We start from the raw sequence: 72,089 nt of genomic DNA on the forward strand, positions 1-72,089 counted from the left end.
CTGGTAACTCGGGCTCAGTGATGACACTATACCCTTGCTCAGAATTTGTGTCCCGCCATGGTTATACTCATATGCATGTGGATAAGGATGAGGTTTCTCAGAAACTTTAAACTTAGTCCTCACATGCTTTTCCTTACCCTTGGGCTTTTCCATCTTAACATTTGGCTTGCTTCCTTCATGCCACTGATGAATTTCCTTCTTATTCCTTTCCTCAACCTTTTTCTCCACAATGTAATTGACTTGATTCTTAGGTTGAGGAGCAGGCAATGGAGGAGCTTCATTTATAAGTACTTTGAATATTGCTTGCTCTCCATCCACGCGCATTATCAACTCACCCTTAGGTACATCGATTAATGCTCCTGAGGTTGCTAAGAATAGCCTCCCGAAGATCATAGGCACACTGGCATCTTCATCAATGTCAAGGATAACAAAATCAGCAGGAATTAGAAATTTGTCTACCTTGACTAGCACATCTTCCACAATACCATGTGCTTGCTTTGTTGAGCGGTCGGCCAGTTGAACATTCATCCTAGTTGGCTTGACTTCATCAATTCCCAGCTTCTTCATCAGGGTTAATGGCATCACATTAACGCTGGCACCAAGATCACATAAGACTCTCTCTATAGTTGTCTTGCCAATGATGCATGGAATACTGAAGCTTCCTGGATCCTTCAACTTTGGAGGCATGTTTTTCTGTAGGATTACACTGCACTCCTCTGTTAATGTGACAGGTTCATCCTCTGTGAGCTTCCTCTTCTTAGATAGTGTTTCCTTCAAGAATTTGGCATATGAGGGCATTTGCTCCAGAGTGTCTGCAAAAGGAATATTAATCTGCAATTTCTTAAAAATATCTACAAATTTAGACAATTGCTTCCTTTGCTCATTTTGCTTTGGCCTCATTGGATATGGGAGTTTCTCAAAACGTGAGAAATCTCATTGCTTCTTTTGAACTGCAGGAGGTTGTTCCTTTGCTTCTTCTTCATCCTTTTGAGCTTGTTCATCCTTTCTTGTAGAAACTTCAACTTTCTCTTTTTCTAGCTCCTCATTCCTTGTAGTGATGACATTGCATTGCTCCTTTGATACTGCATCGCTCTTTTCTTGACTCCTCTCAGCTAGTTGTCTTGAAAGTTGGCCAATTTGAGTTTCCAAGTTTCTGATTGAAGCGTCTTGGTTCTTGTGGTAGGCTCTTGTCTCATTTATGTTATCATTAGTGGTTTTGGAAAGTTGTATCATCGCTTTCTCCAATTCAGATGGCTCTTTTTGTGGCAGAGGAGGAGGTTGCAGATAGTTGTTGGATTTATAATCCAAGCCGCTCCCTTGATTCTTCCTTTGAAAGTTATTTCCTTGGCCGCCATTCTGATTCCTTTGGTAACCTTGAATATTCTGTGGAGGCCTTGGATCATACCAAATTCCATTGACCTGGAATGGTTCAGCTCTATTGAGTGTAGGGAACACATTAGTATCATGCGGCTCCTTGCAATACTCACAGTTAAATATATCAACCTTGGATGTTGAGAGCTGCATCTTGTCCAGCTTGGCATTCAAACTGGCCAATTGCTGTGAAATCACTTTTTTGCTCAGCCAGTGATGCATCATTATTCCCCAATTGTAAAATTCCTTTCTTGGGCTGAACAGATGGGAATGCTGCTGCCATAGACGCATTCTCATTCCTTGCCATTAAATCCAGCAGCTCTAAGGTCTCATCTGCTGTCTTCTTTCCTATGGTGCCACCAGCTGCACCATTGACAATCATTCTGCATTCTGGTGTCATCCCATTATAGAAGACTCTGACCTTCTTTGTATCTGGCAAGTCATATTGTGGACACTTTCTGATCAACTCCTGGTATCGAGTCCAGGCTGCACATAAAGTCTTTCCTGGTTGTTGGGTAAAATTGGTGATTTCATTCACCAACTTATTGTACTTTTCCATGGAAAAGTGCTCAGCAAAAAATTTAGCCGCCAAATCCTCCCATGTTCTGATGCTGTTGGGAGCTTGTCGATCCAACCATTTGAGAGCTCTCCCGATCAATGCAAACGGGAACAATCAGAGTCTGATCGCATCGTCTGACACTTCGTTGTGTTTAGTTGTATCACAGATCCTTAAAAATCTGTCTATGAAGTCGTGAGGATCTTTATAGTCCTCTCCACCAAACTGAGTTTTCTCCACCAATGTGACGAGAGCTGGCTGGATGTCATAATTATTAGCAGCAATCGGTGGTTTGACAATACTCGAGTTTGGCCTTGTGAATTGAGGAGCCAAAACTGATTCCATCAGCTCAGCTGCTGGTGGATTTTCTTCTGCCATCTCTGTTTCTACTTCAAAGTGTGGAGTAGAATTTTCTGCTTCAGAATGTGAAGTAGAAGCTTCTGCTTGCCTCTTCTGCTTGGTATGTTGTCTTATCCTCTTTGCAGTCCTTTCTATCTCTGGATCGTAAATCAAAGTTGCAGGATCAACTGTACCACGCATAAACTAAAGCAAACAGATTAGTAACACAAAGATCCAAGCAAGAAAATCAAAAGTTATAAATAACTTGGCGTAGTCAATCCCCGGCAACGGCGCCAAAAACTTGATGCGTAAAATCAGCAAGTGAACCGATCGTACCAAGTAATAAAGAGTGAGTAGAGTATCGTCTCCACGAGGATTGAGGCACCTAAGTTGTTATAACTATTCCTCTCTTGTTGGATTAATCAAAATAGGTTGAGAATAATTGTAGTTCATGAAACAAACTAAAACAATTAAAGTAAAAAAATGTAAATGATTCCAAAAGTGCTTTCAGAATGCAAGAACAAAAGATTAAGGATGGAGAAAATATTTGAGAAAATATTGCGGTAAAGAGAAACAAACACCTTTCTGATCCCCACCTTGCAACTTAGATTACGTTTACATTTACCTATTCAATTGATCGAACAATTCATCATCTTTTATATGAGTAGTTAAGCCCTAATCCCTTAGTGACTTTAACCTTGTTAACTCTATTAGAATCCTAATCCCTTAGAAATCCTTTTTCGAGTTAACCCTTAGAATCAATGAATCTTTAACGTTCGCGGTTCATGTAGCCTATCCCTAGTGCGTACATGAACAATTATCTTATTCTTTGTCAGGAATTAGAATTCCAACATCCCTATTGTAAACCCTAACCCTCGCAATCCTACTAGATTGATCAGTTCCAATAGAATTATAGAATGAAGAACAAGAAAAGATAAATGCAATTAAAATAGATAAACATAAAATTCAACCAAGGTACAAGGGGTTCACATCAAGGGTTGTGACACTTACCACAATGATAAAACTAGCCAGACATGTTCATGTCTGACAAAATAACAATAAAAGAAAATAACATTTAAAACCTAGAAGAGAAAAAGAAGATGAAGCTCTTCCGTCTTGATGATCGAATTCTTGAATCTCCTCGAAGCTCCAAGGAATACCCACTCTCCTTGTTGTTTTTCTCTTCTTGGTTGTCAAAAAGTCCTTCTCCCTTTATTTCTGATCCTTTTATTAGGTTTTGGGAAAACCTCCTTTCACTTGCACTCCAATTGGGCCTTATTTTAGGTAATTCGCAGTAAAAAATATATCGCCCACGCACGGGGCGCCAGCCAAACTTGGGAGAAACAGAAGCTGAATCTATCAACGGCGCCCTCGGCGCCAACTCTGGAGTGCCGTGCGCCATTCCCGCGCTCCGTGCGCCAACTCCCGCGCGCTGGGCGCCAGGTTGGAGCGTCGTGCGCCACCTCCCGCGCTCTGTGCGCGGCCGAAACAGAAGCAAATCGTCGCTAAGGCGCCCCGTGCGCCAGTTTGGCGCTCCGTGCGCCAACCTCCGAGCGTCGTGCTCCAGCGGGAAATTTGGTTTCTCCGTTTTTGCTCTTTTTTGCGGTGTTTCCTGCTATTTAAACATATAACTTGAGTGAGAGCAAGATTGAGAAGGAATAATCAATATTTCTTGCATTTAATGACTATTTTCACACATTTATGATTAATTTCTTGCTTCTTTTAAGTTAGAAAACATCATCTGCTAGACTCACATCAACGTCCTAAAAGCTCCATCATTGTTCTTCAATTATCTGTCTCACATGATCAAATCCACACTGACAGACTAAACCATCTCTAAAATTGCAAGATAACCTTTTCTTTCCTTTTTTATTTAAAGGAGGAGTGTTCATATGAATAAAGGGAAGTGTTCTATCTCCTTTTTAGTTTTAAGAGTAAAAAATTCTTCCCCGTAAATTAGGACAGAAAAAATTCTGAGATAATCAATTAGGGATAAGTTATATTGATAAATTTTTTATTTACAAATTATACTATATACTCTCTAAAGTATATTCTTAAGTGAGTGTACTCCCGAGATATATAGGGTAGTTTGTAAATTTGTAAACAAAAATAAATTTATCAATATAACCCTACTCAATCAATTATCCTATAAGTTAAAAATGATAGACTTATACATTTGCACTCAAAGTCTCGCTTGAGGGATTAGTCTCGTCCTCTCTTCGATAACAAATATCCAAAACACCTGCTGTATTAATTAAGAGCTAATTTAAGAGTTGTATTCCGAGAACATTTCCTAACGGTTACCCAGCTGTGGTCGGATGAATGTAGCAGTAGTTAGGACTTAGGACTTAGTAGAAATATCGCAACATACTTATATTAAAAAAAAAAAAATATCGCAACATACCGTCCCCATCTCCTGAAGATTGTGGCGGGAAAACGTAAACAAATTACTTGGTGGGTCGTGAATGATAGGTGATAGGTCATGAACTGGCCCAGGAGTGTTAAACCATAAGTTGAGAACATAAATCATTAAAGCATAGCAAAGGAAAATACTAGTGACCAAACGTTAGCGGTCATTTTGTTGCAAGCTACGGAAAGTAAGAAATATGAAATTAAGCTTTAATCATTAAATTTTTTATTAAATTATTCTTGTTTAACTTTTAATTATTAATTGTGCTATTTTGTTATACCACAGTATCTGTTATCTATTTTATCAGAATATAATAATTGAACTGAAAAATAATAAATATTTAATTGATATGTTAGAAGATCACTTGTAATGGCCTAGTTTTTTTAGTTAAACAACGCTTAAAGTGGGTCAGAGGAGTATTATGTTCCCTATATTATGGGAAATTAGGAGCAGCCAATGAGCAAAACAATAAAATTAATATTAATAAAATTGAGAAAACTATAAAATAAAAAAACTCTGAAAAGAGGAAAGAAAAGCCCACATGCCTGCCGATTCGATTTGCATAGGTCTTGGATTAGAGATGGAATTGGGCGCTGCCGGCCCACAAGATATTGGGTTGGGCGAAAAAGAGATTGAGGATAAAGGAGAGAGGAATGAGAAAAAAAAATTCATGCGTCACTTCCTTAACAGGGTCCAGGAGCATATTGAGGGAGCGTTTGGTAGAAGAGAAAATTTTTTTTACCAGGAAAATATAATTATTAGAAATATGGTAGGAAAATTAAAAAAAAGTTGTTCGATAAGCCAAAATATTATCAAAAAAGATGGGTTAAATTTTCTGAACCTATGTTTGGTTGAAGGTAAAATATTGATGGAAAATAGGATTAAATTACCAAACTAACCTTTGACTAAATATAAAGAAAACTTTATGTTTCTAACTTTCTTTTGACACGTTTTTTTGAGAAGGGATATTTGTGTTCATTATTTTTTCTCCTACTTTTTGGTTTAATGGGGTGTAATAAGAATACTGGATGGTATTCTGAAATGACAATTTTTTTTAATTTTACATACAAACAGAGATTGTTGTGCAAATCAGAATGATAGACAATTTTTTTAAAATCTCTTACCAAACATAATCAACTTGAAAACATATCTCAACTTTTCTAGTCATCCCAAGGGCGTTTGGAGTAGGGAATTTTTTTTTTTTTTTACCGGAAAAATATAATTACTGAAAAAATTGTGAGAAAGCAAGTTTGATGGTAAAGTTGAAAAAAAATTGTTTGATATGACAAAATATTATCAGAAAAATTGGTTAAAGTTTTTGAGGTGTATATTTGGCTGAGGATAAAATATTGATAAAAAATGATATAAAATTATGAAAATAATTACTTATTAATTTTTTAATATCAATACAAATAGTGACTGTGTATGAGATTTGTCCTCCATTGATGTTCGTCATCCAAACATGTGTCTTTATCTCTGTCGTCAGTGACCATCATTGTGTCTATCCTTTAAACTCGGTGACCATCACTCCTGCATCGTCCGCTTGAGCCCTCTCTCTGCACCTTTCTAAAGAAGCATGGTTGATATACGAAGGATACGGGCACATTTAGGAGGAAGGTCCAATCCATGAAACTTCAAAAGCTTAATATCTTCTTCAGCATTTAGAGATTTTATATAGTCAATGGTGTTTGGGGAGTAAAGTTCCTTAGCTTATGGCCAGTATAGCCAGTCAAAAGTGCAGTCTTCAAACTGCAAAAGGAGAAAAAAAGAAAGGAAGAGAGATGAAGTATACAAAAGTAGAGGTTAGAGAAAGATATTTCAGTCACGTCGTCGGTTCTATTTTACCCATTTGACGGGTTATCGTACAATACTACATTCGAAGTGTATTATTGGTCTATGTTTCTCTTAAGGGGCGTTTGCTCTTAAGGGGCGTTTGGTAGGCAGCCAATTTTTTTTTGCTATGGAAAGTGTAGTATGTAAAAATAATTTGCTGTGTTTGATAGGGGAAGAAATGTTTGTCCGTTGGAAACTCAATTTGTAGTCAAGTTGTTTGCCACCATTTTATATTGTTGAACTTTGCCATTGAAAATGTGGAAAAAGGAATTGCCGACGCGGGGGAAAATGGCTCCAAGTTTTTAAGACAAAAACATCCTTAGCCCTAGATATAAACAGAGGGGTGAGAGAAAGTGTATGGGTAATTTGATAATTTTGGTAAAGATTCCCATCATTTTTTTATAATCAACCAAACATAGTTAGTCAAATTAATCCAAGTTTCCTGTCAAATTTTTTGGGCTACCAAACATCTTTTTGCAAATTATCCCGTAAAAAAATTTGCTCACTATTTATCCGCAAATTTTTTTTCGCGATAATTTTTTTTTTTCCTGTATCAAACGCTCCCTTAGTTTTTCGAAAGAATTGTGAAAGCATGGCCAAATTAGTTTGCTGGGCAATTTTTTAAAAATCTTGAACGTCGTCTTCATAAAATGCCAATGTCTAATGCGTGAGTATCTCATAAGAAAACTCGAATCAAACGACCCCTAAAAGAAACCACCTATCAAACAGCTAGTAAAAATTTCCCTAAAAAAAAAAAAAAAAAAAAATTCCCTTGGATTAGGAATTGGTATCCGATTTTGATACTGGGCCCCTTAGTAACAGAACTCAAAACAGGTAAAACGTTCGGAAAGAGCAAACGCGTCTTGTGTCCATGCTTAGTGTCACCTGATTCGAACTGAATGGGTCACCCTCCGGGTATAACACTTAGATAGTGGGAAAAAATTTATTAAAAAAATACATGTACATAAATAGTAAATTTTAATTGTTTATACTTACAGGTGAAAACATAATAATATAAAAATGTGGAGGTCTAGAACCTCCGGAAAGTGCAACATTTGTGAGATCTAGATCCTCCAAAAAAATACTGCAATAAATTGTGGCGCTTCATGTAAAGATGTCACAAAATATATTGTGACACATGCAAAATTGGGGGTTATTGTGAATGCCATTAATATCTTTTGTGAAGATCAAAAATTCCTACAATTTATAAATATGAATTTCACAAAATACCCGAATTTGTAGCGAGTGTATCGTTTCTGCACTCTCACATTTATTGTTTCTTTCAATTTGAGGGGGAGGCATACAATTCACTTTAGAATTGATAACACTTAATTATTGTGAAGACGATGGTTTTTGTCAACATTGATACGACAAATAAAAATTATTGCTGGAAAAATGGTGCACATGTTCACGTTTCTCGTTTGTTCATAAAGAACCTTTTTGGAAGAAGAAAAAAAAAAAACTTCTCACAAACAAACAAACATGAATATATTTATCATGTTGTTGTACAGTGGCGGAATGAGAAAAAAAAAACTTAGGTAGTATTAAAAGACTCAATCATATAACCCAATCAGTATTAATATTGTATTATTTTAAAAACTCAAAGAGTGCCAAGTATGTACCATAATTTTTAAAGAAAACCTATACAATTTTTAAAAATTAGCTGCTGTCTTGGCTACCAAGTGGCTCTGTCACTGACGTTGCATGAGATAAATTGTTTCATGTAATACACAAAAAAATAGGTGGAACCCATTAAGAAGAAGAGAAAAATAGAAAAAATAAATATCATCCACTTTTTTGTATACATGAGATAAGTTTATCTCATACAACATAAAAAAATATATTTACTCTAAAAATATGATAGTGTTTACAAATGAGTAAAAAATAGATAAAAAAATTTACAAATAAATGGAAAATATATATGAATATGAAATAGTGTGTATAAATAAATAAAAAATTAACATGTTTCTAGAATATACATTAACTATTATTAAAACAATGGTTAATATTACAGAAAGTATTATACAAATATTAAAACAATGGTTCATATTACAGAAAATATAAACTTAGACATTTACTTTCCGTGGCAGTTTGACCCATCAAGATCAAATTATTTCAAATATTGTAACATGGGATTAGTGAAAATCATATTCCGACTGGGGTGATCATTGTCGCAAACCCCTTTAGAAAAATTTATTTTTTTAATTTTTTAATTTTTTTGTTGAAATTAAAAACTAAAAACTATGGACTAATCAAACTGAATCACTTGACACAATATGGTGAGTGTAGGGGTACTCACCTGACTGTGTCACATGGGGTAGTTTGGCTAATCCAACCCTATTTTGATAAAAATAATGATAAAATATTTCTCTTCTCTTTATTCTAAAATTTTCATTTATTCACAGTCATCTACTTTGGATATTAAATAATTAAAAATATTAATGAATATATTATTATTAATTATTATTGTAATCATTCTTAAATAGCTAATTAATTATTAATACAAATCATTTATAATCAATTGATATTGATTTCACGTATGTTTAAATATTATAATTTCTTTATAATATATATCAAAAATATCATATGGATTTATTATTTAATTGACAAAAAATTTCCCTTTAAATTTTCAATAGCATTTCACCAATGGTAATCAATTAATTGATGAAAATTTTGTATAAATCAATTAATGAATTTATGCAACTCAATCTGCTCAAAGCCTATAAAAATTAGTAAGAATTCATAATTAGTACTGATTGAGAATTATTATTATAATATTTAATAAAGTAATATTATAATTAATAATTTTAATTATCTAATATTTGAAATGAGTGAATGTACATAAATAACTAGTTTATAATAAAGTGTAGGGGAATATTATTTTTGTTGTATTAATAATTAAAATTAAAATAGTAATTTAAATTTATTGTTATTTAAAAATAAACACACTTTACGTATTAATTATTTGAGGCCAATTTAAATTTTTACCATTTTTTTCTTACTATCTTTTTTTTACCGTTAAATTAAATTCAAATCAACGGTTCTAAAGAACTCAATATTTAATTAAACTCAATAGATAAATCAATAGATCTCACACCCTTATCTTACGTATACAACTGCCTCAAGTATCTCATAGATCTCACACCCTCATCACACTTGTCCATGTTTATCTATAAGCAAAAAAAAACAAAAAACAAAAACACACGAGAGCATTGCAACGTAAAAAAAAAAAAAAAAACCAAAAAGAATGATTCAATTCTCAAATCTTTGTGTTTTTGTGAGAACAAATTGAATATGGGTTCTGCAACAATATTATATCGGAGTTGAAAAAAAATATTGTGAAACTCGAGTTTCTACGTACAAATAGAAAGGATGGTAGAAAAGTAAATGTAAAAACGATACGAAATGTAAAGTTTTTACTTTATATTACTTAAAATCAATATACAAAATTATATATATGCATGTAAAAAAAATTACATAATAAACATGTGTTGAACCACTTATCTATCTAAAAAGGAAAATTATTTTTGATAACCAAGTATTAAAATTATAAACAGTGATGACTAATAAGTGATGAATAATCAATCTGCTCTAACTGCTTCATACACTCTGCAGATTTGGATCATCGCTTATCAGGATATAATTCCACTTCTTTCAATGCACATAATGATCCAAAAACACAAAACGATTTTCGTAGCATAACTTATAATAGAATTACAGTTTTATAAGACATAATTATAAAAGATATATATCCAAACAAAAAGATATCAAGATACCATGCATATTATTTGGGAAAAACGAAAATTGAGTTTTCTTTTAATTTGTTTTTTGTAAAAAAATGTAAGTTTTTACCGTTTTTACACGGTGTTTTTATCAATTTTTATTAAAAACCATTTTTACTTGTGTTTAAACACACATAAAAACGTAAAAACGTAAATTTTTATATTTTTATACTAATTTTTGACAACAATGGTTTGCACATGTCAATTATCTTATCTGTGCTTTTTTTTTTTTATCTATGATATACTTGAAGCAGCTGGGATCTCCAATTCGAATTTATCCGTTAGATAAGGGTATGATATCTATTAACTTATCTATTTAGTTTAATTAAAAATTGAGTTATTTTGAACCATTGATTTGAATTTAATCTAACAGTGAAAAAGAGGTAGTAAAAGTAATAAGAAAAAAATAGTAGGCAATATAACCACCTCTAATTATTTTAAGGCTATGCAAGTTCAATTTGTTTTTATTTTAAAAATTAAGTGTTCCAACTCTAATGCGGTTATTTAGCAAGTCTGTCAATGGCCAAGTCCTTGGTGGTAAAATATTCGAGAATTTAAAAAGATAATATTGCGCAGGAAATTGCTAAATGTTTTCGTCCAAACAGAGACGAATCTATGTGCATGATATAGCCTAATAAGCTTTCAAGAATTTTTTATTTTTTTGTGTGTGTGGTAATAATGCATTAGTTTATCATATTGCACCAATAGTTTAGTCAACTTTTACTTAATATTATTAAGTCACTAAAACAGTTATAATTTATGGAAATAATTTCAATAATAATATGTACTTATTTAAATAAAAAATTCGCTTTCCTTTTGCCGGAGAGACTAGGACAGATGCCCTTCAACCAGAAGTATTTGTCTTTTGAAAAGTTGTTATTAGACTTTTTTTATACAAATTATATAAAATAAACTAATTAATAACTAACATATTTTTATTCTTACATTAAATAATTATATAAGTTATTGTACTACATAATTATTCTATATTTAAAGTAATCATAAATCGTGTATAAAAAAAAGTATTCATAAATCAATTATTAATTAGTTTCATTTACACAATTTTTTTTTAATAATTAAAATTTTAAGTGGAGTTAGACACCAGTATCTAATTAGGGTAAGGAAAAACCCTCCAACCTATTTAAGAATTTTCAGGAGAGATTACATATCATCTATCAACAAAATCCTAACTAGAGTTTGAACCCACACCCATGTGTATGTAAATGTCTATGTGTAACTTATCTAAAATTTAATGGGTATGGCCATTAAGATAATGACACTTATTATATAGTTAATTCTGTTAAACTTATATCTTACATAAAACTTATTGACGGAGATTTATTTTGGATTGAGCATCCAATGGACCAATACATATATTATTAGCAAAGCATCTGTTTGTAGGGGACTAGAGAGGTATCTTTTTGAAACCCAGATGAATATTTTGTTGCTTTATGACAACGACTAGAAAACAGAGGTGAATGCACTAGAAAAAGTTCCAAGAAACCGAAAAGTTAGTTCTTCATATACCGGCAAAAGTTGCCCCACCCCTGGATAATAACATGACACCAAACGAAGGTCGACACCACTGATCAAGCTGTCATGTTTGAGAAAGGAAAAGGAAGAAGAGGCAGAAAAGTCATAGACAAAGTTAAGAATTAGCTTACATGCATGAGCAGCCAATAATAATGTAGCAAGGTGCCCGTGAGTGAGTGAGTGAGCCATGATACTTGAATTGCGCTTTCCGTCTTGAATCGCAAATAATTACCCTAATCAACGAGGCAATTTAGGGAGTGGGATGCACAATTTACCTTAATTTAATATGTTACGTTACGTGTATCTCACCACCATCCTTACTTCGTAGTGTGGTTGCCATGTGCAATATTGTTTTGATCTCCCCATCGCCAACAGAATTTGAATCATAAGCCTAGCTAATCATACCCGTGTAAAACGGCTAAAAATAATCAAATCCTTACAAATGGTTTTATACTAAAAATCACCCACGGGTGATACCTACATCAATTAAATCAGTTTTTATTTTTATTATTATTATTATTATTTTAGGGAAAGGTTATAGTTACTACCTCTTATTGTTACTACTAAATCGTAACCGTTGATTTTCGTCAATCTAACGGTTATAATATATTGAAAATTAATAATTAATTAATAAGTATGACCCAATAAATTATAATTGTTAGATTGACGGAAATCAACGGTTATGATTTAGTAGTAACAATAAGAAGTAGTAACTATAACCTCTCCCATTTTTTTAAAGAAGAAGTACAATACAAAATTATGACTTATATATTATTGAGTAAATACCTTTTTGGTCCTTAGCAAATTTTACGATACCCGCTTTAGTTCCTAGCAAATAAAAAGATTCATCGTGGTCCTTAAAAAATTTAAAATGGACCCATTTTAGTCCTTTAAGGGACTAATATGGGTCTTTTTTAAATTTGTGAGGGACCACGATTTCAACTAAATAGGTCCATTTTGAATTTTTTAGGAATCACGATGGGTCTTTTTATTTGCTAGGAACTAAAGCGGGCATCGTGAAATTTGTTGAGGACCAAAAAAAGGTATATTTACTCTATATTATTCAAAGTTCTCACTAGCCCATCTTAATGTTTAACCAGAGCTTATTAAATAGTTATTTTGTTTTACTTTTTATTGGCTAACAAATAGTTTTCTTGATTAGGTGTGATAACTTGAAGAGCTTAATTAGATATATTATTTTTTTTATACCGATCCAAATTATTTCTTTGAGGCATGGTCGGTTTCTCTGAGTATTTCACAAGCTTCAACTTTTTGATTGAACTATGAGACTAATTTTAAGTCGGGGCTTAGTCATAATTATACTATTAATGTTAAAACTTTTTACCTATATTATCACATATTTAATGAGTTTGACAATTTGTGTTATTAAACTCATTAAATGATGTAATGACTAAATGACAATATAAAATCTTTTTATATTCATTATACATGCAAGCTAAATTATTATTTAAAATAAGAAAATATATAATTTCCCCTTAAAATGCAACAATACAATTAAGGATATTCCTTTAATTAATGCCTTTGATGAAATGTGAAAAAAAATAAGGATTTTCTTTTTAATCTTTATCTTTTCCTTCACAACTAGTAAATTTTTGGGTACAAATTATACGAAAAAAGTCTTATAAACCACTACAAGAAAATTTGTATTTAGAGGCGGTTTTTTAAGCATTCAGAGGCGGTTTAAACCGCCTCTGAATGCCAAGGAAGACGGTTTCAAAACCGTCGAGTTTACCACCGTCGAAAGGAAATCTAAGGCGGTTTTACTAAACCGCTGGTATCACCGCCTTCAGTAATTCAAAGGCGGTTCACTAGGCGGTTTTTGGGGCCTCAATTATCAGAATAAGATTCTATTTGGAATTTAAAGGCGGTTTAAAGGACCGCCTCAGAATTCATATAGAGGCGGTTAGGTATTATTCTGAGGCGGTAAGAGAAGCGGTTATAAGCGCCTTAGTAATTAGCTTAAAGACTTTCTGAGGCGGTTATATTAACCGCCTCAGAATGTAATTCTGAGGCGGTTGTAATAACAGCCTCAAAATGTAATTCTGAGGCGGTTTGTTTGACCACCTGATTAAATAATCAAACGCCTGGGTAAGGCTTAGATACTCTTCCTAGGCGGTTTGTTCACTGCCTCTAAATGACATTTTGAGGCGGATTCATTTGCTAATAAACCGCCTCCATTAGAGTTGTGACATTCTCATATTATTTTGGTTTATTACCCGCCAAAATATATGAAATTAATATTTTTTATTTTTTATATATTTGTTATATTTTTGTTAATGTAAGGTTACTTATAAAAATACATTGTGCATTTAATTATTTTTTTCTAATGATGTAATAATTAAATTGTTGCATTTGATCATACATAACCATACAATTTTAAAAGCCCTCAATTAAAAGCATAAGATATATAAATTCTTCACAAGTTTAAAAGTGAATATTTGCATACATTATCCAAAATATATTAAACAACGTATAGACAAAGTCTCAACTGTTATGCAAAAAACCTTGAACAAATCCCTATAATAATGACAACAACACTGTCCAAAATCAACGTCTAAATAAAATATTTAAGGTTGTGGTGGTGGAGGTGGAATATGAGGTGATGAATCTGGTCCTTCACTGTGTGGGTTATGACTAGCATGAGAAGATCTTCTGACTCCTGGAGAGCCCAAATCTGTAACCTGATACATTGAAAAAAAGAAAAACATACATCAAATGCTACATCAACCTGATTCCCTCAGTGCAAACTCTTACAGTCTCAACATCTTATACATTATAAGAGTGCAAAAGTGTACATCAGAACTCTTAAATTTATAATTTATGAGGAATATCTTTTCCAACAAAATAATTTCATTTACATATTAATGCAAACTTTACATCAAAGCATCTTAGCAAATTCAATGTATCCATCTCATGTATGAAAACATAAAGGAGTTTATGAGAAAGCCTTTCATTCACAATTTAAAAAATTCAAAAAGGAACCAAACAAGGTTGATCAATGGAAGAAAGCTAAGAGGGATTTGGCAACATTAGCTGGTTGGGATGTCAGGAATAAGTAAGTTTCTTATTAACAAATTTATATCCATTATTTATTTGCTTATTTTCTTAGTTTATAATTTAAAGATCTTATTATTTCCACTCTCTTTCAGGCCAGAGTTTGAAGAAATTAAAAAAATTGTTCTCGAGGTAATAAAAACATTGGATCATAAATTCCCAGGGTTTGTTGATGACATTATTGGGATGCAACCTCATGTAGCAACATTAGAAAGCTTTTCAATGTATACTTTGAACCATATGTCCTCAACACTGGACTATTTAAACAAAATGCAAATGTATACACAGTGACTATTTAATTAAAATGCAAATGTACCAATTCTTTAAATAATTGCAAATTCCTTAACACTGGACTATTTAAACATTTCAGCCTCCAAATTAAAATGACTTTGTTATCAAGAACAAATAATATCAAAAAAATTGATAGAATGAACTTTGTGAACCATCTGGTAGTACCTCAAGTATACACAGTGATACCTAAAGTAATATGAAGAACACATATTTATGACACAAATTCATAGAATGCAGCAAGTGTCCAACCAAGATCCCAAATAAAGTAATATTGCCAAAATGAGATTCCCAAAACAAAGCCCACGTTCTCTAATCAAGTGATATACATGACTTATAATCCCTACAAGCTGTAACCATATCAACATCCCAAATTTATCAACAACAAAAGCAGTCACCATTCCAGAGCAATGATATGAAACAAAGATATATGCAAATAACGTTTAATACAAAAAAACTTAAATGACGTCAATGAATAGCCAACAAAGAGTGAACCTACTCTAATACAAAGTATCTATTTGATTATGACCCAAGATTTACCTCATTTATACGAAAATTTTGTTGAGCAACCATTTGTTGCATAATTGATGTCATTTGTGCTTTCAAGGTATCAAGTTCTCCCATTTTCCCTTTCAAAGTGTCGAGTTCCTCTTTGAGAGAATCATATTCCTCTTGCGAAGGACCAGCATTAGAAGATGATGCAGAATCGCGAGAACGCTTACGCATTTGAGTTGGAACCACCCCGAACCCCATTCCTCTAACGCGTCCAGGGTGCTCCTTACCAAAGACACGTTCATAGGCTTCATCTTCAGAAGATGTTTCCTCCATCTCTGCTAATAATTGGTCCTACAATACAACATCAAACATTTAATCAAAACAAACTGTAGAGCTTCCTCATTCACAAAGAAAATACATACATTCTTGGTTCTAGCTTCCTCATGGACAAAGTTGCCATCCCTTTTTATGTGTGAAATGGCGTACATCTCCCCCCTACTAAATTTGCGTCCATATTTTTTTTCCTAAAACAATGTCAGTAAACTAAATGTTAGTTAAATTCATAGCAGATCAGAGTTAGATAGAAAAAGATTGTAATTAGCATAAATACCAGGTCATATTTTAAACTTGCAAGGCTTTTTGATCCAAGGGTATGCATAATCGTTTGTTTTGCTCTATTTCTAGTGTTTATCTCACTGTATTTCTGCATTGTCCAGCAAAACATTCTTGATATTAGGTCAATTAAACCAAATTAAAAAAAAATGCAAGCTTATGTCATTACCTTGGCTTTATCGCTTAACTTATAGGCCAAAAAACCAGCCCATTGTTCTCGAGTCAAACCTTCAGGATAGTTTTCCAAGTTTTGATCAAAACTTGCATTTTTGTTATAATAATAGGAGCATAACCTCCACCTATTGTCCTTCCATTTCTTTCCCATATTTGCCATACAATATTCATAGTGGTCATCATGATGGAGCTGAAACTTTTTCTGTAATACAAAAAATATGCATAATCACTTCACAATAATTTAAGCTTAGTAAAGGAAAATCAGAGAGCATTTATACCTGAATGGTCTCCCAAGCAGTAGTCTTATACGAGGGAAGTACACTAGGCCACCTATCAAAATATATTGGAAATACATTAGTGTTACATGCAAGATGTCCTAAAAAACCATTCAATAGTGAGCCGCCATCAGCAACAGGCTGATTCTCTTCACTCCATAGCACCACCACTTTCTTGTGTTCAGCAAGTACCAAAACATCCCTGACGCGCAATTTTTCCTCGGTTGTCCTTCCTTGATCATCTATAACAAATAATATTCATGTGATTTTTGTTAGTGGAATAATAATATATGACATAGGCATACATAAAAAAATTAATAATGTAATATATATGTTAAATGGTGTACCTATGACATCAACCAGCCAATATTTGTTGCAAACCCTCTTGGCCTTGTAGGAAGGTGGCCTTTCATTTTGTTGTTGGGAATCACCTGAAACTTGAGCTTGTTGGCCTTCCATTTCATGGGGCTGTTGTTCCACCCCTTGAATAACATTTTCTAGGCTCTCAGTGGGATGTACATTTTGTGTTTCGTGGGTAGGCGTTGTAGAGCTTGTTGAAGCTTTTCTTGCAGCGAATCTCCTTGTACGTGCCATTTCACCTAATCCATTTGTCGAAAATATAACATGGAAACATATATTGAAGTATTTAAAAATCATCTAATTCCAATATGTACTGGAAAAAGTTCATAGTATTTTAACATTAAGAAATTAATTGCAAATATCAAGTCCTAAGCAACAATAACATACAAACAAAACGTATGTCCTAACAAAAACTACACAAAACACACCTTATAAAATCCAATCCTAAAAAACCAACTGACACAACCCTATATAAGTAGACATAACCTAATCCTTAAACAAAAAATTCATATGTCCAAATCTTCATCGTCATTGTGATTAGCTATCAAATTTGAAGTGTTATCATCTGTGGCAGGTCTTGATAATTGTAGAGCTATTGTGTCATCAACTAAAAGTTGGTCCAAGTTTTGTGATGGAAATAGGTCAGTGGTTGTCATGATATCTTCGCCCATATCATACAAGTCTCGAGGCTTTACATGGATAGGTATGCTCCAACCCTTTTCTTTCTCATCATCAACATAAAAAACCATTTGACCTTCAGAAGCTTTAATATAGGGCTCATCATCCATTTAGTATTTGGCCATTTCCAAGAAGAAGTGAAGCAGGGTACCTTCTGTCTGTGCTGCAGGCAGCAACACTCACACTCCAGGGAATGAATGACACTAAAGTTGAAGGTGATGGACCCTTATTCCCTGCAGCTTGCACCACAAAAACTCCTGTTTTTCGTGCAAATAATAGTGAAATATCAAACAGGCTGAAGAAGGTTAATGTGTCTTTTGGCGGTTCATCAGGTCCAACTGAGAGTGTTAAGATATCCACCCCATCCTGGACAGCCTGCAGAAATCAAACAAGCTAGGGAGTATTAGTAGCTATTCTAGCTTTCCCTGAAGCGTTGCAGATACAGAATTGTCCCTTCTCTCTTTGAAACATTCTGGGTTTCTTACGTGATTTCCTTTTAAGCCCATTTTTTATATGTTTTTTGAGTAGCCTTTACTACTTTAGTAGACTAGTACTAATATAATGTGATTTAACTAGCAAGTTCATAAATTTTCCACCAAATAACTTGTCATGTTGTCAATAGCTAGCCCACAAGCTAGTTTTGTCCATTCCTGAAATATTATTCCTTCTTCCTTTTACTATTCAAAGGGGAAATGATGGTAAGTATTGTTGAATATTTCATTACTTCCTAAAATATCTTATTTCTTTATGTTGTTGGGTAACTTGCTGAAGAGAGTAGATGCAAATATATATAATGTAACAGAAAAAAATGAAAATGAAAATAATAAATTAAGTATATATGCCAAGGTTGGAACTATCACACGCGATGAATGCCTTGATATGAGTATGATGAATGCCTACAAGTGCATTCAGAAACCCTAGGGAACCGAAAGCACCAAGAATCAGAAAATATAACAAGAAAAATAAAAAAAATACTTTCAGAAGCAAAACGAAACAAATCAGACCGACAACATCGTAATAGCCAACGAAATTAAGAACAAGAAGAAAACAAGACAACAAAGATGTTTTTGGGGGTTAGGGTTTGGGTATTACCTGATGCTTGTATAAGTCTTAGAGCTTCTTGTTCTTGTAAGCTTCCCTTAACGCCGTCTACAACTTCTAAGAAATCACCATTAAAGAAAGCATATAAGCGTTAAAGAAAAGAGAGCATAAACACAAACACAAACACAAACAGAGAGAAGAGAGTATAAGAGTCATTTTTACACCACCGGTGGTGACCTTAGTGAGGGAGAAAGGCAAGCTCGGCCTTGAGGTCCTTCAACAAAAAGCTATTAGGGCAAATTCAGAGAGAAGAGAATATAAGCGTTTAAGAGTCGACAATATACTTAAAACAATTTTCGCAAGGAGGGAAACAAGTCTGCCCAATGAGATACAATTTTCGAAAGGAAAATGTTTTAAATAAGATACAAATATTGCAAATCGATATTGCATTCTAAAGTTGGATTGGTGGTTTAATCGCAAACGCTCAACCACGTTGGTGCGGGTTCGAATCCTGGCAAAAAAAATTTAGTATAATCAAAATTTTTAATTTTTATTTTCCTAATTAATAATAACTTTTTATATTTTTTTAATTTAAATCATAAATCAAATATATATTCTTTTTTTTTAAATTAAAAATTACAAAACTATCTACCAATCTGCCCCTCTTTAATCGATTATTTTGAAGATTTAATCGATTAAATGGTCAAAATTGAAAAAAATGGTTGAATTTTGAATTTTAAATTTAATATAATAGGAGTTGATTACGATTTGTATTTAATAGGAGCTGATTACGTCCTATTAAATACAAAACACAATCAGCTCCTGTTAAATACAAAATGCAATCAGCTCCTATTAAATACAAATCACAATCAACTCTGGCGTACATTAAATTCAAAATTCAAATAACCTCCAATACACGAAAAACTGATTGAAGATTCTGCTAAGTATTTTTATGATGAATATGCAAGACGAGAAGGGTTCGTTGTTCGCTCAGTTCATGTAAATCAATCCAGTTTCCAAGAATCGTTTTTCTTTCGTTGGTTTCTTTGTTTGTTTGGTTATCTATGCTTGTTGATTTGCTTCATATGCATGGAATTTCCTTCACACACACACACACACACACATATATATATATATATATTATTCATGGGTTAAATTTAAAAACTCTATTGCATATCAACAAATTAAAGATTTACATAAACTATATTATATTCATCTACGAATGATTTAAATATTGTAATGCATATTAATAAAGATTCATCCCACCTAGGTAAATATAAACTCGTTCGGATGAGTTTTTTTCAACTCCAAATTTATCCCAACCCAACCAATCTTATCGCCAACACCTATACCACAGTCGCCACCAACACATTGTCACCGTTACCATCTCACCATGCGACCACCACTACATCATCATCGCCGCCACCATCGTCACTACCACCCTCCCACCACCTATACGACATCATTGTTGCCGCCACCCCCCAAAACCATGCACCATCGGCCTAACCGCTTCGGCTACAACATCTACCACAACTAATTTTGCCCCCATGATTTGTTTTTGCATATCAATTTTAATAATTTTATACATTAAAAATTAATTTTATTTTTAACTTCCAAATAGTTTATTTAGTTAAAAGATTTTCCTTAGTACTACACTGAAATGATAAATAGCTCTAAACTTAAATTGTAAGGAAAATTATTTTTTTAAAAATAATTTTATAAATTAAACATAGTAACTTTTGAATCAAAGCAACTAAACTTACGATTAAATAACACGAGATAATTATGTTATGTCAATTATCAATTACATAAATATGAAATGCGAAAAATATGGTAAAAAATATGAAATAGATATATAATTACAATATAAACATGAACTATAAATATTTATCTTTAAAAAAAATCGCCTCCAAAATCGCCTCCATATCCGCCTCTATATGAATATATATAACCTAAAAAACGCCTCCACAACCGCCTCTAATTGAACACAAGGAGGCGGTTTGACACATCCGCCTCAGTATATCATTATTTTTTAGGCGAAGTTGAAAAACGCCTCTACAACGGCCTCTATATGTCTAATTTGGAGGCAGTTTTAACATAACCGCCTCAGTATTTATTCAATATTAAGGCGGTCTGTTAATGCGCCTTCAAAACCGCCCCTATATGATATTTGGAGGCGGTTTAGTTCAAACCGCCTCAGATAAACCGTCGGTATCTACCCATTTTCTTGTAGTGAACAAAGGGTTTTATATTTCTCCAGTGTTACAGGAAAAATATGGTCTCATGTTAGTGACACACACAAAAAAAGTTGGTCCCATAAAATTAAAAAAGTAAATAAGGGAAGGGAGAATTTCGATGATAAAAGCAGGAAGATAATAAGTTGGTTTTCAGTGTGATAATTTTATGTAATTTAAAATGACAAATAATAACTCTGTGTCATTTAAAATGATAAATATTTTTTCTAAATGTTATATATATATAGAGAGAGGTAGGATCCTTTGACATCAGTGTCAAATTTTTTGATAGTCGTTAGATTAAAAAAATCAATGGTATCACATGTTTGCAAATCAAAATCGTTGATCTTTTTTGATTTAACGGCTCTCAGATGAGGTGTCAAATTTGAAATTTGACACTTGTGTCAAAGGATCCTACCTCATATATATATATATATATATACATATATATATATATATATATATATATATATGGGAAAAATATTTCTCAACCTGCTTGAGATAAATTTATCTCCGGCTACGTCGTTTTGATTATTTATTTCTTTATATGTATTGATTCACTTTTGAATGATCATGATTCTCCTTTTCTCTCTCTTCCTTTATCACCGTTAATCCATCTTTGTATGGTTATGATTTAGTAGCCGAAAATAACTTTCCGACAGCTTGAGAAATGATAAGTACATATATATATATATATATATATATATATAGACACACACGTGGGCACACACTCTACATTACTCTTATCTATATCATTTCATATTAACGTGTTTTTTTTTTTTTTTTTTTTGGTAAATACATATTAACGCCTTTTATGTCATCACATGTGGTCCATACAAATTTTAAATTTGAAGGCAGCGCACGGCCTATAATTCTATCCGAATCATAGCAAAAGGAGAATTAAGCACCACTATAATAAATGGCAGTACATGCATTATGGACCGTGTCTCTACAGTCAAATTAAAGCTTGTGCCAGTAACAGATTAACTTTCAAATGAGGATGAAATTCTTGATATGCGAGTAAAGATTCCTGTATGGCTGTATCATTGCACTTCCCGATATACTATATAAGTGATATACGCGTATGGTGGCTCTGCTTACTCAAAACTCACATATTATCTTCTACAAGCTCTGTTGATTTTGTTAATTTATCAAAACTTGGTGAACGTTAATGGATGCTTCTCGTTCTCAGGACACCCAATTTTTTCTTTTAAATATTTTTGCATGTGTTTTATTCATTTTTTTATTTTAAAATTTTCCCCCAGCCCAATTTTTTGTTTTTCTCCTTCGCCCATCTCAGATAAGCTTTTCTGTTTTCACTTTAAATGTAGGGTTTTATAAGAGTTATGTTATAAGAAAAGTAATTGTGTAATGTTATAGAAATTCGTTCTGCGTGTCGTAGTTTTTTTTTTTTTTGCTTCAAAAAATGTGGATCCCACAAAATATTGTGTGGGTAGAAAATTTTCTTGTGTCACGTGAAATGATAAATGCAAATCCTTTAAATGTATATTTCAACCGCAGTGTATCATACTAAAGTGCTACTAATGTATTAAAAAAAAAAGTGCTACTAGGTGTCTGGGACCGCCAAACAACCAAACTGGTAAGTACACTTTATTCCTGTTACCTACGGGAGGCCAAGTAACCTTACGTGCATACCACTACAATTTTTTCTTGTGCAAGATGTCAGCATGCCCTTGTTCTACGGTATACTATAGGGATGTGTTTGGCACAGGAGAAATTTTTTGGTGACCGGGAATCATGATTAATGAGAATTCAGTAGAAATTGAGTTTACTTGGAATCTTACGAAAGATGTGTTTGGTTCGCCAAAATATTACCGGAAATACTGGGTAAAAATTACTGATTCCATATTTGGTTTAGAACGAAATATGACTTGGAATATGAGGTTATTTTACAAAAATAACCCCAAACTATTTTTACTTTTGTAATTGATAGATTGGGTCTAGATTTTTATGTGTATTGGGGTATTTTTGTCTCAAAATTTATTGTTGTGCTTTTCTTTTACTTGGTATTCTGATTGGTATTCCGAATTACCATATTATTTTTGGTAATCTGAATAGTGACTTTTCTTTATAAATCAAATTACCGGTAATCCTTGGATATCCGGGAATCGTAATTTATTCCTTCTACCAAATATGGTAATTACATTTACCAAAGAAAGATTACCGATAATCCTCTCCAAAAACTTGAACCAAACACCCCTGGATGTCTTAACAACAAGGTCCACATATTTTTGGAAATTGGGAATTCGGGATTCAAACCAGGCCCAATCCCAGTCCTAATGCGAAGCATTTGATTTGGACAAAATTAGAGCAACTCTATAAATGAAACGATGGCGCAGACAGAACCAACCTCGCTAGGGTCTCCTTTTTTATTGCCATCAATTAACATAGAGTCCCTTTCAAAGTGTATCATTCTTCTATTATTATTATTCAAAATTCACTTTCTTTCCCGTAGAAAAAAGGTAAAAAAGATTCTAATACAACTGGCTCGTGACACCGACAACTTTCATAGCTCGTACAGTAAAATATGCCCCCTCCCCCTTCATTCCACTTAAGCCATCATTCACTCCCACTCTGCATTTTATAGTCCTTCTTTGTTTACCTCCTCCAACAGCAAAAACTGCAAATGGCTCAGCTTAGTCTTACAATTGTCTGGTTACTCTTCTTAAGTCTGTACCTTTGTGCATGTCCTACTTCTGCCCAGCTAAGTCGACACCACTATGCCACAACCTGCCCCAATGTTGAAAACATCGTCAGAGAAGCGGTTAAAAAGAAATTCCATCAAACATTTCTCACTGTTCCTGCTACCATTCGTCTCTTCTTCCACGATTGCTTTGTCCAGGTAACAATCAGGTGCATGCATTTGATGTCGTGTCTCCTTACAAATGTTGAAAAGTAATTAATAAATAGAACCCTCTATTGATGTTTGTGTTCAGGGTTGTGATGCTTCACTTTTGGTAGCATCGACGGCACACAACAAAGCAGAGAAGGATCACCCTGACAATCTTTCATTGGCCGGAGATGGGTTTGACACGGTGATCAAAGCAAAAGAAGCAGTAGATGCTGTTCCGTTGTGCAGGAACAAAGTCTCATGCGCTGATATTCTCGCCATGGCAACCCGGGATGTTATTGCACTGGTTTGTTCATGAATAACATTGATTCTAATTCCTGTGAATTGATGAAAATTGCATCTTTATGACTAATTAGGAACTTCATTGAAATTAATGAAAATTGCATTTTCAGGCTGGTGGACCCTACTATGAGGTTGAATTGGGAAGATTTGATGGGCTAAGATCAAAAGCTTCAGATGTACATGGGAGGCTCCCTCAGCCAGACTTCAACTTGAACCAGTTGAATTCCCTGTTTGCGGCAAACGGGCTTACTCAAACCGAAATGATTGCCCTCTCAGGTAATGCGCGTGCTTCACACTTTCCAATCAAAAGGTGCCAACCAAATAATTATAGACGGGTGCCATCAGACATGATCTCTGTTCCCTTGTGAATACCATTATTACTTTTGAAAAATATTCCCGAAATTTTAATATGCTATGTTTAAAGTATCATTAAAAGTACGTCTTATTATTAATTCATTCATTGTATAGGTGCTCACACCGTTGGATTCTCCCATTGCAACAAGTTCACGGATAGAGTATATGATTACAAGAGTAAAAGTCGAGTGGACCCTACATTGAACTTGCAATACGCAGTAGAGCTGAAAGCAATGTGCCCTAGGAATGTGGATCCAAGGATTGCTATCAATATGGACCCAACCACTCCTAAGAAATTCGACAATGTTTATTTCAAGAATCTTCAGATGGGGAAGGGCCTCTTCACCTCAGACCAAGTCCTCTTCACGGACCGAAGGTCCAAGGCCTCAGTAAATGCATTTGCACGAGATAGCAAAACCTTCCATGCCAATTTCGTTGCTGCCATGACCAAATTGGGCCGAGTTGGAGTCAAGAATGCACGCAATGGGAACATTCGTACCCATTGTTCCGTGCTTTAATTTACTGGTGGATTACTTTCAAATTAAGGGAATACGTTTGGTGTACATGTGTTTTCCTTTATGTTTAAAACCGTAAGTTCTGAAAGTAGATAATTTCTCTACTGCATGAATCCTCTGTTTTTTTATTTTTTGTCAATTTAATTTTTTTTCCTTTCAATTGTTTGCTTGGGATAATGAACTTGTTTCGCAACGAATATGGCAGCATAACCGATACCTATTATTACAGGTTTAACCAATACAACTGCAGGTAACAAAACTAACTAATCTCCGTAATTAATGGAACGGCTAAAAACTAACTCCACTTCAGCTATACAGTTACTGCGTCAGTGTGAGTGAAGTGCATCAACTGCATCAATGTGTTCAACTCCATCCGTGTGTGCATCAGTGTGTTCAACTCCATCCGTGTGTTTTGTATCCTTCAACCCCCCCCCCCCCCCACAAGCTGGACGGTGAATATCACGAAGACCAAGCTTGGCAATGATGGAAAAATAAGAGGCAGGATGCAAGGATTTAGTGAACACATCGGCAAGTTGATTAGAAAAAGCACACAGGAAAAAGCCGTAATAAACCAGCCTGAAGCTTGTCACGGGTGACATGTATGTCGATTTCAATGTGCTTGGAACGCTCATGCAACGTTGGAATTTGGCAAGGTAGATGGCAGAAACGTTATCACAGTAAACGTGAGCAGCAGTGGAACAAGGAACATGCAGATCACGAAGGAGAAAAGTGATCCATTGTAGTTCACAAGTCATGCTAGCAACAGCTCTATATTCTGCCTCACTCGATGAACGAGAAACAGTCGGTTGTTTCTTGGAGCGCCAAGCAATCAATGAAGAACCCAGGAAAATACACAAACCCGTGATGGAACGTCTGGTATCAGGACAGCAGGCCCAGTCCGAATCAGTGAAGCCACTAAGTTGAAGGGAGTTCTGTGAAGAAAAGAACAGACCAGTAGCAGGGGACCCCTTTATGTAGCGAAGAACGCATGTTGCTGCAGCACGGTGGCTAGAGGTTGGAGCCCCAACGAACTGGCTAAGCTGTTGAACCGAAAAACAGATGTCTGGGCGTGTAGTAGTGAGGTATAAGAGACGACCAATGAGACGTCGATAGGAAGATTGATCAATGTCAGAAAGAGGGACACCATCAGTACGAGAGAGACGAAGTGGGGGAACCATAGGAGTGGAAGATGGTTTGGCACCCAAGAGACCAGCATCAGAAAGGATCTCTAATGCGTATTTGCGTTGATTAACAGCAATCCCATGTTTGTTACGAGAAATCTCAAGGCCCAGAAAGAATCTCAAGGAACCCAAATCTTTAATGCGAAACTGAGAATCCAATGCACTCTTGACCTGAAGGATTTCAGTAGCATCATTACCTGTTAAGACGATGTCATCAACATAGATAAGAAGGACAGTGAAGGAAGCAGCAGTTCGTCTAACAAAGAGTGAATAATCAGTTGTGGATTGAACATAGCCTAAAGAAAGCAGGGAAGAGGACAATTTCGAATGCCACTGGCGGCTGGCTTGTTTCAATCCATAGAGAGATTTCTTCAACTGACAGACCTTTCCAGGAGGAGCTTGAACACCAGAAGGCAAGGTCATAAAAACCTCTTTGGCTAAGTCACCATGGAGAAAAGCGTTGTTTACATCCAGTTGCTCAATCAACCAGTTTCGAGCCGCAGCAAGAGCAAGAACCAATCGAATTGTAGTCATTTTAGCAACTGGACTGAAAGTATCAAAGTAGTCCACCCCCTCCAATTGTGTGTATCCTTTAGCCACTAACTGAGCTTTGCATCTTTCAACTGAACCATCAGCTTTATACTTCACTTTATAGACCCATTTACAACCGATAGTGTGTTTTCCAGGAGGAAGATCAACAAGATCCCATGTGTGAGTTTGAGCAAGAGCAGATAATTCAGCAGCCATGGCTTCTTGCCAGCAAGGAAGCTTAGAAGCTTCAGCATATGACTTTGGCTCAAAAATGGAGATGACATTAAAACAAAAACGTTTAAAAGATGGAGAACAATGTGTGTAAGATAAGACTTGGGAAAGGGGGTAAGGAGTACCTGAAGAAGGAGGATGATCAGCTGAGACAACATGATTGTAGTGGAAATCCCTTAGATAAGATGGTCGTTTTCTTATTCTGGATGAGCAGCGGATTGGAGGGGATGATGGGGCAGGTATGGGAGTAGTAGGTGGAAGAAAATATGAAGGAACAGCTGCCTCAGCAGTATGGGTTGTGTCAGTGGTAATAGAGAAAGGGTCATCAAAGATAATAGGGGTAAGACAAGGAAGTATGGGTGCTGCAGTGTGTGTGGGATGAATGTAAGGGAAGTGCATTTCATAAAATACTACATTACGGGATAGGAACAATTTTTGGGAAGTGAGTTCTAGCAACAAATAACCTTTTGTCCCTTCTTGAAAACCAAGGAATATGCATTTTTGAGCTCTAGGTTCAAACTTAGTTCTGTGAGAGTGAATGGTGGATGCAAAACATAGACAACCAAAGGGTTTTAAATGGATAAGAGAAGGTGGCTTAGAATATAGGAGCTCATATGGAGTTTTATATGAAAGTAAAGGGGTGCATAGTCTATTAATGAGGTATACCGAATGAGCAATTGCATTGCACCAGTAGGATTTAGGTACATTAGATTGAAACAATAATGATCTAGCTAAATTCATGATATGTTGATGCTTCCTCTCAACTATCCCATTTTGTTCGGGGGTTTCAACACATGTGGTTTGGTGAAATATGCCTTTCATTTTATAGAAGGAGTGCATGAGGAATTCAGGTCCATTATCAGTTCGAATGGATTTTATGTTGGTTTGAAATTGGTTTTCATGAAATGTTACAAAATTTTGAATGGAGAGACGTGCATCTGATTTATGTTTTAGAAAAATGACCCATGTATAGCGAGTATGGTCATCAACAATTGATAAAAAATACCTATGGCCATGAACTGATGTAAAGGATGTAGGACCCCAAATGTCCATATGCAACAAGTCAAACACCTTATCTGATCTAGTAATACTTGAACAAAATGGTAATTTTCTTTGTTTGGCAAAATGACATACATCACATAGTGATACAGATTTGGATGGTATAAAAGGAAATTTAATTGACATATGTTTGAGAATAGTAGGGGAAACATGTCCTAATCTAAGGTGCCAAAGCAAGTGCTCATTATTAGGATTACTGGAACTTGAGCTGTAAACTGCAGAATCTGTAAGGAGTGGGCTTTCTGTCTTGATGACTGGTGTATGGCTTGCTGTTTTGGTGATCAATGTATGTGGCAAACAAGGGAAGTCCAGAGAGAATAAGCCTCCATGTTGTCTAGCTGTACCAATCCTCTTCTTGGTACTCAGCTGTTTTATGAAACAAGAAGAGTTAGTAAAAATGAGATAGCATTGTAAAGTGAGCATGAGTTTGTTGACTGATATGAGGTTCACATAAAAGTTGGGAACATATAATACATCAAATAAAATGAATTCAAAAGAAAATTGAACGTTTCCTGCATATGAAGCAGTAACTTTAGAACCATCAGGTAAGTTTATGAACACAGAATTGATTTTGTGAAGTGAGACAGGAAATATGTGAGGTGATGTGATCAGTTGCGCCAGTATCAAGGATCCAACGCAACTGATTACCTGGACTAGATTTGCTTGATTATGCACTTAAAGCAGAAGTGGAAATAAGGTTGGCATGGCTAGTTGGTGTAGGCACAGGATTGGAACGTAGTGGATCTGGGGAGAGTTGTAAAGCTTGAACAAGCTCATGAAATTGTTGACTAGACAAAGTCACTACTGAATGATCTAAATTTCTTTCTGCACAATTAGCACATGTTGCACCATTATCGATTTGATCATTTCTCATTCTATATCCAGGAGGGAAACCGTGTTTGAAGTAACACGTTTCTATGGTATGATTACTCATCTTACAATGAGTACAAAACCTTGAACCTCGTCCTCTACTTCTGCCTCCTCTGTTGTTAAAACTTCCTCTGCCTCGTCCTGATGAGTAATAGCTTCTACTTTCATCTGATTCACTGATAAAAGCCTTAGGTGCATTGTCAACAGGAAAACTTGAATAAAATTCACGCTCCTGTTGAGCCAGCATTGAACATACTTTGTTAACATCAGGTAGAGGATTTATCAACATGATTTGTGATCGAACTGGAGCATATTGCTCGTTCAAACCTTTCAAAAACCTGATTGTATAATCTTAATCTCTCCTAACTCGAATCTCAAGTAAGGCTGGACAGTTACATGCCATAGCACATTGACAAGTCGGTAATGGCCTTAAATTCTCCAGTTCATCACATAAACTCTTCAAATGTGTAAAATATTCGCTTACATTTTTATCTCCTTATTTCAGCTTGTAAATCTCTTCTTGCAAGTCTGAAATTCTGAAAATGTCCGCTTGGGAGAAGCGTTCCTTCAAGTCTTTCCAAGCATCCTCTGCCTTATCTATCCAGAGGATGGATTGCAGAATGGATGAGGAAATTGAGCGGTGCAGCCATGACAGTACGGTAGTGTTGCACCGTTTCCATGCATTATATGAAGGATCCATAGTTGGAGGTGGAGGCAGACTTCCATCGATGAAGCCAGTCTTGTTATTAGACAACAGTGCCATAGAAATGGCACGAGACCAGGTATGGTAGTTTCTTCCATCGAGTAATGAAGAGACTAATACCTGTGAAGGATTTTCGCTTGGATGTAGATAGTATGGATGAGATGGATTCGAGATGAAGTCAAATGCTAAGCTCTGATTCGCCATTTTTGATTCAAAGAAAAAACGAAAAAGGAGAATGAAGATTCAGAGCTTTTTGAGAAGCTCTGATACCATCTTAAGAAACAAAACTTTCTGCATATTCATATCTGTAAATGTAATTCAATCACCTTCAGCTACACCTATTACAGTATATATACTAAAGCTCATGACGAATATAAAAACTAACCGATACCTATTATTACAGGTTTAACCAATACAATTGCAGGTAACGAAACTAACTAATCTCCGTAATTAATGGAACGACTAAAAACTAACTCCACGTCAGCTATACAGTTACTGCGTCAGTGTGAGTGAAGTGCATCAACTGCATCAGTGTGTTCAACTCCATCTGTGTGTGCATCAGTGTGTTCAACTCCACCCGTGTGTTTTGTATCCTTCAAAAGTTGAGAAGAAATTTTTTGAATACTAGGGAAATGTAATTACTAGGGAAATAGTTGGAAAGTGAGTTTGGTAGGAAAATGTAAAAAAAGTTGTTTGGTTGACCGAAATATTACCGGAAAAATTTATTTAAATTTGCAAAATCTATGTTCGGGAGAAACTTCGCATCTATTTTTTCACTTCCCCAGTTATCTCAAAATACCACATCTCAAGTGGTGTTCTGTAACAGTGAATTTTATCCAAAAATCAACACAAAAGTCATTTTCTCATATATCCTATTTGCCTAGTATTTTTTTCAAAAACTTGAACCAAACGTGGTATTTTCCAATATCCACTTACACTAATCTTCTACCAAACACTACCTAAAAGGCACACTAAGCAACTTGGTGAAGGACATCAAGGTGGTGTTTGGTATAAGGGTATCACAAGGATTACCGGTAAACCTTCTTTGGTAAACATCGATTCTCATGTTTGGTAGAAGTATCAAAAATTAATTCCTGGGTATCCAAGCTTTACCGGTAAAGCATTTTACAAAGAAAAATGAGTGTTTGGATTACCAAAAATTAGGCAGTTTTCATGATTACTGAGGGAAGGGAAAGCAGATAACATATTTTTGAGACAATAATACCCCCAACACACATCAAATTAGTAGGTCTGGTGTCATTGAAAAGTTAAGGTTAGTTTTGTAAAAATAACGTATATTACCAGTAATATTTTACTCACAACCAAACATATACTCAGTAAAATTATTAAATATTCCCGATAATATTAACGACTACCAAACAATTTTTTTATATTATTCCCGGTAGATTAGATTTCTTTGTATATTACTAAATATCATGATTTCCGGACACAAAATAATTTGTCTTATACCAAAAACACCATTACCTTAGGGGCAAAGGCTTTTGGGCAAAGATAAAGTGGATAAAGTCTTTGGGCAAGGTTAGGATACCCATCCATAAAGTTTTATGGCATCTGCTACTTTGCGTGCTAGTTTTTCCATAACACGGCTCAACTCGGCAAAGATTCTGGTAGCTCAAAATCTTGCAAAGACATAAGCAATTACATAAACTTAAAAACATCACAAATAATGCTTACCAAAAAAAAAAATCACAAATAATAGGAATATTCACAGTTAAAATTGGATCGGTTTTAAAGCAAAAAACATCTGATCTAATCCTTCGGTTTGATCATTTAGTTATGCATTCAGTTTTTTTTTTTTTTTTAAATCCGATCCAATTCAATCCAATTTTATTCAGTTTATTTTTGATTTTTCAAAAAGCCTAAAATTTTAGGCATACAAATCACTAACTATATCAAAATGAAATCATACAAAATTACAAATCAAGGAAAAATTTAAGTCTTTAAACTAAAACAAGTCTTAGAATTCATAAAGAGTTAAAATGGAGTAATAGATAATAAAAATAACATACAGTTAAACTAAGTAAGGGTTATTGAATTATGGAAAAGACATTAGCTGAATTTCAAAAATAATAAATACATTATACATTGTATTGATTTTTACTAACCAAACTGAAAATCGATCCAATCCAATTAAAATATGCAATTTGTTTTCTGATTTTCAGTTAATTTAGTTATGAGTTTTTTTTTTTCTGTCTCTGCGATTTGGATTGGTTGATGAATACCCCTAACAAACAAGAAGCAAGGAAAAAACATATAATTTATAGAACCAATCCCAGACCCCACTGTTGCTTAATTTCCAACCCAATGAACAACAATTTTTAACACCAATGTGCTTTTCGAGCTCCCCATGATGAATGTTGCTGCTCACCTTATACGGAAACTGCTAAAAGAAATTATTGACATTCAGATTCTTAATTAACAAAATAGCAGTTACATGGATGTTTCAGCATGCCCATAATCTTTCCGTATAATAATGCCTCATGATTTCTTCTAATGCCAACCAATTTATTGTGCCATATGAATTATGTCATTTTTTATGACTTATAAAACATACAACGCCCCACCAAAATGAAATCGTAAAGGCGTAAATGCAATGGGCTAAGGCCTCTGAATCAAATGAAATCCTAACCAAACTTGCAAAAGTCCAAAAACTTACTGCTTGGGTATCTAACCCAGCATGCAAATTATAAATCATCGTCTTATACACCCAAATAAAAGAGCATGTTGAAAGAACCTCAACATACGGATACCTACCAAATGCTATATATAAATTATTAAATTATTGTATAACATATTATTTATGAAAAATGTTATATTTATAAAAAAAAAAGTTATAAACTATACTATTTCTTACCAGTAAGATATTTTGAGTGAAGTCTTACTAGTAAGATATAATGTAGTTTGCAAATTTATAAAAAAAATAAAAATTATCAGTATAATCTTCCTCATTATTTATATTGAAGAGAACCCTCCTACACAGTGAGATTCTTAGTAGCATATTACCTTTTATATTGTCTCGTAACAAAATCATATTAATATTGATTACAAAATTTAGATTCCATATTTTTGCATATAGAGCACGAAAGGATTTTTGAGGTTTTTTAAACAAATTAATGTTCTTTAATAAATATCAAATTAATGTATTTATCATTTAACCATTTTAAAATATTTTGTTGGCCTACCAAAAAAAATAAAATTTGTTGACCCATTAGCTAGATCAAGGTATCACGTGGCACAAGAGATTTAATGCAAATTATAAAAAATATTATTCAATTTAAGTAACTTATCAAAATAATGCAATCAGTTATGCATGGGAGTGATGCCTAACTAATTTGCTACATGGCACTATTCTTGTTTCATTCACATTTTTATCTCTCATTTAAGGTTAATGTTATTTACCGTCATAAATAAATTATTATATTACAATTAAAATCATAAATAATGTAACTATTATTATTTTTAAAAATAACATTAAATTTATGTATTCATTAAATAATTAAAATAATAATAAAATGCTCAACCTGCATGATTTTTTAAATACTTGTAAATTTTAAAAGATGAAATTTATTATTATCAATTCTAATTTGATAATTTATTTTTATTTTTTGTATTTTGAAAAAAATTCAAATCTATTTTATTTCAGGCATAATCTTAAATCTGTATTGATTGTGTAATTTTTATTTTCTTTTTGCAAGCCCAATCCTCATTTCTCATCTCAAATTTCACTCTCCCTCTCTCTCTCCCTCCCCTTTCTATTCTCTCACCTGATATAAATATTAACTGTTATTTAAGTAATAATTAATATGTAATAATTAAAAAATTATCAACCATGATTTTTTAAATCCTTGAAAATTTTAAAAAATGAAATTTATTATTATCAATTCTAATTTGATAATTTATTTTCATTTTTTGTATTTTGAAAAAAATTCAAATCTATTTTATTTCAGGAATAATCTTAAATCTGTATTGATTGTGTAATTTTTATTTTCTTTTTGCAAGCCCAATCCTCATTTTTCATCTCAATTTTTTTTCTCTCTCTCTCTCTCCTTTCTATTTTCTCACCTGATATAAATATTAATTGTTATTTAAGTAATAATTGATATGTAATAATTAAGATCGTAAATAATATAAAAATTATTATTTTAAAATCTCACATTTAGATTATTCAGTAAAATAGTAATTAGTAGCCTACATTATTCTCATTTTTTTTACATGTTCTTTCGAAAGCATTGTAAATTTATAAATATTAAATTTATTACAAATAATAATAATTTAATAGTTAATTTATCAATTATTTTGATAATATGAAAATAATTTAATAGTTCTTCTTCTTTTTTGTCGTAAAAAAATACTCGTACATAAACAATTATTTTGATAATATGAAATTGTCAATTCCAAATTACCCATTAGGTATGTTCATAGAGGACTTATTTTCCCTTAATAACATTTCTTCAGAAAATATAATACGTTATTTATTGTTAAAAACAATATTAGAAAATATATTTTCTTTTTAAACATTAATAAACATATTTTCTTAATCATTATTATTACAATTTATTAAAATTAGGTGACACAGGGCAAAAAAATTAAAAGTATAAATTACTAAACAAAAAAGTATACAAGAAATTTTTATCCGAAAAATAAACTTGCTTAATTCTTCTTTTTATCTTTCGAAAGCATTGTAAATTTATAAATATTAAATTTATTACAAATAATAATAATTTAATAGTTAATTTATCTTCTTCTTTTTTGTCGTAAAAAAATACTCGTATATAAACAATTATTTTGATAATATGAAATTGTCAATTCCAAATTACCCATTAGGTATGTTCATAGAGGACTTATTTTCCCTTAATAACATTTCTTCAGAAAATATAATACGTTATTTATTGTTAAAAACAATATTAGAAAATATATTTTCTTTTTAAACATTAATAAACATATTTTCTTAATCATTATTATTACAATTTATTAAAATTAGGTGACACAGGGCAAAAAAATTAAAAGTATAAATTACTAAACAAAAAAGTATACAAGAAATTTTTATCCGAAAAATAAACTTGCTTAATTCTTCTTTTTATCTTTCGAAAGCATTGTAAATTTATAAATATTAAATTTATTACAAATAATAATAATTTAATAGTTAATTTATCTTCTTCTTTTTTGTCGTAAAAAAATACTCGTATATAAACAATTATTTTGATAACATGAAATTGTCAATTCCAAATTACCCATTAGGTATGTTCATAGAGGACTTATTTTCCCTTAATAACATTTCTTCAGAAAATATAATACGTTATTTATTGTTAAAAACAATATTAGAAAATATATTTTCTTTTTAAACATTAATAAACATATTTTCTTAATCATTATTATTACAATTTATTAAAATTAGGTGACACAGGGCAAAAAAATTAAAAGTATAAATTACTAAACAAAAAAGTATACAAGAAATTTTTATCCGAAAAATAAACTTGCTTAATTCTTCTTTTTATCTTTCGAAAGCATTGTAAATTTATAAATATTAAATTTATTACAAATAATAATAATTTAATAGTTAATTTATCTTCTTCTTTTTTGTCGTAAAAAAATACTCGTATATAAACAATTATTTTGATAATATGAAATTGTCAATTCCAAATTACCCATTAGGTATGTTCATAGAGGACTTATTTTCCCTTAATAACATTTCTTCAGAAAATATAATACGTTATTTAATTTTAAAAACAATATTAGAAAATATATTTTCTTTTTAAACATTAATAAACATATTTTCTTAATCATTATTATTACAATTTATTAAAATTAGGTGACACAGGGCAAAAAACTTAAAAGTATAAATTACTAAACAAAAAAGTATACAAGAAATTTTTATCCGAAAAATAAACTTGCTTAATTCTTCTTTTTATCTTTCGAAAGCATTGTAAATTTATAAATATTAAATTTATTACAAATAATAATAATTTAATAGTTAATTTATCTTCTTCTTTTTTGTCGTAAAAAAATACTCGTATATAAACAATTATTTTGATAATATGAAATTGTCAATTCCAAATTACCCATTAGGTATGTTCATAGAGGACTTATTTTCCCTTAATAACATTTCTTCAGAAAATATAATACGTTATTTATTGTTAAAAACAATATTAGAAAATATATTTTCTTTTTAAACATTAATAAACATATTTTCTTAATCATTATTATTACAATTTATTAAAATTAGGTGACACAGGGCAAAAAACTTAAAAGTATAAATTACTAAACAAAAAAGTATACAAGAAATTTTTATCCGAAAAATAAACTTGCTTAATTCTTCTTTTTATCTATTGTGATACAAAAACATTTTCTGTGTGTATATATTGTTAGACGCCATCTTGTAAATTTTCGTACGGAATTATTACTATTTAATTTTTTGGCGCAACAGAAAGCAAAGTAAAGACCGAACCCCTAACAAAACAAACATCCATGCTATTAATTAGCAGGGATTAACCACCCCAATCCTGCAGGAGGAGACTGATAAACAACTGGAGAAGCATCCCCAAGGATACGTGCACTATGCAGAAGAGATCGCTTCTTGTAGAACACGCTTAAACTTAAAAGTAACATTCCCATGCAATTGAAAGCCACATATCCGATATCTGATTTGTTAAGAACCTTGAGGTCACCACCTCAAAAGCTAGTTCAAAAGGTGGAAGTGTTCAAACCGCTCCCTCACACAAGAGTCATCTCTTGAAGAGTGGATTATACACAGGCCCAAATTTTGGTTTACCTTTTGTTCTTTTTGTTTTAATTCCACTTTAAAGTGGAGGACGGTAAGACTCTGATACCATGTTAAGAACCTTGAGGTCACCACCCCAAAAGCTAGCTCAAAAGGTGGGAATGTCCAAGACGTTATAAACTCCACATTAGTTGCACATACAACCAATGTGGGACTATATATCTCAACATGATTTATAAGCCTATACTGCAGTAATGTTTGATATTCGATTTTACCCTATTCAAATTACCTGTCTCGTTTATTTGTATAATTTTGCCTATGTCTCCAATTTAAAAAATGGCATCTCAATAATTATTTTTTTTCACTCTTTTAAATGACAATATTTTAAAGGGGGTGAACTGGAAATTATACGAGAGTAAAGCTCTTTACAAGGATTACCTTCACCCAACCCTCACTAGTCGAGTCTAACGGAGAGTGATTTTTATTTTTTAATGACAATATTTTCGCTCTTAATTATCATTGTTTTTTTTCCCGGACTGTAATTTTTTAATTGGAGGAGGGAAGGCACAGGGAAAGGGGATCTGTGATTTAATTTCATACGTATCCATGCAAGCAAGCATACGGTAAACCATGCTTAATTGCTTTCAGCTCTGCGTGAAGATTGGTTGTAATTCCTAAATGGCCAGCAAGTCAGCAACCTTATATCGACATCTGAGTTTATTACCATTCATATCATAATGAAGCTAGGAAATTGGGATACGACCCGAAGAGAAGCAAATTAGATGTAAAAAATATTCAACATAACATAGACTGTCATGACATAAAGTCACAAATTATGACCTCTTATTTAAAATTTTAAATCGACCTTGAGTGTTAGTTCAAGTGGTGAAGTATAAAATATTAAATATAAAACTATTAATATAAAACGGTTTTGGTGTATGGTGTATTATGTCAAAATTCTCCAATTTTCCATTCTGCGTAATCAGTTTAACTCAAAAATTTAAGTTATTATGTGAGACTATATTAATAACTTTATATTTTTTTAACCCGCTCTCTCACATAAAAACTCATTGGAGTTGAAGAATGAATGATACATCAAGCTTAGCCTATCTGTGTTAATTAAGAAACTCCACAAGATTTAATTAATTATTAATTAAATGGAACGTAATTCAAACCAAAAGTTTAACCTATTAGATGAGATTACGTTAATAAGTTTATATTTCTCAAACACATTAATAGACTTCTAATTTGTTAATATATAATATAAATTATATAAGCTATCTCTCTCTGACAAAAAACTGAAAGACAACCAACAATACTTATCAGCTACTCATTTACTCTTAAAAATTACAGTGGACAAAGAAGAATTATAATGATTTTCCAAGACGCGCGTTGAAAGCTAAAGACTAAAAATGAGAAGGCAAAATGTTTGTTATTCATACAAAATGAGTAAAAAAAATGGCACTCAAGCAGGCAACCAAGCAGAGGCAAAGATAACATTATGTCCTTTCCATGTGAGCACAAGATGCTCATCCTCCTTCTTTAATCCCCATCCAGCTGCATGTTCATCGAGCATGGCTTTCACCTCCGAAACTGAATCCTCACTGAAACTGATCCCATGAAAGTTAGCATTTCTCATTCGTTGTTCCCACCTGCTTTTTGGCTCAACCCGCTCAACCCTCTGAAGCCCTTCATGTGCTATCACATTCTCAATCTTCCAACAAATATCCGCTTCATACCACTGCCTTTGTTTACTGCCTCGTGGAAGGAACGTGTCCACCGTGTCGTATGGTATCCACAGATAATTAAACGCAGACCTTAATCTGCTAACCAAATTATTGGATGTTAAATCTGCATCTTCATCTACCAAAACTACAATGGTTGGGTCTAAAGTCCGCAAGGCTTTGAGGAACATTGATCGCAAGGACGAAGTAGTAGCAGCAGAAGAAGAATCACAAACATAAGAGTTTGAAAATGCATCTGTAAATTCTGATATAGTTTCGTCAGGAATGTAATGAAGCATCATGTGACAGTTTATGACCAAAGCTTCAGTTGGACGACCTTCTGCCGCGTACACTAAATGTTGCACCCGCAGGTGTTCGATCAAAGCAGCGAACCCATCTTCATAACTTGAAGAAACAACTGTGAATTCCATAATCACGTTTTTTGACCTAGCGAAATTAACCAACTTGGTACCCAATTCTTCATAGGAGAGGTCAAGCATAGGTGGAATGTCTCTGCAGGTAGCACCAGCAACTGTGAGCTTGATTAGAGGTGGAACTTGTTGTCTGCTAGCAATGGCATCAATGAGCGTGGGAATTTGCATGCAATGTGTCAAACTTAAGTCCACTATATGAATGACTGAGAATCCTTCGGTAGCTTCTAGAATGGAAGCATTAGCTGCTGTGAAACCAAAGCGATGCCAAGGAGTCAAGTCAACGAAGTTGGCTAACTCGATGACAGAGAATTTGTGAGTGTCTATGGCGAGATTGCTATGAGCGGAGTCTGCCACGGCGGCAAGCATTTTGCAACTTCCGGTTTTGGCAGCGCGGGCTGTGAGAGCGCGAAGGAAGCTACCAGCTAGGCGCTGATTGCAGTCACCGTCAGGGGGTGCTATGTTGTTGAGGACCCAAAGGATCTGTTGGGCAAGTGTTACATCGTTGATTTCTATAGCGTTGGCACAGTGAACAAGTAACTGTTCCATACAATTGGCGTCGCCGAAGTTACCTAGGGCCTTAGATGTGGGGAACCCAGGCCAGGGCCTAGTCCTAGGAAGTTGATTTTTGTTCATGCTAGTGTTTGAAAAGTGTGTGGTTTGGTGCAAAGGTGGTAGTGTTGGTGTGAATTGCGTCATTGACAAAGAGAGAGAGAGAGAGAGTACAAAATATGAGAATAGAGTTGGAGCACAAAAGAGAGGGAGGGGGGGAAAACGGGAATTAATCAGAAATCAGAATAAGGCAGAAAAAAGAGAAAGGGACCTGACTTGTAGTGGGTACCTTTTCCATTGGGAAACGATCCAATTTGTGGTGAAATTAGCACTAGTGTTTGGGAGAATTCTGCAAATGAATCAAAGGAAAATAGACATTTCAGCTTTTTGTTTAGGATATTATCCTTCTTCCGAAAAGAGACTAGTCATTAGGGGGAACTCTCTACCCAAAAATACGTCTCAAGTCAAATTCGGATAAAAGAGACCGTTCTTGGAAAATTTCAGGCTTTTTCAGTTGTGCAAAAGAGCCAAAAGGCTAAAGGAGCAGTGAAATGAAAACCGTTTTCATGGCTACAAAAGAGTCTAATCTAATCCCTCTCACTTTTCTGATTTTCCCTCGCGAGGAAAGAGAGGGCACGAGAGAGATAGGTCTGAAAAAAGAGAAGAGAGAGAGAGAGAGGGTAGCAAGCACCACTGCTTGTGTTGGATTTTGGTGGCATGTGAAGCAGCCGGCCAGCATATTTGTTTGTATGTGGGAGTTGGGATTTGTCATGTAATGGTGGGCAGTGTGGGGGGATTTGAGACAGTTAAGCTTTTGGCTCGCTCACTCACGGGTCATCATATAATCAAGAAATCGTTTTTGGGTTGGAATGATCCTCTCATTGTTAATTAATATGATATAACATGTGAGATGATGCTAATTATTTATAGTTAAATTAATAATTATGATTTTGTCATTCTTCATTTTAATATTTTTTTTTTCATTCTTCATCACCATTGATTTATTCATAAATAATAATATCATTATATTAATTAACATATAAGAAGATACATTTTGTCCACCAAAAAAAAAAAAGATACATTTTATTTTATTTTATTTTAATTTTCCTCTTTTGTGGCCCCTACCCCTCTACTCTAAATGATTGGTAATTCGTATATCCACTGTTTCTTTACTTTTCTCACTTTGGTAAAAACCTTGGATAAAGCTAGCTACAAATATGATCGTTAACGTTGGACAAATACATAATTAGCTAGTCGTCGTAATAGCATGGCACCTAACACTATAATTTGTACGTGAAAGGAATGAACCAGCTGTCTAGTTGATATTTACTCATTTTTATTCAAAATTTATATTAAATTTTTTAGCAATTTTTTAACCGATTCATTTAAGATTATAAGTCGTCGTAATAGCATGGCACCTAACCAATTTTATAAATGAGCTAGGTTATGCTAGACTTTATTCTAAATGGTCTTGGAAGATGACCTCACTTATTAGCCTGATATAAGTTAAATTATAAGTTTGACCGACTTATATTAAAAAATCAAAAAGTTTTGTCTACGCTTGTTAATCTATTTAAGTCTATCAAGTTTATATTTCTATTAAAAATTTAAAAAAATTTATTATTATTTTATTAATTAAAATTATTTAAATATTTATTTTATTTTAATTAAAATAAATAATACGATATACGCTAACCTTTTATGCTTGTAGGTTAGATCTGGTTAAAACAAAGAGAAATGTTAAAGTTATGTAACAGGAACCAAAATGATTTTCCAGTGGATACAACTTTCAGTGGGACCCACGAATTAAAAAAAGAAAAAAGAAAAAATGGCATTGTTATCGATGAAAGCTGTGAGTGCAGGAAAAAAATTTGTGATTCCTGTTACATAACTCTTCTATTTCCCTAAAACAAATTTATGAACTATTTTTTAAGCGAGCTTTTTCTAAGGTTTAATTCTGTTCTATTTTACTTGATATATTAGGTCAAGTTTGAATTGATATAGGTTAAGTTATAATTCTCTAATAGGTCACCTGACTTATTTATATCCCTACTTAGATTTGAAGTTAAATTGAAATAATCTCATTCATATTGATTTATGATAATTTTTTTATTAAAATAAGATTTCTTTCTCAACAGATTCTGGACTCTGGCTTATAATGTAAATGGGAAATGTATTTCTCCTTTTGTGAGAGAAGAGATTTTTTGCATTAATCAATTATAACTGTATCTTACCAGTAAAATATAATTGTAATTTTAAAGCTGTTTTTTTTTTCCTCTTCTCAAAAGGTTGTTGGCTGATGTGGCAGATAGAGAAAAAATAACTTTAATATTACGATTATATCTTACTAATACGACATAGTTATAATTGATTGTTGTACAAAATCTCTTATGCAGTTAAAGAAAAAGTTGGGGACCCAATGTAAAATGTTATAATAGTTTAATGTCTCTTATATTATAAGAGATAAAAAAATTCTCCTATATATATAAAAATGTACGAAATTTATATTTTCTTTTTCTCTATCTTCTTTTCATATGATCTCATATGGACCCATATATTTTTATATATATATAAAGTAATTTTATTTCCTATAACATAAAATCGATATATATAAGCACACACATAGTTTTAGTCATTTCTACGCAACTAAATATAGGACAATCCGCGATAAGGCTCCGAAAAGTTTGTGTACAAAACAACAAAAGAGACCTTAACATGCCTCGTATTACTTAAAATGACGGAATAGACGAAACAAACATGAGAATCCCTGGTCAAAAATTACTGTTTATTGTAACTGTATACGTCGTTTTCCACATCTCATTGGTCCCCATTTTATTATATATCTCAAAACCCAGATCAGAACATCAAATCCTTGTATTTTATCTAAGCATATTACTATCCTATAGCGAACACTACAATTCTTTAAACATTCCCCAATCATTCTCTTTTCATTCACTTATTTTAGTCACTGTGCGGCCTTATCCTGGAGGACCAGCAGAGCAGAGAGAGAAGATTTTTCTTTTTTCTTTTTTTAAATAGAGATAGAAGATTTTGAATGTTACAAGAAAGGCATCTCACATGAATGGCACGCCCCAGTGTAATGTCTCGTATCTCAGGATTGTAGTGTCTCCCATCCCATGAATCGTGAGGCTTCCTCAAGTTGATTTACAGAGTACACCGCACGTGATGTACTCTCCTTTTTTGGTTCACGCAAGGAAAATGTTTAATGCACGTCAATCTAGGCTTATATTAGCTTTATATGGTCAACTTAAAATATAAGCGAACAAATAATAGTAAAACTAATTATAATTAAAAGATAAAAAAAACGTACAAATGAGAGGCATTATGCATTTAAAATTTTAAATATATGTCAACATTATTTTTCACACAAATATAACTGACATAACCACTACTTAGGTAGTGTTTGGTTGGGGAGAAGTCAATATTTTCCTGGCAAAGTGAAAGTGGGATTGTTCCTTCTCCACGTTTGGTAGAAGGATTTGGTCTCTGTTGCCCATCAATGAAGGAAGTCTAGCAATTGATGATAACAAGTGAAAGTTGAATTTCAACAGTGTTAAATAAAAAATGGGTGCATGAGCATGACAAGATTGCACTGCCCATTGCGTGCATAACAAAGTCAGAAATGGCATGAACAGTACAATGCAGTGCAACTGCAATAATCACTCAAAACATATTCAATAAGTTTTAAAACAATATTACCTTATTTCTTTTGGGATTTTTTTGTAATTTTATTAAATTTTTTCATCAATATTTTATCTTCAACCAAACACACATTCAGTTATTTAACTCAATTTTCCTGGTAAAATTTTGTCCAACCAAACAACATTTTTTAAACTTTCCTATATAACTCACTTTCTCCGCAGATCCCCAGTATTTACATTTCCCTAGTAAAATAAAATTTCTCCTGAACCAAACACTACCTTATGGAAAAGTCTTCAAAAATCAATATTAAATATTAGAAAATTCCTTGATTTATATCTTATAAAAGTAAATCACATTATTTCACATTCATTTGAAGTACAAGAATTATCTAGAGTATAAATAGATAAAAATTAATTTTAAACTAACTTCAATTAAATGCTACAATTATATAAATATAAAATTATAAATGTGCTTGTATGTGTTTAACATTACTTTAATTATTAATAGCTAAATGTTACTTTACCTTAGTTACCGAATTTTGCGGTCTTTTCGTTATTTTCACCGCGCAGCAATTATATATTTTATTTTCCCTCCTAAGTTCTAACCCATTCCATGTCCAAATCAATTTTCTTATTACACTTTTCCACCCTGGCTCTTGATTCAAATACCAACTATATTTTTTATTAAGTTGAAATTTTTATACTCTGAGTTTTCCCATCCCTCTTCATTTTTATTTCATTTTGCATATTCCATTTCTCTTCTCTTCTTTCCCAAATTTAGTGCATATATGCACATATTCAGTGGCGGAGCCGACTCAAAAATTTAGATGGTGTTAAAAAATTTGACATATTAAATTATCAAAATATTTATCGTAATTACACAAATTTATCAGGAAAAAATTTACTATGAATTATAACATAGTTATCTAAATTATGTACTAAATAATGTCACATAATATTGAAAATTCAAATGAACAATTGTCGTTAATTATATATCAAAGCAAATATATAAAAATTCACTAACATTTTCAGTAAACATTTCAAACATAAGAATTTCACTTTCCTCTCACAACATAATAAGTAATAAACCAAATATTATCCTAAGGACATGAAAACACACAAATATAATAATTATATGTATAATAAGCATTGTCCTTCGTCTCCTCTTTCATTATCTCTATTCCTTAAAGTTTGAATATCTCACGTTAGAGAACATCGCCCTTGTTTGCAACAGCCATAAGCACGATGGAAAGTTCTCACATTTGGGAATTAGGTTTTTGACTATTCTTTGTGTGTGCAATAACCCAAAACAAAATAGTTCAATGGACCTTCATATTCCATAATTATAGTCCTATTATTCATTTGGTTTCATGATTGTTACTTTCAATGGTTAAGTGTTTGTCCCTTTAAATGACACAAATTGTATCCTTTTAGTTTTTAACACTGTGTCTTACCGGTAAGACATAGTTATAACATGAAAAAAAAATTCTCTCCATGTCAGCTGAAGTGACTGAGGAAATAGAAAAAAAAAAGTAATTTTTCATATTATAACTATATTTTCCCGGTGAGATATAGTGTCAAAAATTAAAAGGATACAACCTTGTGTCCTTTAAAAGGACAAAACCTTTTTCCTACTTTTAAATGAGTTTATTTGGTTTAGTTTGGCCCAAATTTTGAAATAGGTCAACTATTCATTTTTGTGATTAAGTTTAGAAGTCTTTCTTTTTTTAAATAATAAGAGTAAGAATAACTAGCATAACTGATTAGAATAAAGCAGAACAAAAAATATATATACAGGATAAAAAATAAAAAAAGGTAAAACACAAAAATAACCACATTACACATCCTTATTATTTGTTTGCATTTACATGGTTTGTTGTTACTTTGTATTGAGTATTTGATTTTCTATTTAGGTGGTGCCAAATTATAATTTTTATCTTAGTTAATTATAATTAGTTTAATAAGTAAAAAAAAAAACACAAGTAGGTGCCAAGGCACCTGCTGGCCTTCATGTGGCTACGCCACTGCACATCTTTTCATTACTCGTTCAACTTGCGTATGATCCTCATGCGCAACATGTGCCAAAATGTGATATGTCACATGTCGCACTATATAAGACGCGCATCACACTCCCATGTGCGTATTAAGTTGTACACTCCGCCACGAGCATATTGTATGCATAAGACATGTTATTGACTTTTGCCTAAGATGTGTATGGGAGTAATGAGTGACTTGAAAGCGCATTATCAAAATACGTGTTTTTCACATTAAATTGGTAAATCCTTTGCCACAAAAACTACACGAGTGAATATGTCATTGGTGGTGGTTTTACACTTGCGGAAACCACCACCAATGGACTAAACTAGACCAATCATACAAAGTGGATCTGATACCACATCTCAACCCAAAATCTTAAAAGCATTGAGTTTATGAATTCTCCCACTTATATACAATTAACTTAGCCTATTACCAACCAGTGTGGGATTCACCACACTTGAATATTCGAACAATCTCTCCTGCAAGTGTAAAACTCATCAGTGGTATGCTCCACCCAAACGGAGTACCTAGACCCAAATATTCAACTCGCTTCCTAGCCAATCACTAGGCTAGCTCGAGCCGAATCTGGCTCTGTCGCAACCCATGGGCTAAGCTAGGACCAATCACATCAAGTGAGTCCGACACCATGTCACAACATAAAATCTAAAGGCTTTGTTTTGGAGTTTGAAAGAGAAAGGGAAGGAAAGGGATCTAAGGAAAGTGGAGGAGAAGGAAGAGAATGAAAATGAAGGGTATACCCTTCTCTTGTTTGAGAGTTAAAAAATGGTAAGAGAGAAGAATGAAGGATTAATGGGATGATTTTACCATTTTACCCTTTCTTTAAAAATTAATATAGTCATATATTTTATAAATTAAATTAAATTTAAAATTTATAATATTAAATAAATAAAAAAATGGCCAAACATAATATTTTTCTATTTCTTTATTTTTCTCTTTTGATCAATTTTAACAGCTTTCAAATTTAATTACGGAAAACCAATTGTGTTTATAAATTAATAAACAAAAACTAAAGGGGACGGTTATACTTACCACCGGGTAAGTTTACTACCCTTACAATATATCTTATTACCGTTAGATTAGAATTAAATCTAACGGTTCATAATTATCCCTTATAATCCTAATTTTACTCTCTCATCCTCTCTTTGTCTCTCTAGGTTTGAAATCTGCACACCTCTTTCTCTCTCTAGATTTGGAAATCAACTCTCTCATCCTCTCTTTATTGTTAAAGTTTTTTTTATCTTCAATTCCACCAAAAATATCTCATCAAGACAAATAATAAGACACATGAGTTAATTCTTTCCATTGTCACTGAATAAATTTCTGAATTCGCAATTCTTTTGAAACAATTCATTATATATGTGCTTTCATATTACTCATTACTGATTTTCTGAGTATTTGACTTGTGACGATGTCGTATTTTCTTCAAATTACTTGTATGTTCACAATGGTGGCTAAAAGATACAGATCAAACTGCTCATATATAATCATAGGAAGAGAAGATGATCGATGGCAAATAATAAAAAATCCATTTCATAATATCCTCCCACCATCATCAGAAACGGATTTATGAAACAAACGGAGACAAATCTTGAATTTCGATAGACACTGTAACGATGAAGAGATCAATTTTGGAGAGACGCAGTTTTCAAACCTAGAGAAGGGATGAGAGAGTAAAAATTAGGATTATAAGAAATAATTATGAACCGTTAAATCTAATTCTAATCTAACGGTGATGAGATTGGTTGTAAGGGTGGTAAACTTATTTGGTGGTAAATATAACTCTCCCCTAAAATGTAGAATCTATAAAAAAAAAAAATGAATGGCCCACTCACTTATTACTTTTAGGTTGGGCTAAAATGAAAACTAAAAAGAAAAAAAGAAAACCCTAATTCCTAAACACAGAGAATGAGAAGATGGAAGCAAATTGTTACGGCCACTTGTGTGATGGCGGAGGAGACAACGCTATGGAAGCAGGAGGCCCTAGCAACAGCGGCGATAACATTATCGGACGCTAGAACAACGATTTGGTGGAGCAAACACCGAAATCTGGAATGATGAGGTTTGATGGATCGAAATTTGTGAAGAAATGGAGACGACTTGCGGTGGTTGTCATTGACGTGGTGGAGCTCGCGATGGTTGGCGGCTTGGGGTGATGGTAGTCATGGAGGTTTGGTTCATGGTGGTTGGAGTGCACATTCAAAATGGTCAAATAAGTAATTTTCACTATTTTCTCTCTCAAACTTGAGGGACCTTTAATTTTGAGAAGGAAAGAATTTTGGAAGATTTTATTAAAATCCTCAATTCTCCCCCCTCATTTTTTTTTAGACTCACAACAAGGGAAGGTGCCACCAAAATCCTCTCTTTCCTTTCTTTTTCCTCCAAATAGCAACTATCAAACAAAGCCTAAATGGGGGGTTCGGTAAAGGAGATATTTTTTTTTACTGAATTTTTTTTTTAGAATATTGGGTTAATTCTACTGATGTTGTGGGAAATAAAAATACCATGTATCAGATAGTATTTTTGTTTGGAAATATGATGTGTAAAATGGAATGATGGGAAAAAAAAATTCCTGAGATTATTTTCAGTTTTCTTATATCAAATGTTGAAAACAAATTTGTCGCACCCCACTTTCTCAAGATTTTCTAGGAAAATCCCCATATACCAAACAACCCCTAAGGTTTTAGGAGGTTTATGGGTTCATCCACTTATATTCACTTCACTTAGTTCATTATCAACCAATGTTGGACTCATTACAATTGAATAACCCAACAATCTCATCTCTCAAGTGTGAAACTCAACATTATATACACTTAACTTAGTCTATTACCAACCAATGTACTTGAATATTCAAACATAACAGATATCCAATTCAACTTAGATGGGTCAAAAAGTTGTACTCTTTTGATTCCAAAATTATCAATGGACCTAGAAATCAATTTTTTGCATTAGATTGATAAATCATTTATCAAAACATTTAAACCGCTAAATAGATATTCAACTCGACTTAGAGCTCGTTTGGATGGGCTTTTTTCCCTTCAAAAACTGCTTTTTCTAAGAAAAAAAGCACTTCTCGAAAAAAGTCTATTTGGATGTCTGCCTTTAAAAAAAGCAGAAGTCATAAAAAAAGTCAAAAACTTACTTTTTTCGAAAGTTAAAATTTTTAGCTTTTAAAAAAAGCAGAAGTCAGAAGTCAAATATTTTTTCAAAAATCTAATATTTTTTTTAAAATCTAAATAGCTGTAACTTTTATAGAAAATAATTTTAAAATAAGAAAATGATAAAAAAGACTTTCTTCAAAAATCAATACAAACGACCCCTTAGATGGGTTAAAAAAAGTGCTCTTGTGATTCCAAAATTATCAATGGACCCCCGCATACGTGCTGTAGAAATCATTTTGGTCCACGGGAGTAGAAATTATTCAAACCCTGTTTTCCCAAATCCTAGAAATCTTATTAAAGCTCCAATGTGTTCTTTTACTTTTACCACACGTTTGCTTCTTTGACCGTGCAGCACTCATTTGCTAACTAATTTTGACTGTTTTAGGGAAAAAAAGGAATCTTTCAATCGAAAAGCTGATTAACTTTTGCGGCTTTTGCCCACGTTGATTATATAATACTAAATAAATACATGATCATCCTATACCGTATAAGAATAATAAGTTTTACATCAAATTTTAATTATTAATTTTTGCATCTAACGGTTAAGATTTATTATGTCTCACTCATTAATTAATTTTTAATTTTCAATAAATATCAATCGTTAAATGTACAGAAATCAACTGTTAAAATTTAGTATAAGATTTATTATTCTTATACCGATGTAAGTTGATCCTATTCCTATACTACTATCATTCAAAAATATAATCAGCCTTGATTATTCAAGCAATGGCAATTGAAGAAGGAAATGAAAAGAGAATCTGAAAGAAGCAAATAAGGAGAACCAGAAAAGTTAAGGAATCGTTATTATAACAATTGTTCATGAGAATTTTGAGGAGTAATCCTAAGCTTGAGGAACGAGCACTACGGGACAATATAATAAAGCAAACATTTTGAAATTTGAAGCAGTGGTTTGGAATTTCTCTGGTGAGAATTCTCTTGGCATCCAGAGTAAATGCTTATTCCGTAATTAAAACAACACTAAAAACAGAAAATGCAAGCACGAAATTAATAAAAGTAAGGTATGTAGCATAAACCATGTGCTTTTAGATACCCTGTTTATAGCAATTGTTCTTTATATTTTAAATTAATAATAATTAATCAGCACGCTGCGTCAGAATTATGTTAGTTTTTACTTTTTAGAAAGGGAGCTTACTTAAAACATGGGCAAGCCAAAGGAGTCTAAGGTAGAAATCAGCTTCGAAAGGAGAATTTCTATCCTCCTCCTCCTCTTAGTACATCCGTTTATTAAAATGGGTAAAAAAAAATTCACTTTAACCTTTTTCTTTTTTATATTTTTATTTGTATCTTTTCAAACTTTTTTTCATATTAGTAAATGGATGTACCGAATTTGTTACACCCGCAGTATCAAAAGTATTTCCCTCCTCCGCGAAGAATTTTCTTCCTCTGATAAAAATCAAACCCATCCATTTTCAAGGTCTCACTGCTTACACCATTCCCAACATTGTTTTAATGGTATCAGATCCCCCTAAAAGAAGAAAAAGGACACAATAATTTTCGCTTCCAAAGTTGAGCTAAATCAAGTGGCATGTGATTTAAGTTGTTTTAATCAGTGCATCCAAATCCAAGGACTTTTACTTTCCATTACTACACAAATTATGGTGGGTTCATGTTTTCAATTTTTTGTAAAGTCTATTATAGCCCACGGCGGAGATTATCACCAAGCTTCATTAGTTATACTAAATGAGTCGGACATCCTAACCCAAAATCTCAAAAAAGTACTGAGTTTAAAGGTCCTCTCATTTATATAGATTTCTTTTATTTCATCTTCTCCTCAAGTGCCTCTATAGCCAATTATCGGGCTGAGGACCATTATCAATAGACTAAGTTACAGCAATTATATTAAGTGGATTTGTCACCTATTTAAATACAGAACCTTAAAGCATTTGTTTTATGGGTTTTGTCTCACTTATATACTTCACTTATCTCATTACTAACTAGTAAGACTTTATTACACTTGAATATCCTAACATTTAGACAAATATTTATATTTAAATTTAGGGGAAAATATTTTTCCTTTTAAATGACACAACTTATGTTATTTTACTTTCACAAAGAGGCGGGACCCACATCTTTATTTTTTTTGTCCACTCTCTCCTCCCATAATCTATCATTTTTTTCTCACTTAAAATGATACAATTTTACATCCTCTTTAAAATGATACATACTTTTTCCATAAATTTATCCATTAGAAATCTTGTCCTTTATTGAATTTAAAAATGTATTTATCGTTCTTAAACAAAAACTTTACAATATGCAAATTGGGTAGGGGAAAAAAGTTACAAATGATTATTAATTTAATATCCCGATATTGAGTTTTTATATTAAACCTACATCATTGGATCAGGAGGAGTGTAGTGAGATATGCATCTAAAAAGCTTAATAAGAGAGTATAATAATAATAGATCTCACCCTACATATAAATTCTAAATTAAATGGTATTAAGTTTAAGGACTTTTTAACTATGTGATTGTCAATTAGTTTATTCTTTTAAGAGTTTATAAATTTTCCATTTTCAACATATATAATACATGACAAAGTATTTCCTATGTCAATGCAGAAGAAATTTTTTACAGTCATAGATATAACGGAAGCATTCCAACATAAATGAGAAATAATTTTCTTATTTTATATGAAAAAAATTTCTCATGCTACACTCATAATACATGAGTGGATCATATTTTGATTTTGTTGTCTTATCATCTTTTTGTGGATTTCACTCATATATTGTATATCTAGCATGAGAAAAAATTTGCATATAAAATAAGAAAATTAATTCCCAACATAAATAGAGTGTTTATAAACTCAAACCTTTTTTCATCGGTCTTGGTGCGTGTCAAGTTCTTTTTAATTTATTTTACTCATTGCGATAGTATAAGATATAATTTGTAAGGAAAAAGTTTTTATCCTTTTAAATTACATAACTTATATTTTTTCACTCTCACAAAGAGGTGAGATCCATATTTTTATTTTTTTGTCAATTCTCTCTCTCTTTTCCAGTGTTGTTAAACCCGACCCAGGTTTGGCCGGGTTTGTCCGGGTTTTGACCGGGTCGATGCATGACCGGTCAAATGCTTAACCCGAACCTGTCTGATGACCGGTTCACTGGGTTTCGGGTTGACCTGGCCGAGTCGGGCCAGGTTTTACAACAGTGCTCTTTTCTTTATCTATCTCTTTCTTGAAATGACACAACTTTATATCCTTTAAAATGACACACAATTTTTCCAATTTGAAAACTAAAAGCTTTTTCTATGCTAATATCTAAGGGTGCGTTTGATTTACGGATTCTTGGAGAAAGATGGGGAAATGAAAGCAAGGCATCTAACTTGCTCACGTTTGGTTGGACTATTTTTCTTACTATGCCAGCTAAATCAGTTCTGCAGATAACCAAAAAGCATAGACTTCCAACACCATTTAGCCAGCGAAAGTTGCCCCATGGCCGAGTGGTATTCTGGAAAAGCAGCCTTATTTGGTCACTGTTCAGACTAACAAAAGACCAGCCCACCCTTATTGTTTACAAAAGGGTACGATACCCATATTGTTTAATTTAATAAAAGAAGGTTATTTTCGTAAATGTGCACTGAGTTTCCCATCTATATTTTATCATCAACCAAACGTAGACTTTATAAAAGTTACCTAATTTTCCTACTAAAATATTTTTCAACCAAACAACTTTTTTTACATTTTTCCACCAAACACACTTTCCACCCATTTTCTCACTAATCACATTTGCCTATGATTCATAAAGATTTCTCCTCAACCAAACGCCCCTAAGTGTTGACGTGCAAATAACGTTTAACGACTAATTACATCATCGAGAATACACAAACTAACTTTTCTTTCGAGGCTTCGAGCCAATCACAGAACAAACTCTGTACACGTGCAGATGGAGTTTAAATGTTAAATTTCATGTGGAGCATACTGTGTGCGCAAAGGTGAGCACTTTTCAAATTAGCCTGCCTTATAAAATCTTGATTATAAATTGGCTTACAACCAATAACTGATAGCATTAATTTTGAGTTTTATTTTAAAAAAATTTCTTCACCGAGTGGTTCGAGTCGCACAGTAATTTATAGCCCTTTGAAGCCTTTGCAAAAATCGAACTTCATGACCTAAAGTTCAAATCATAAAAGCGAAATTTTTTTTATCAGGATAATTGAATTTGGCGCTTCTTTTTATCAGAAAGAATTTTTTTATAAGATTTAAATGAAAATATAAAAAAAAATATGAGTGTTCTGTTTTAGAGATAGAGATGTTTAGTCCAATGGACTATTAGATTACTTTTGAATTTAGGTGCTCTCTCCACGGTATATATGAATTAGATATCTTTGAATCAAGTAGATCACGGTGCACAGAAGAACAATAAATGACTTTGTCAAGTGTGTGTGCACAATGACAGCATAACAGTAAGAGAGAGCGTAACGTACTTATAGGTTTTACCTCTTATTTATACAGTTTACCTGTGTGGGTAATGGATTCTGGACCTTCAATGCTTCTGATGGCGGCCTAAGCCCATATGTTTGTCGTATTATGATTGATATCTTTGATGAATATCCTTCCTTAATTGTATCTTAATAATATCTTGAATTGCTCCTTGTTAGACTTATCAATGCATGAGCCTCGTATATGAGTCCATAACAATTGGTAAAGTGAAAAAAACTTCATCAGGATCATTGAATTTGGCGCTTCTTTTTATTAGAAAGAAATTATTTTTAAGATTTAAAGGAAAATATAAAAAAATATGGGTAAAACGAAAATTATAAATTCTTTAACACATAATTGAACTAACTTATTTTACCCCTATTTGAAATCTTCCCAACACTGAACCAAAGAACCATTCCTCAGCATTTCACAAGAGCCATACCCAGATGAAATTGAAGCAAATTCATCGGACCCAGGTGGCATTTGAAACGTGTCATTGATTCTCCAACACCTCACCACTTGACATCCTACCACATTTTGCATAAAAGTGAACAACTGCACTGTCAACAATTAAATTCCTCCAGTTGCTTTTCAAGACAGAAGCATGGATTTGTTTCCCCAGTTCTAAATCCACTCTTTTACCACACAAATTCTAGGCACAAACAATAAACTTACTGTTCACTGGAACTTATGTTTAATGGAATCATTAAATAACTTAAAAGCTTCATCATCCGACTTTAATTATAGCAGTCCATGTAACCTGAGCTAAATTACCCAATCTCAAATAACTACAAATCAAATTATTATCAACATAAATAACTAAATCTCTAAAATATTTCAAGACAATTGCGTGTACCCTTACTACTGCTTCCACATTATAACACAACTGAAACCAACGAGCTACTAATCCTGGATTGGAACATCAACTTTTCTCAGCCAAATTGTCTATCTTCCAACTGGAAGCATTCAGAAGAGAATTGATATCTTGAAACTTCAACTCTGTAGCATTTATTGCTTCAATGCTTTCAGTTGCAGCAGCATAGACTTTTATAGCAGCCAAGCATGTGTTCCGAAGCTTTACCAAATCCTGTATCATAAACAAAATGGGATGGTGGTGGAGAATCTTGCAGTTGGGGATGCCCAAGTTTGCACGACGGTGATGGATGATGGGACGGTGAGGTGTTGGAGAACCAATGACACGTTTCAAAGGCCATCTGCGTGTGATGAATTTGCTTAATTTCATCTGGGTATGACTTCTCTTGTGGAATTCTGAGGAATGGTTCTTTGGTTGGTGTTTGGGAGATTTCAAGTAGGGATAAAATAGTTAAGTTAATTCAGTTAGTAACTGTGTTAAAAGGGGACTTGGATGAAATAATAGCACAGGGGCTAATTGATAAAATATATATATATAAATTTACTACAGGGTGTTACATTTATATATATAAGAGTGTAAGTGATAAAAGAGTAAATCACATGGGAGTTTACGAATTTTTTTCAAAAATAAAATAAAATTTGGATCTGCATGAACATTGGCCACGTGTCAAAAAATATTAATAGCGTGTCCAACAAGTGTCGAAGTATTGATTGCATATCTCAAAATATTAATTGTGTGTAGAAACATATCCATATCCACACGTCTTTTTTTAGAAAAAAAAAAACATGTCCATACTTCAGTGCATTGAAGTTTATTTTCCATAAAAGCCCGGTTGCTTGAGCTAATTTGACTTCCCTTAGAACCTTACTGCGCTTTATGCCAAAGGATGCCCAATACTATGGGCTTTTATTTTATGCCCCGCGCTGTAAATATACAAGGGGTGGCATGGCTGTTTCATTTTAAGGGAGCAAAAATGGGCTCATTCAAATTGAAAGGCACTCATGAGGCCCAAAACAGCAAAGAACACCATTTTGGTCCAGTATTATCTAATGGGACTGAATCATTGGAATTGAGGTGTGATGAGTCTTTGATGATTTAAAAGAAGTGTTTAATATTTTTATTTTTATTATAATTTTTTTTTTCTATCACACTCTATAAAAGTAAGCATATTTCATTCATAAAGAGAAAAAGAGAAAAAAAAATTAGTGGAACTCTCTCACTTTTATGTGAGTGTGTTAAAAAAATCTACAATAAAAGCAGAATTTTTTTTTGTCACAATCATATAAAAGTGAGCATGTTCCATTCATAAAGAGAAAAAAATTAGTAGAACTCTCTCACTATTATGTGAGTGCGTTAAAAAAAAAATCTAAAGTAAAAACATAATTTTTTCCCTTAAAACATAATTAAATTAAATTTATTTTTGACTTAATAATTAATAAGAAAACTATGATTTAGAGTGTAAAAATATAAGATTATATTTATAACTCGAGTACCCGACTCCACGACGTGGTCAGCAGTAGGGATAGCAAAAACGAACCAACCCGTCGGGTTGGCTCGCAACCCGTCCTAAATGAGTCGGGTTGGGTTGGCCTAAATGAGCTGCCAACCCGATTCAACCCGACCCGATACAACCTAGACCCAAACGAGCTAGCCCGCGGGTCAAACGGGCCAGCTCGCGGATTCGGTATTTTTTTTTTAATTAAAAAAAAAATAACATGACTGTATTAAAAAAATATATATATATATAAAAACTCCAAAATTGCCATACGCTCACATCGTCATCACTCATCACTTTCCTTAACCCTAAGATTCTTCTGCTCCCTTGGATAGCTTGTTCACCCTGTTACCATTAACCTTGCATCTTCGGGTCTATTGGCCTATTCTCTTGACAAACGCAATCCACTACTCCCAAGGTGCAATACCTTTTCCTCTATATTTCTCATCTTTCTTTTTTATTTTTCCCCAATATATATATGAAAATGGATTCATTGTTCTTCTTCTATGTTGTTGACATTATAAGATTTGTTACTTCAATCTTTTTTCTTTTTCCAATCTGGGTACCTTTGAAGAGATCAAAGTTGGAACCTTTTGGCAGTATTGATAATTTTAGCAGTGTTGGAGAACAAATAAGACTAGTTCCACAAAAATCAATTTTTTTAAGCCAACCTGCGAGCCAATATTTCGAGCTAACCAACCCGCGAGCCAACCCACTGGCATCATTTCGAGCTAACCTGCGAGCTTTATTCCGAGCCAACCCTAACCCGGCTCGGGTCGGGCTGGGTTGAGTTTTCTGATTCGTTTATTTTTTTGGACCAACCCTAACTGACCCGTTTTTTACGGGTTGAATGCGAGTTGGGCCGAGTCGAGCCGGGTTGACCCGTTTTGCCAACCCTAATCAGCAGGTTGGACCATTTGTTCGGACATGCAACCAAATTAGTCCCACTGGCTTCATGTGTACCCTTAGGGCCCGTTTGGTAGCAAATTTTTTTTTGTTTTTCCGGGATTCCTTGGTTGGGTAAATAAAATTGCATCGTTTGGTACATAATTTTTAAAATTTTATCGGGAATCTGATTTTCTCGAGATTTTCTTTTTTGTGCAATTTTTTTTGAAAAAATCATCTAGGAATACCATCTAGAAGGTGGTATTTTAAGATATCTATGGCAAGGGAAAATTTAATACAACTAAACACAACATCAACAAAATTAACCCAATATTCCCGGGAATATGTTAGTCTACCAAACAACTTTTTGGTAATATTTTCAGAAAACTCATTTTCTCATTATTTTCCTGAAAATTGTGATTCCTGGATAAAAAAAAATTTCTCGTATACCAAACATCCCCTTAAGAATTCTAGTAATTGAATTCACAACCCAAATCAATACCCGAGTCTCTTCATTAATACGTCAAATAGTTTTTAACTTCAAAATTTTCATAGCTAATTAACGTAGGTACTTTTTTTAGAGTACTTTTAGGAGGTAGCTTAAAAATAGATTACGAATTTTCTAAATGTCGCTGTTTGGGTTTTAATCAACCGTCCAAAATCGGAGTGTTTTGAAAAACGATAATCATAGAAAAGTAGAAAACAATACTTACAACATGACGAGGGTCTATATTTCTATCTTCAATTTAATTTTCATATTTCTTTTTGACAAACACCAAATCAAATCTGAAAATGACTTTTATGCACAATTAATTACCAAATAGAATTGTTCCAGTATCTTTATATAAGTAATTGAGGTGTGATATTTATACTATCACTTTTTTCTATTACCAATACATTACCATTCTAATTATCGTTAGATCAAACTTTTCAGCAATTTCTCTCTCTCTTTAGCTCACTTTTTTTTGAAAAATTTGATCCAATGATGATTAGAGTAATAGTGAAATGCTAGTAGAAAAAAATAGTAGTGTGAATATCTTACCTCATATTAATTTATTATATTAAGGGAAGGGTTATATTTAAAAAATTTAATTTACAAACTACACTATGCACTCCACAGAATACATTCACTTGGGAATGTACTCCCCGGAGCGTATAATATAGTTTGTAAATATAACATATCCATTATATTAAAGCTAAAAATCATAAGCAACATCAAAAAACCCAAAACACCAAAAAACACCCTTCGCACATATGGTAAGTAGTTTGGGCCCCTTAATCAGAGGTCTCGAGATCGAGCCCTGGGAATGGAAAAAAGGATTTGGGAGAGGTGTCCCCTTTAATAGGATCTGACAAGTGCTCGAACCGGATGCAGTCTAAAGGATGAATCAATTGGGAAACTAATAAAAAAAAAACCAAAACACCATGCAACCCAAAGGTCCAAAAAATAAAATGCATCACACGAAATGGACTATGTTATATGTTGACAGAGGCATGATAGATTTATTATTCCTGCATCATGAATATGAATATAAAAAACCGAAATAATTTGAAATCAAAGTTGCGATTAAGAATACCTTGGACCATTACAAAGCTGGAAGAAAGGAGGGCACTAGATGTTAGGATCTTTCTCTTTATCGCCTATTCTGAACGTGACAGTTTTCTTGCGATGGGAGCATAACGGCTCATAGAGCTTAAGCCCAATATAAATAGCCTAGAGAGGGGACCTAGCCAAATACCAAAAAAAGAGTTTGTGTCAACTGGATTCATCTATTATGAAAAATCAGCATCACACTAAAGCCTATATTACTGTTCAACTAGGTCAAATATCAATAGATACCAAAGCCCAACTAATCATGATCACGATGGGCTTATCATAACAAATTAAATTGAAATATCCATTTACCCGATTGATTTAAAAAATACAAAAATATTAATTAATATTCCCACATATAAAAAATTTCTAACATTCTCTCACTCGGGCTATATTAATTAATTAATTTTATTTTGAAAATTACTTTATCGAGACAATAACAAGGAGAAAATATTTTATGCGGCCACGATTTCGAAAATAATATTCCAATTCTAGCATCTAAATCCAATTCAATCTAATATAACCTTATTGTAGGAACATGGCAATCAATATGTCAAAAACAACATAACATATAACCTTCCATATTCACATACAATAAGCATCATATCTTCATGAATTATGGGCCTAACAGTATAGTAAGAATTAGACCCAAAATGTGATCAATAATATAATGCACTAATTCTTATCGGTCCTCAATGTAATTTCTAAATTACATAAAATTACATTAATGTTATTTCCTAACAACATGAAATTGCACTCATTAATGTAATTTCTTAGCAACATGAAACTGCATTATCATAATTTCTAAACAACATGGAATTGCAACTTTTATTTCAATTTCTTAACAACATGAAACTGAATTAACTCAATTTCCAAACGACATAAAATTGCTCAGGATAAAAAAATTAATGTCACAATATAACATGAGATCTCAAAATTTGTGACATTCAGTCATCTATAAGCTCAAGACATGCTTAAAAATATTATTTAATACATATATTTCTCTGTCGATAGCAGAAAAAACAATAATGACGATCATCCATTGTGAAAATTCAAACAAATATCACAAAATCATCATCAGTTTGCATAGAACAGTGATCAGAAAAGCAAATTGAATATGACTCCCACTGATCAAGGAAATCAAAAAATCTAAAATACTCAAAAGCAAGCCCTGAGTATAACTACCACTAATTAAGGGAATCAAAAGAATTTAACGAACTCTTGTTTAACTCAATGAATCAACATCTTGCTCAAAAATAAAATATCATTTACGTAAAGTACTAATAAGATATATTTACTCACACATACTTTCATGTAGATGCATTGGTCAAATATATAATTTTAAATTAATTTAAATAAACTAATAGAAAATTTAAGGCAAAAAAGAATGTATAAGAATAAACTATAGGGCAAAATACAACTTTAATCTAAGCAAGTTATTACAGCGAGACCAACACAATAGTATACTACCTTTTAGGCAGAATGCACATACCAAGGTCGCAACCAAGGTCAAAATCTCAGATGAGTTATTTAAAAAGCACAACAGATTATCATATTTAAGCTAACGTAATAGTACATTCTTGTTATGGCAGAATGTACTAACTAAGGTCCGAACTTTATATGAATCACTCAAGGAGCACAACATTGGGTTTAAAAATCTATCACATTTGAGCAGATAGATCTCTCGACCAATGAGCCTCTAATAATTTCATCTATAAACTTAAATAAAAATTGTACGGTAAGCGTACATTTCCTTCAATAATTCATCCCCTTTGGACAGACAAATAACCTAGACTAATACATCCCCAATAACCTCATCTCCAACAAATTCACAAGATTTGGTTATAACACACAAACATCCCTTTTGAGCAGGGAATTGTATGAAATAACAAAAAGTATTCCTCAAATAACATAGAAATTTCCATAAACTAATACAAGAAATACTATTTTGGTGTAATCACCCAAAGCAATGAAGGTAAACTCTTGTTAATATTGCCCAAAATCATGATACAACCCATAAGGTGTAACACCTTCTCTGATCATGAATTCAAATTCAATAACATTCTCAAAAAGGTTTTGCACTTAAACAGTTCAAGCGGAAGCATACAACTCATTAAACAAAAATATTTTATAAATTATACATATTCATTTATTATAATTTGACCTAATCATAATCAATACCTTAACAATGACATAGTTGTTATTAACAAGAAAGATAATTAATTGACACAAATAATTCAATAAATTAATAATGGGTAATAACAAAAATATTTAAATATCATAAACTCCCCTTTGGGTAGAGTATATAATATATAACTGTTGTTACATTGGAAAATACAGGTGAAAAATGGCAAAAGCTAAGAACGGTGAGTTGGTTAGAAAGAAAAAGAAAAAGTAAAGGAGTGAGAATACTTGAGAAGGAAAAGAAAATCAAATGTGAAAGGAATTGAAAAAGAAAGAGAAATCTTTCAAAGAAAAAAAAATTGTCTTGAAAAAGAGAAAAAGGAAATAGTGAAAAGTGTAAAGGAGTAAGAGTGGAAGAAGAAGAATACTTGTTTGCAATTTTGTTAAAGAGTTTTATTTATTCCTCTTCAAATCTGATCTTTAATCTTAGATCCAATTCCCAAAAAAAAATTATTCGCTTTAGCCAGGTCAAGTTACAACCTTTAAAGACCTTTTGATCTACTTTATATTTCATAAGAACTGTGGAGAGCGAGAATATGAGCAAGCTTATGGTAGTGTTGATTCAGTGAAGGATGAGTGAAACACAAACCCTCAAACACTTGAGAGCGAGTGAATTGAAAATCCTAGTGAGAGGGTGTTTCAGTTAAATTTTCTATGTTATTTATCTTGAGAAGTAATGTTCCTATTCTTTGTCTGATGAAGTTTTGTTACAATTATATGATTGATGGATTGTGAATCTTGCTTGAATTGATGTATCATTATATTTCAAGAACAAGTCTGAATACTCTTTGATCTTACTATTGATTCATTTTTTCTATTGAAAGTCCATTCAATTGAATATTCCTACTCCCTATTCCCTTATTTTTATTCTCTTTGATTGCTGAGGACACTAATATTCAAATCTATGAATGTTTGATAAACCTTTAGTTTATCTTAATTATATAAGTGTTTTAAAAACCCACTCCGCCCCCGGGTTGACCCGGGTCAACCCTGACCCCTCCCTTCTGAGGGTTGAGGTCACAAGTTGAACCCTATATGCATATCGACCCCTCCAACCCCCAAAAATCGGTCGGGTTTCAGTGACTCCCGGGTCAGAGCGGTCAAGGGGGGTCACTGCATGTTTTTTTTTAAATAATTTCGTGCAACAACATCATTCTATTAAAAAAATAAAATAAAAATGTTTGCAAACCTAAATCTAATCTTTATTTTCTCTCCTAGCGACCTAGACGTCTTCAATATTCATCTCGATGCCGTGAATCTTCTAGAAATGGTAAGAATTTTACCCATTCAAATGAAATCCTTACGATCGTCGATGGAAATTAAACAAAATCTCATTCTTACTTCCTTTAAATTTTCCTTTGTCAGGGAACTTCTCAAAAGAGACAGAACCGGGTCAGCGTAGTGACCCCATTAGAATACGAGTTTTGTATTTTGGTATCTTGCTACTTTAATAGGTTGTGTAATATTGACTTGTGGTTGTAATTGGTGAATTATGTTAAGTATATTTTGAATCTTTGATGATTGGTGGTTTGTTTTTTAATATTTTAATATAGGATATGGGAAAAGTGTTTGTCATTTTAAACGACATAAACTTACGTCATTTTAAGAGAGAGATAGACACATAATTTTATTTTTTTATTCAAAATTTAAATTAAAAAAAAAACACCCACTTTCTCTCTCCCATGATTTTCATTCCACGTGTCTATCTCTCTCTTAAAAGGACATAATTTATGTCATTTAAAATGACAAACATCAAACCTATAGTATTATATATATATATATATATATATATATATATATATATATATATATTTAATTAATATATAAAACTGGGTCAGCGTAGTGACCCCATGACCTCCCAGTTGAACCCGTGACTCCTGACTTCGGTCGGGTCGATGGTCGGACCGGGTTTTTAAACACTGGTTTATAGGGCTAATATTGCATGAATTATATAGTCAAGAGCATGAATACTTAGGTTTTATATTAAAAATCATGGAAATTAGATTTCTATCTAACATATCTTGTTCTTATTGGTTTTGAAGGAAAATTAATACAAATTTGAGAAAGAATGGATTTAAAGATTGAAGTTGGAATTGGAAGATCAATGCTCATCCAAGAAGAGAAATTTACAATGATGAAGCACATTCAAATTTTATTTTGCACGTTTAAATGTGCTAACTATCTAGCAAATATGAAAGAAGTTTCTGGATGAGAACATTCAAATGTCATAAATCAGCATTCAAATGTTAAAACATGAAGAAAATGTTCTGTTTGAGCACGTTTTAATGTTGAAAAGGGCTTTCAAATGTGAAGAAAAATAAATGAATGCGCATTAGAATGTTGTTTACAACATCCAAATGCGCTAGAGTGAAAGAAATCACAGCAAATGAGCGCTTTCCAACTTCCAATGTTCAGTTCAACATTAAAACGCTTGGTAATAGGGAAAAAAACGCATTGATCAACATTTGATTATCGCTGTCAACATTCAAACGCGTTGAGAGAAGGACATAGCTGATTAAGAGTGCGTTCAAATGTCGAAATCAACATTTGAATGTTTTGTGGCAGGAAAAAATGCAAGATCTCGCGCGTTCAAATGTTGATTTCAACATGTCCAGTTGTGATACAATTCAGATATAATCTATAAAATCATCTAATTGAATATATGATTTGAGATTTCAATGATGATTCCATAAGATCCTATGGGAAATTAAAAGATATGATTTTTTTCACTATAAATAAGGGGTTTATTCAGAAACAAAGGAGCGTTTTTTGAAGAGTCAAGAGGAGGAATCCTATTGAGGAGCATTGGAGCACTAAAGATTCAAGACAGCAACACATCAATGGAGTCTTGGGGAATTATTTTCTTTCTAATTGTTTTTGATTTCAGTATGATAGGCTAGATTTTTTATGTAGTTAGGGGAAGAGGAAATCCAATTGAATCTTTGTTCTCTGAATTAAATTGTCTCTGAATTCTTCTATTTTTATAATTGAATGAATTTTTCTGTTTTTAATGATTTCTATGAGTTTGCTCCTTATAGATTGATTTAGGAGAATTGTATGACAATAGGAATGTTGGTGCATGAACTCTTATTTGATAAATTCACCATAATACTTGTGATCTAGGGATAGACATAAGGCAATTGTGCAATCTTTGAATTCTTGATTTTAATGCATGTTTTCTTGATGAACAACCGAGAAACTAGGATTCTTTCAAGATCACATAGAATTAGGGTAACAAGGGATTGGGCCTTAATTAACTTATAAAGAAATTGATTAGCATTATATTAAGAGCGGATTCTTGACTATTTAATTCATAGCATAAAACGGATATTGGAGAAAGTCGAAATCCTAACTACGCTCGTTCTTGATAATTAAACAACTCATCTTTTTAATTATTTTTAATTCTGAATTTACATGCTATTAATTATTTTTAATTTCAATTCTCTTCATCTCATTATTGGTTGTCCAACTAAACCGTAATTAGTGAACTAGTGCTTGAAAATCAATACTCATGGAAACGATCTCGTACTCCGATACACTTGTCGAGTCGCAACATAAATGAATAATAAGATTGCTTTTTAAGCCATGACCAAATAATACGAAACTCCTAAAGTTTGTACTTTGTAGGTGCAACAAATGAGCCTTTAAAAGAAGCTGTTGTTTTTAAGTTATCGTGATCTGCCAAGTTTTACAAAAAAGCAAAAGGAATACAAATTTCAAGAGAAAGAAGTGTTAAAAATGGAGCATTGTGACGAGTAATATTAAGTGGACAACTCTTATACCAAAATAAAAATAATGCAAAAGTTTATTATATTTTGTAAAAATTTGTAAATAATAACTTACAAAATTATGTATCGAAAATTATACTAATTGTGACATATTTTAACTTTTAATTGCTTTTAGAAAAGTGAAAGAAAGATAGAAAATGTGATAAGATTAACCAAAAAAAAAACGAAGTACATCTCACTAGTACCTTAGGAATAGAAAAAGAAATGAGTTTTCCTAACTTTTTAAGGTGGTTGGAGTGAAATGGGACCGAAGTTCAATTCCTTGTAGTAGGTCACCAATCACAATTGATGTCGATCCACATTTGGATAGAATAACACATTGCTACGCATCTATAAATTTAGAATAGTCAGTTTTATATAGTAAAAAAAATTAGTACGGCTTACTTGTGAACGTACTGAATTTTCTCTTCATTTGCTCACGTCATTATGACTAAAGTTATAGCGAGGGATGGGTAACACAAAATAGCAATTATGATGTGGTGAGGGCACGTGCGAAGATTAATTAGTCTTGTATTTTATGATATACTGACATTTTTTAAAATTTGATGTGTGATGTTTAACATTTTTTGACATTTTCAGATACTTCAATACAGAAATTCAAAATGGAATTAAAAGTTATGTTGTATTGTATTTTTTATTTCAACTATTAGATTTGTTGGTTTACGATTATTATTTTATTGAGATTAATATAAATATTTGTGATATCTTATGTTTCTTTGTAAATTGATGGTATTATAAGTTTATCTATATTTTTTATTAAATTATTGAATATTAAATATAATACATTACATAAATTAAAAATATTATTTAATATCAAAATGTGTCTTAATGTGTTAAAATCTAATAACTTTTTAGAAATAACGTGTCAAAATATCGTATCATATCATATTTTATATCCCGTGACGATATCATCAGTACAAGATAATCTTTATTAATCCCACGTCTCAGGTTTAACATGTAACAATGCAGTTCAAATTAAGAACCATAAGCTTCAATGCAGAGTCATACATATTGAAAGAAACAGATACAAAGCTTCTGCAGTGGCAATCATCATTTCAATAGTGTGTAATCTACTCAAAATATAAGAGCAATTTTCAGTAATTGAATATACGTTATGTTAGTTAGAAATCGAATTCTTAAATCAGTGGAAATCAGCAATATATATCAGTATCCTTGCTGAAAATTGAAAGGACCTATTATTGGGAAACAGATTTTTTTTTAACGTTAGAATTTTATATAATTTCATCACGTAAAGTTATATTTTTTTAAATAATTTTTTTATAACTTTTAATTGGAGCTTGCTTGTTAATATTTATTAAAAAATATAAATATAAGAATTTTTTTTTTTTTTATAACAAAATATAAGAATTTCATATCACTTCATCATGTAAAAGTATAAAAAATATGGGAAATAATACTCTTATGCTACATAAGAATACATTATTTTCCTACACTAATTCGTTTTCCGTGCCAATTAAATTTTCTTTTCTTTTTTAATATAAAATATGGGACCCACATTTAACTTCTCTCTACTTTTTTTATCTCCTACAATCCTACAACATAAGAAAACTTAAACCCAAAATATATATATACAAATATAAAAATATGAGATGATCAGCTATGATGTTGAGCCAATCATAATCGAAATTGGAAATTAACCCAATGGAGTTGGAGTTGGAGTTGGAGTTGGAGTTGGAATTGGAATTGGCATAGTAGAGGTGATTTTTTATTTATTTATATTGACCATAATTATTCTTTTAAGGCGAGATGGCTTTCAGTTATTTTCACAACAATTCTTTGGACCAGCTATAAGATTAATCTCGGGTCGGAGTTTAGTTACAGTTGAAACTCATTATCCCTCCTTAAAGTTATATTTGATGAAAATCAAATTTAAATCCCTTGGTGACTTTAAAATCATGTCGTTAGATAATAATATAAATTATTAAAAAGATCACCACTCAACAGTTTAAAATTTTGGGTTGAATTGGTTTTTTACATGGTATAAGAGCTTTAGTTACCACGAGATCACGAGTTCGGTCTTCATTGCATTTGGACTCTTACATGGGAGGTATGTTAGAGAATAATGTAAATTATTAAAGGGAAAAATGTTTCTGTAGTTAATGCAGATAAGTTATTTGTATTTATTCTCAAAATGACGTCGTTTTGGTATTGAAATCTTAAAAAATTACAAATATAAAGACTATTATAACCCTGAAATAAATTAAAATTACAAAATACTATAGTTTTTGTCTCAAAACGACGTCGTATTGGACTAATTGCATATAACTTATCTGCAGAAAAAGCGAACCCATTATTAAAATAAACTTTTGAGCTGAATTGGTTTTTTATACATGTGAAAGGACATTTTATTTGGAAGAGAGAACAAAGATTACTTATGTCTAGCCTTGTGTTTGTAGTCATTCAAGAGTATCAGTTACAACCTCAAGAGTAATTCGGTTGGTAATTAAGTGTCCAAGGATTTGCTTTGTCAGGTGTTCAAACTTTTGGCTAAAGCAAATTCTTAGGATTCTTTAGGGACTAGAGAAAAATTGCTCCTTTTAAAAGGGGTATTAGTCATACCTTTCATCTGGTGACAGTAATCCAACGCATTTTCTGTTTCAATGAAAAGCTAGTCTTAAGAGTCATACTCTAAGGATAAAATGACTGGAGGATGTTATGTTGGGATACCTCCATGTTATTAAAAAAATGGCAATTGCATATTTAAATAGAGGCTGGATCCTTTGACACTGGTGTTAAATTTAAAGTTTTATACCTCATCTGAGAGTCGTTAGATTAAAAAAGATAAATGGTGTCACATGCTTACAAATCAAATTTATTGATCTTTTTTAATCTAACGGCTCTCAAATGAGATATCAAACTTTAAATTTGACACCAGTGTCAAATGATCTGCTTTAAAATAACCATAAGTAATTAAATTTAGGGGAAAATATTTATCCTTTTAAATGACACAACTTATATCTTTTCACTCTCACAAAGAGGTAGGACCCACACCTTTATATTTTTTTGTCCACTCTCTCTCCTCCTTTATCTATCTCTTTCTCTCACTTAAAATGACACAACTTTACATCCTTTAAAATAATACACATTTTTTCCTTAAATTAATGGGATAGAATATTGTGACACACAAATAATGTTACGCACAATGTTACGACCACATCTTAACCGTTGATTTTCGTCAATCAACGATTGTCATTTATTGCGAATTAATAATTAATTAATGAGTTTGATTTGAAAAATGATAACCGTTGATTGACGGAAATCAACAGTTAAGATGTGGTCGTAACATTGTGCGTAACATTATTTGTGTGTCACAATATCCTGTCCCTAAATTAATTGGTTACCAGCAATGTATCAAAATAATAATAATAATACTAATAATGGTTACCGGCAAGCCAAGTACTATATTATCCATCAAAAGGAATCTCAAAAGCCAACATGACTACATGAGCATCAAATCATAGTGTGGCAACGTCATCCGCATTCACTTTCTGGTAGACCCAATATTAATGTCGCAACTTGCAAATTATTTAATAAAGAGGAATGTTATTAAAGTATTCTTAATATATTTTTAACATTTTTTATTGTTAAATGAAATTTTATGTTAGTTTTATTAATAAATAGTGAACTTATTTATGTAATAAAATTAAAATAATGAAAATATTTAAAAAAAACATTGCAACCGTTATAAAAATCCAAACATTAAAAAAGGATCATGGTACAGTGGCTTTAATTCTCACTGATCATAAATTAGAGATAGGGGATAAATTAGATGCCTATAAGTTGTCCAGATATTTATATTATATATCCCTTTCAACAGTCTTGAACAAAATATATCATAAGATCAAGCATGGAAACTGGGAACTGAAGAATATGTTTATAACTTCATTTACTTTCTTTACCTTTTTCCATTTAAAAAAGTTTCACATGGATTGAAAATTAAAACTAAAATCTCTAATCTTATAGAAAATCAAGTACCCCATTAAATTTGAAGCTGAAAATTTTAAGAATGAAAAAGTCATACATATTTCATATAAATTTTATTTCTGAGTTTTTCACTTCTAACTTCAAGGAAACACCAAACGAAGCACAAGAGTAATTAAAGCCTTTAAACATGATGCAAAATAAGAAAGTTAACAACATTCTTTTCCCCGAGAATAAATGTTTAAGATTTTGCTTATAACATGTGTTGCTTGAATGAAGGTGATGGCACAAAGTAGGCATGCTATATACAAGAATCTTAGAATCAGCATTTATGATAAAATCGTGAGTCTTGATTCTTGGTTCTTGCAATAAGCTAAATGGTAACGGTCACATAAATAAGTTTGATATTTATACTCGATACGAGGAATAATAACAAAAGTCGAGTTGAACATTTTTTCGGTGTTATTAAAATCAGACCGACCCGGGAATCGGTAAATCAGTCATATAACCGGTTCGGTTGAAGCAACGGGCCAGCTATGCATCAAAATCGGTGCGACCCGGCCGGTTCTCATAAAAACCGGTGGCTCAGTCGATTAACCGTTGACCCGACCTGGTCCCCAAAAAAAAAAATACAAAATATGAAAGGGATATTTAACTACGAGGAAGGACCCGCAGTTATAAAGAAGGATAGTTAAGAATTGGAAGATATCTTTTCGTTCAATAGTGAGACTGCATGCGCACCAAGGAGCTAGGGATTTGCCATGGTTGCGAAAATTCATTATTGAAAGGGAGCGTTGGTGAAATCCGCGTCACACCTTTTCTCTCCTTGTCCTCCTTCGAATAATTTTGCTTGCCACTCCAGTTTTCACTTTTCATGTTCCATGTCTTTGTCCATGTGTCCGCCTAATAAACCTACTTCTTATAATTTTAATTTTCCTCCGATGATTGCTTGAAGGCACTCATTAAAAAATTGAAAATTAAAAAATAATTATTTATTTAATATATTTATTTTTAATTTTTTAACAAATATTTTAAAGAGACTCGTTAACATTTAATTTTTTGAACAATAATCTCCTTACCTAACTCTACCTGTTTAGGTTTTTAGGTTTTTTTTTCACTCTTTTGCTCTTAATTAATTTAAAAATTATCATTTTACCCCGTATCAAAACATTTTACCCATCAACTTTCTTTTGACTGTTAACCAAATTATGTATTCGAATATAAAACCTTTGATACTCGATTATATATCGCGTAACAATGTTTACTCGAGTATACGAGTTGAATACTCGAGAATTGTTCATTACCTGGGTTTTTGAGTACATGGATGGGATAGGTTTTGCGACTGCAATGGAGTGCATAAATAAAATGCTGATTCTTATTGAGGAGTGCATATTCCTCTGTTCCTCGTATAGAGGAAGCCAGGAGCGCATAAATAAGTGGTGCATCTTATTCAAATTCAAAAAAAAAATAACAAAAACATAATCACAACGTACTTATTAATTTTTTATTTTTTTATTTGCAGGAATTCGTTTTGAATTCATGAGGCATGAAGCTTTTGGCAAGCCGATGGCTTCCGGTGAATGAAACTCCAAAAGCTTTAGTCTTCTTACGCCATGGAATGCAACATCACCATGAACAGTAATTAGCCTATGCACCATCATTTTCATTTTTCCATTTTTTCCATTAAATATATATAAAGTACTAATTGTGATGATATGTATATTTTGTACACAGGCACAGCAACAAGGATTGCAAAGCCGGGTTTTGCAGTATATGGGTTGGATTATGAAGGCCATGGAAAATCAGATGGCTTAATAAACAAATGTTAGATGTTTGATGTCAAAAATAATTTCAGTTTTAATGAATTATGGTTTTTAATAAACAAATACCTTTTAGCTAGAGAACAAGAAGAAGATGAGGTACTTGATAGGTGAATCCATGGGAGGAGTTGTGGCTCTCCTTTTGCAAAGGAAAAAGCCAGAAGGAACAGAGGCTAATTCTTTTCCTACTTGTTCTTATGCAGAAACCCTGAGATTGGCCTTTGGTTTTGAGCATCTAAGAAGCATCTTAGAAAAGAAGGAAATGGTTCCCAACTGTCGGTTTTGTGAGGGGCCACATGAAGAGCATAGTTGTGAGCTCAGATAGAGGACGAGAGATTGAAACATACGAAGGTAAAGTATTCGAGTACAAGACCCTAGTACCTGAGTATCTAGAATCATACTATGGTATTCAGGTCACGAATTCGAGTATATCTTCATTTTATGAAAATTATTCTTTTTTTTTTTAAACTGATCCTAATCACCTCTTTGAGGCTAATCAGAACTATCGGTATCCTACGGGTTCGACTCTTTGAACCGGTCTATGAGACTAATCCAGAGTTCAGATGCGAGTCCAAGAATTACGGTACTTATGCCCCTCCTCAGATAATGTTGATGGGATTCGAACCGAAGTCTTTTCCCACCACTCAGCCTCCGTGCTACCAAGTGAAGATCCAGTCAACAGTTAAAAAGAATAGATTGATATTATATTTAAAAAAATGTTAAATTTTTTAAATAATTTAAAAATGGAGGCATAATAATAATTTTTTATATAATTTGAAGCACAAAGTTCGAAAAGCCTTAAGAGGACGTTTGGTTGAGGAGAAATTTTATGAATAATAGAAAAATTATATACATAAGAAAATGGTTGAAAAATGAATTTGGTAGGAAAATGTATAAAAAAGTTATTTGGTTGGAAAATATTTAACCGAGCAAATTAGGTAACATTTGTAAAATCTATGTTTGTATGTAAGTAAAATATAGACGGGAAAAAAAGATTCTTATTACCAAAATAACCCTGTGTTGAAGATATTTTGAATCAGTACCCTTTACCCAAAAAAAAGGGTTGTCATGTCCCAACGTCTATATGTTAAAAAACGAAACTAGTTGCCAACGACCATATCTTCAAAAAACGAAAAAAATCTGTGTCTTTGTGAAAGATCTGTCGAGGTTTCCGCTCAGCAACCAAGAGTGCTGTTGAGAAAACAATCACGAAGAAGAAATCTAGCAAGCGAGGATACGAAACGAGAAAGTAGAGAGAAGAAGGAAGGAAAAGGAAAACAATGAAACAGAAATGGGTGAGAGGCTTCAAAGTTGGAAACTTTGCGCCAAAGGGTGTTGGGAATGAAGAAGGGTAAGGGTGGGTCATTATAGGCCTCTTGTGGGGTGAGGAGTGTGGAGTTTGAAATGGTGATGATGGGTTATTGGAGAAACGTTCATGGTGACAGAGACTTGGCGGGTTTGGTGCTGGTTGAGAGGAAAAAGTTGGAGTTTTTTGGATTGAGAAATGGGTTTGGTTTGGATTTGGATTTGGAGAGAAGGATAGTGAAGTTGAACTGGAATCGGAAGAGAGTTTTATGTTTTCTTCTCCGATGTAAAGCTCAGATTTGTGGTGGTGACGCATTAACATACCAAAAAAAAACAAAAACCCAATAGAGGGTACGCTGTCATATACTTCTTAGCCAATGTGAGCAAATAGATACATAAGACCCCATACCACATATGAACTGAGATTATTTGGCCGGCTAAATGGATGAAAATACACATGCAAATTGGTCACCTATCATTCGTATTTAGCTTGGCAAGTTTGGAAGTGGTTCAACCAAACGTGGTTGCCTTATAATCCCACTTAACATTTGCCCATGTATCTAACCAAAGTCCTCCAATCAAACACACTCTCAGGGGGCGTTTGGTACAGGAGAAATTTTTATTTGTCCGGGAATCTCAATTTTCAAAAATATGATTTTCACGTTCAGTTTACGATAATACCTGAAAATTTAAAATTTAGAAAAATTCAGTTTCCCGGGAATCCCTCAAAATCCCGCGTACCAAACGCCCCCAGGGATTATTTGGTACACGGATTTTTCTCGGATTTCTGGAAAACTAATTTTTTTAAAATTTTAAATTTTCAGATATTATCGTAAACTGAATATAAGAATCATATTTTTAAAAATTGAGATTTCTGAATAAATAAAAATTTCTCCTGTACCAAACGACCCGTAAGTTCCATCTCTTATTAATAGCCACGAGTCCTAAAATATTACTGCTTATATATTTCTTACTCCTAATTGTTTATTTTTTTATTTGTACATTTAAATAATTAACTTGAGAAAGATGTTAATCAATAAACAATTCACCTGTCACTTAAAAACAGACACACCAAGACATAAAATACACATGAAATTGGGTAAAACCAAAATTTACTCTTTAAGTTTTTGTATTTGTTGCAAGAGATATGTTATATTTACAAAAAATTTATTTACAAACTATATTATGTACTACCAGTAGTACATATTAAAGTAATATATATTATCCTCAGTACATAATATAGTTTGTAAGAATTTGTAAATATAATCTTATTTTTATTGCATATGACAAAATTTGTCATACGTGTAGTCACATAACTTTTCATCTTTATATATATATATATATGGGGAGAAATCTTTTGACTCCAGAACTCAGCTGTTGATTTCCGTTCATTTAACGGTTATAATTTAATAAGTTATAATAATTAATTAATTATTAATTTCAAATAAAGGATAACGTTAAATGAACGGAAATCAATGACTAAGATGAAGAGTAAGATTTTTAAGTCTTACTCTAGAGTCAAATGATCCCTCCCATATATATATATATAGATATATATAGATATATATATATGGGTTAGGATCATTTTACACCAGTGTAAGTTACACTCTCAATCTTGTCCGTTAATCCCACTTATATCTAAGGGCTCTAATTTTTTAATAATGTGAGCCATTAGATACAAGTGGATCAATGGTCAAGATCGAGTGTAAGATTTCTAATTCTTACACCGGTGTAAGAATATCCTGCCTCTATATATATATATATATATATATATATATATATAT

General features: G+C 32.6%; 5 protein-coding genes across 5 annotated transcripts in view; 1 reads left to right on the forward strand and 4 right to left on the reverse strand.

Moving 5' to 3' along the window:
* LOC133285665 (uncharacterized) overlaps positions 1-1,930 on the reverse strand; it is a 1,939-nt gene extending 9 nt beyond the window's left edge. Inside the window, exons 1-4 of the mRNA XM_061482927.1 lie at positions 1,504-1,930; positions 973-1,433; positions 586-831; positions 1-336 (exon numbers count right to left, since the gene is read on the reverse strand). The exon at positions 1-336 is cut by the window's left edge and continues 9 nt beyond it. Coding sequence (XP_061338911.1) covers positions 1-336; positions 586-831; positions 973-1,433; positions 1,504-1,930 — 1,470 coding nt within the window. The remainder of the gene's footprint in view (positions 337-585; positions 832-972; positions 1,434-1,503) is intronic.
* A 12,460-nt stretch (positions 1,931-14,390) lies between these two features.
* Positions 14,391-15,943, reverse strand: LOC133285646 (uncharacterized). The gene is made up of 2 exons (XM_061482895.1): positions 15,728-15,943; positions 14,391-14,526 (listed from the first exon to the last, which is right to left on the reverse strand). The coding sequence occupies exons 1-2, from the start codon at positions 15,938-15,940 to the stop codon at positions 14,413-14,415; spliced, it is 327 nt and encodes a 108-aa protein (XP_061338879.1). The 5' UTR covers positions 15,941-15,943; the 3' UTR covers positions 14,391-14,412.
* A 52-nt stretch (positions 15,944-15,995) lies between these two features.
* Positions 15,996-17,337, reverse strand: LOC133285666 (uncharacterized). The gene is made up of 4 exons (XM_061482928.1): positions 17,091-17,337; positions 16,747-16,985; positions 16,523-16,670; positions 15,996-16,033 (listed from the first exon to the last, which is right to left on the reverse strand). The coding sequence occupies exons 1-4, from the start codon at positions 17,335-17,337 to the stop codon at positions 15,996-15,998; spliced, it is 672 nt and encodes a 223-aa protein (XP_061338912.1).
* Positions 17,338-23,699: 6,362 nt separating this feature from the next.
* On the forward strand, positions 23,700-25,109 carry LOC133285654 (peroxidase 51-like). The gene is made up of 4 exons (XM_061482906.1): positions 23,700-23,919; positions 24,014-24,214; positions 24,321-24,486; positions 24,679-25,109. Exons 1-4 carry the CDS (start codon positions 23,704-23,706, stop codon positions 25,080-25,082), a joined length of 987 nt encoding a protein of 328 aa, XP_061338890.1. The 5' UTR covers positions 23,700-23,703; the 3' UTR covers positions 25,083-25,109.
* A 12,749-nt stretch (positions 25,110-37,858) lies between these two features.
* LOC133285644 (scarecrow-like protein 32) lies at positions 37,859-39,247 on the reverse strand. The gene has a single exon (XM_061482893.1). It carries the CDS (start codon positions 39,245-39,247, stop codon positions 37,859-37,861), a length of 1,389 nt encoding a protein of 462 aa, XP_061338877.1.
* Between the last annotated feature and the right edge of the window lie 32,842 nt (positions 39,248-72,089).

This window comes from Gastrolobium bilobum, unplaced genomic scaffold, assembly GCF_033153095.1.
Source record: "Gastrolobium bilobum isolate Gb01-03AN ecotype WA unplaced genomic scaffold, APGP_CSIRO_Gbil_v1 utg1162, whole genome shotgun sequence".
NCBI lineage: Eukaryota > Viridiplantae > Streptophyta > Magnoliopsida > Fabales > Fabaceae > Gastrolobium > Gastrolobium bilobum.

Coding starts and splice junctions, on each gene's coding strand:
- LOC133285644 (XM_061482893.1), bottom strand. CDS start 39,247: ATGACGCAATTCACACCAACACTACCACCTTTGCACCAAACCACACAC.
- LOC133285654 (XM_061482906.1), top strand. CDS start 23,704: ATGGCTCAGCTTAGTCTTACAATTGTCTGGTTACTCTTCTTAAGTCTG. Junction 24,215..24,320: donor CCCGGGATGTTATTGCACTG/GTTTGTTCATGA, acceptor TTGCATTTTCAG/GCTGGTGGACCCTACTATGA. Junction 24,487..24,678: donor CGAAATGATTGCCCTCTCAG/GTAATGCGCGTG, acceptor TTCATTGTATAG/GTGCTCACACCGTTGGATTC.
- LOC133285646 (XM_061482895.1), bottom strand. CDS start 15,940: ATGGGGTTCGGGGTGGTTCCAACTCAAATGCGTAAGCGTTCTCGCGAT. Junction 14,527..15,727: donor AAAATTTTCGTATAAATGAG/GTAAATCTTGGG, acceptor TCAATGTATCAG/GTTACAGATTTGGGCTCTCC.
- LOC133285666 (XM_061482928.1), bottom strand. CDS start 17,337: ATGGCACGTACAAGGAGATTCGCTGCAAGAAAAGCTTCAACAAGCTCT. Junction 16,986..17,090: donor TTGGCTGGTTGATGTCATAG/GTACACCATTTA, acceptor TATTTGTTATAG/ATGATCAAGGAAGGACAACC. Junction 16,671..16,746: donor CTGCTTGGGAGACCATTCAG/GTATAAATGCTC, acceptor TTTGTATTACAG/AAAAAGTTTCAGCTCCATCA.